Source organism: Strigops habroptila, chromosome 6 (assembly GCF_004027225.2).
Source record: "Strigops habroptila isolate Jane chromosome 6, bStrHab1.2.pri, whole genome shotgun sequence".
In the NCBI taxonomy this organism is placed as follows: Eukaryota; Metazoa; Chordata; class Aves; order Psittaciformes; family Psittacidae; genus Strigops; species Strigops habroptila.
In genome coordinates, this window is record NC_044282.2 from 3,296,988 (window position 1) to 3,365,955 (window position 68,968).

Here is a 68,968-nt window from a genome sequence, read left to right on the forward strand (position 1 = left end):
TTTTGTTTGATGAATTACCAGTACCTACTACCATGTCTACCTTCCAAATATTTGGATAATATTCTACAGTCTTTACCAAAATACAGAAATTGTGATTTGGGACCTGGGTGAATCTTGCCCCACAAGTGTATGCCACTAAGCATACATTAATGTCACAATTTGTAGTGCATGGGATTTGCAATCACTTCTCCAACACAGCCTTTGGTTCATGGCAAAGTAAATGGTGGCAGAATATAACAGTTTGTGTACAAAGTACTTGCATTAAAAACTGGAAAAATAAAATTTCTCAATCAAGCTGTTGAAATGAGGATTTTTTTTACAGACTTGCAACTTCATGAGATCTAATAAAGAATACCCCAAATGACCCAAATGAAGTATCTTGTGGGATTACAGATTGTGATCTGAAAGTATGTAGGAGACACTAACTGAGAAAACCTGCTAACTTCAGATTAGGACCTGTTTTTCTAAATTGTCACCACTGTAGAAGCATCTGGGAGAAAATAAGACAGGGCAGGAAGGGCACATAATCTAAATTCCAACTATCAAGGATATTTTCACATGGAACATATTGCAGTGACATTTTTTGCTAAAATGATGGACAAAAGATTAAATCAAACAATCCATCAGACAAGACTGATTTCTACAAAAAAGTCTGCAGTGATTCATTGAAACTGGTTCTGCAATCCCCATTACAAGCTTTATTCCCGTTTGTGCCCTTGGTTTTTGATGTCGTCCATGGATATCAAAGTCAGGATGAAGCAGTTTAAACACTCATTGAAAATGAAGTATTACATTAAATGTGCCAGTGATGACAGCTGTTGGGTTTCACAATCACATAGCAGTATTTTGTGCAATATATTGGGTTTTATACTTAACCTGTTTGAAAGTGAAAACGAATCCATATGACGTGACATTAACAATGAAACATACTGAAATAAATACCAAATGCTCACATAAAATTTAGAGTAGATTTTTATCATAGAATGTTTGAATACTTCTGAAAAACAATTGAAAAAGGTAGGATATGTTTTGGTTATCCTATGAGGAGAAAAAGAAATACCATTCAAATTACTCAAAATGTATTATTAACTTGGGTTTAATTTCAAGGCTAACAGCCTGGCCAATTTATTAGACCTGAGATCTTTAAGAAAGTATTTTGAACATACTTTATAGCTCTATTCAAACTATTGGCATTTTTGATTAAACAACTATTTTTTCCCGGATCATACTGCATACCCCAGCTTTTTACAAGGTTTATCCAAACAATCAGTGCCTAGAACAAATAGCAAACTTCACTGAGAACATTTCAAATGATGTCACATACCATCTAGCAGCTGCTGTACTAGTAATACCATAAAATAAATACCAACATCTTTTATAATGATCTTCTTTCATGGATTTGAATGTGTTCTGCAATGAAAGACAAGCACTGGCTGCCACATTTGCCCCCTGCTCATGTGCATATACTCTTCAGTGGTGGCTTATCTTGTCATGGCAGGAGACAGAGCAAACAGCAGGTGGAGGGAGACAGCACTGCAAGCAACCAAGCTCTCGAATTCTGCTTAGCGATTTCAGGCATTGATACGAACTGAATGCTTGAGCCACCCTCAACCAGCTTGACTATTGGACTGCTGACTGGGAAAGGCATGTGAGCTGTAAAGCTTGTCTGTTTTTCTCAGCTATCCAAGGAAACTACGTGTCTTTCCCTATTAGCTTGGCCTCTCACATATCCTTGCACCATTATGGCTACAGCAATGCTGATATCATGACACTAACTTTGCCCCTTGAGTTCTGCTAACATAAAACCTGGTGGAATGGGTATTAGTAGTTGCAAAGTAAATTGGTAAGTGCTGAAGTAGCAAGTATTAACAAATACTTGCTACAAAAGTAGTAAGTATTAACAATCTAGTTTGCCTATCAGAGCTTCCACTAAGACAGTTTTAGGAATAAGAATATCAACCTTGCTATTCTTATTACATTTTAATCTTCATCCCATTTAAATATTCATTTTCATAATAAGTCAGTGTGTCATTTCTAAACATACTTACCAGTCTGTTAGTCTTTTATTCACCTGAAAAATCTTTCTCCCTCTTCTTTGAAAAGTTGTTCTCATCACCTCCTTGTACAACCTGCAGCCACCACACAGAGGCTGTTCCTCCTATTCAACCATAATAGGTGGAATGTGCAGTGTGTTCCTGGACTTTTTTCCTTAGACTGATCAGGACTAGTCTCAGCTGTATCCTGCCCCCTTAGTGGAGAAGACCTCTTAATCATCCCTTTCACCTTTCACTGCAGACAGCTCTCCCTTTTCCATTCCCCAACCCATGCCTGTGGTTTATGTTTCCTGAAGGTTACAGCATTCTCCAGAGATTTAGTCAGACAGTGGTAATGAAGACTAGTCTTAGGAAATTAGGTCAGATATCTGTAACTTTCAGAATTAGCATCACAGATGCTATCATGTGAGTTCATGCATAGGTACATGGCAGCTGATGATCTGCAAATCAGTATTGGGTTTCCTGATATTAATATTCTCTTCTTGTTCCCTAGTGTCCAAGGAATGCTGGTCCATGTACAGTCCTTCTCCAAAACACTGTGCCCTTGAGCAACTTGATAACCAGGGAGGTGGCTAAGCAGCACGTCCCCAGGACCTTCCTCAGGTTTCTGGAGGGCAAGGGCTGGCGACTGCCTGTGAAGGCTCAGACTCATTCTGAAACTGCCTGAATTCAGAGGGTTGGGCACAGGATATGATCACCGGTATGACACACTCAAGGGACAACTTGCCAAAAGGTTATATGGTGAGTTCCTTTATGGAAGAAATGTTGCTTAGAAAGACCTTAATAATGAGACGTATAAAGCCAGTTCATGGGTAGAATACACCCAGCTCGGGGACCTGACAGCCTTTTCCTGTAACCTACCTCCTTTCCAAACAGTGGGGTATGAAGACATGGCTACTGTCAAAGCCAGTTAGCAGAACAATCCACTCTGAATGCCTGCAACAATCCTTCTTTATCATCTAATCACTTTGTCAGCCTTTTAAGAGTCCTTTCTTACTTCTCCCAAATGCTCCTATCAATGTATTTATGTTCCCATAGCACTTTCATTAAGTCTGCTATTGTCCCAGTTCAGTGTTTCTCAACAGATAATATAATTCCAGTTGCTCTGAGTAAATAATTTTTCTACTGTGTGTGCCTCTTGGCTCATTCCTTACCTGGCTAAGAAGCAAGTTAAGAGCTGAATAAATGGAAGCCCTGTGGCTTTTCTGCCGGTGGATGAGCCTTTGTTCTCATTCCTAAATGAATCTCGCTTTCAATTTGTGTGCATGGCTGAAGCGGGCCTGTAAACTATGAGGAATGGCTCCTCAGGTGTCTAAGCTGTGGACTATGAATCTGCCGGCTAAGAAAAACTGAAACATGACCAGAGATAGCAAAGTAGACTCAGTGTGTATACAGCACATATGCAAGAGCGGTACTCAAACAGCTGTGTCATAAACATTTTTCAGTGTCAAAGTCCCAATATATATAGAATTTAGTTGTTTGGGGACAGGGGAATTGAGGGTGAAGAGTAAGACAAAGGGTTTGGTTCCAGGTACTTTTATTTTCTGATAATAAAGCTATTTTAAGAGGTTATCTGCTGTTATTATCCCAGCCTGCTTGTCCTTTCCTTTGCATAGCAATCTGTAACTACTGCAACAGTACTTATACACAACTCGTTTTGGTGTCAATTCATAAACTGTATCATGGAAATGGTCAGGGTAAACAAAAAAGAACTTCAACCACTTGATGCTTTCTGCCACCCTTAGCTATGTGGATCTTACCTTTGGAGAGATTAATTTGTTGGCAAAGTTGTGCAGTTCCTGTCAGTCAGCTCAGTTCCAACACCTGGTGCTAGCCTGAAAAGACAGAATTTGAGGGTAGTGACTAGACTCTACTGCATTTCTGTCTCTGCTTTGGCACTGTTTTCAGCACTATACTCTTCACTAGCAAGAACAGAAGAAGGAAGTTTTTCTTCTATATGACCTAACACTGCAGGCTTAGTAGCAATCCACTGCTGCACATATGATTCAGATGAAACTGGAAAAATCAAAATGAAAGACACTGTATTAGTAATGCACTTCTGGACATTTGTGTGATATGCCAGCAGCATAAATGAAAAGTACAAAGGATAGAGGTTTGTTAAATTAAGTAATCCTTAATCTACATGAAACATATCCAGTTTGGCTAATCACAGAGAGACAAGGGCCTATTCTGAGAAAAGGCAGGAAAGATGCTCAGCATGTGCTCAGCAAACAAATGTTTTCCTAGTATATATAAACTGAGAGATTTGTTTATCCTTTCATATATGAAAATAATTCCTACTGATAGCATGTATGTTTCTATCAAGCACAGACTAGACTAATTTTGTGCGTTGGCTATATCAATCTTCCTTGCTTTTAATGACACCACATTATCAAAGAACTCTGAAAGTAACCTTAATCTCTAATTATTTTTTTAGTTCTTTAGCTAATGTGCTTGTTATTATTTGTGAAAACAAAACTTCAACTGAAGAAAAAGATTGGACTGCCCTTTCTTCCTTCCTCTCCTTCCTCCAGATGAAAAATCAAATACTGAATTACGCAGATGAAGGCTTTAGCCAACAATTTCAACATCATGAAAACAACAGTCATCACAGTTAGCATGGCTGTGAGGTACGCTTTCCAAAATACCAAGGAAGGAACAAAGAATCATTATTTTCCCCCTTAGAAGGGGCTCCTTTATTGTCAGATTTTGAATCCCTCAAACAATGTGTAGCCCCATGACTTCAAAAGGATTATGTGAAAATCAGAATATTTGTCAAAAGAAGGACAATAGATTCTGACTCTATAGGCCATATGAAGTATTTTGATCTCTTGCTGCCCTTGTGCAGGTGTTTGTGCTGGGAGTAGACTATCTTCAGTGCTCTGGAGATCAGAACAGCTGATTTCCTGAATGCTAACATGAATATTTTTGAGGAAAACTAAATAATTAAAACATGTCATTGACACAACTGGAAAAAAATTATCTAGTGGTTTGAATTAGCCTTTCATTCTCTTGTTATGTATTTACCCAAGCATTAGCTCACCACAATTTCACTCTCCTCCTACTGCCCAGATCTATACACTATTACCCTGATTTGGAGGGAGCTGCCCACTATTAACATTGTTCTTAGTTGCTTTGAAGCTGAATTCTCTGAGACTGTTTGAGATGCATCATATTTTTTTTTCAAGCTTGGTTCTTTGCAAGAGCATTTTTTGAGCCTCTTTTGGTGTAAGTGTCTGCATTTCAGTGGTGAGTAACATAAAACTGAACAAAGGCACGAACTCAGGCAGCATTAACATTTTCTTTGGGCACTTTTAAGTTTCCACTACTTTCATGACTATGTCTAATATTTTAGATGCCCATTGCTGCCTCGATATATACAATAAGAGCCATACTCCTGGAACACTGCATCTTTTTTCTTATTAGGACACTGTTCCCTTTTAATTTTGTAGTCACTACCTTCCTTTCCACTTGGACCCCAGTTTCCTGCCCCAACATAGCGAAGGAAGAGCTCTCTGCTCCTACTTTCCTTCCTCCTGTCACTTAGACAGAAATGTTGATGCTAACCCACTCCTTTCCCTCCACATGCAGCCATGGTTTTCCAAACAAACTGATAGTCTTAAAGCCCCTAGTCTTACAGGGGAATGTGTGACTGCACCTTTAGCTGTCTGGTCACACCCATGTCTTCCACTACTTCTCTGCCTCCGCATGAAAGGTGACACACTGACTTAGCGAGAAAGGATCCCACAAACTAAGAACTTGTAGGGGAAAAGGAAGATGCCCTCCCTGTTTGAGGACCATTTCTTTAGGATGGTCTGGGTCAATGCTGTGTGACCAGCACTGTTTGCTGAACTGGTCCTTTCCTTGTCTCTCTGAAATGCTTCACAGTACACATGGAGAATTCACCCTCCAGACTGGAAACGCTTGGTTGTACAGTTAGTCTCCTCGTACTGGACGAAGGCTACTCTGCACTGCCTTGGATGAACATCAGGTTATAACCTCCAGACAACAAAATAGGAGTGTATGAGACACTAAAGCATTGCCCTGACGGACACTTGTTAGTGAAGATACAACAGTATTTTTATATGTAATTTTAATGGAATTACAATCCAAATGAATAATGAACAAAACCTTAGGGATACATGCTGCTTTTCTACATTTTTTAGCAGTTACTGTGTCCTTCCCCATGTTTCAGCAGCTACAGACAATGGTGGTGAATTATAGAGTCTGAACATTTTTGAACCTTGTTTTCTAAGGCTGACAAAAATGTGAAATGTATCATGTCATGCTAGATAACTTGTAAACACTGAAATAATGCAGTCCTTATCCTGAAGCCCTTGTGAAAAATGCAAAACGGACAAAAGGAACAGATCAAAATAAGAGAATGTTAGATTCTTTGCAAAAATCATGGTAACTCAGCCATCTCTGGCTTTACAAAACATTTTAAATGGGGTTATTTTAGGAGGGGAAATTTGAACAACATAAGGAAAAAGAGAGCCAGGAAAGGTGGGAGCTATGGATGAGCAGGTGTAGGAGCTGTGACAAGCAGTTAGGCATCAGAGAAGGAAGGCACTGTCAGACAAGTGCTCCAAAGAGGAGTATTTTCTGCAGCTGCTTAGCCACACTGGGTTGCTGGTAGGTTCCAACTGCATTTTTACCCCGTGAAAAATCTACTTTTTTGTGCAGCCCTGAGGAAATGCCTCACAAGCCTGGGTGTCTTTAGTGCACATGCACCCACAACCCCAGCCTTAGTACAGCAGCGATCATATAAGCAGCTTGCATCCTGCAGATGTTGAGACAGCATCAGTCTCCAAATCAAATAGGAAATAAATATGTGGATACAGAAGATCACTACAGTAAGCCCAGTTCTTCTGTGTTCTGCTTCATGTTTGTATTACACTAAGGAATGCAGACATAGTGTAAATTACTATCATTCTGATTCAGTGATATTTAACACTTGCTAAGCAGAAAGATTCATAACTAACATTTGCAAAAATCTTCAGGCTAAAGGCACAATAAAATCTTGTATTTATGTTGACTAACTATGTTGGACATATTTACCGCTAGTTATTTCATTTACTTCAATTCCTAAGACTTTAAGACACTGAGTGTGGGTGTGAAACATTGGAGTTGTGCAAGAAGGTTTCAAAGCTTCCAGAATAGAGAGGATTTGTGCACTGGTGATAAGGATGGACCTTTTTTTCTTTTAAAACAAGTGACATAAACCAAACATTAAATATCAGATGCTTGAGCTGCTACTGCAAAACAAGTAACAGGAGGCAAGCTGCCCAGGGAGGTTGTGGAGTCTCTCTCTCTGGAGACATTCAAACCCCGCCTGGACACGTTCCTGTGTAACCTGCTATAGGTGGTACTGCCTTGGCAGGGGGATTGGACTAGATGATCTCCAGAGGCCCCTTCCAACCCTAACAATTCTGTGATATTTCATTTCTCTATCCATAACAAAACCACATCACTTTCTGTATTTGGTCTGATCTTTCTTTTAGGGCCTTTAGTCTTCATGCTAGAATGTTGTCCAAGGCATGCTTTAATTCAAAAAAGAAATATTCGTAGTTTTATTCACCACTGAATGAGATCTCTTTTTTATTAGGTTTATCCTCATTGTACTGCTGACCTTGCTGATTCTCTTTTACATTAAAAAAAAAAATAAAAATCATTGTAAAGCTGACATACATAGCTAGCTGCTTAACCTAAACTTTACTTCCCAATTGTGGTGTGGGGAACAGAATATGAATGAAATCATTACCCAGAACATGCAATAAGCCTGGGGCTTGTGCCATGAAGTATCATTTAGGTCAAGAGTCCAGCAGAATTCAAAAAAAGTCTCGGACATTTGTGGATAACAAGAACATCCAAAATAAGCATTTCTGAAAGCCCACAGGAGTTTGTGGAGGGAGTTAGGCTTCAAGGCAGATATCAACATTTAACAAACATAGGTTAAGAAGAATGTTTCTGTGGTCAGTTGATTCTGTAGCATTTTCTGAAGCAGGATAGAGGTCCTTGTCAGAGACAGCCCACTGAACTACTGGCTATGGCACGAGTGTATATGCCACTCTCGGATTCCTTGCTGCAAAAGGGAGATCTGTTTTCAAATGTCCCAAAATCCAAAGTAAACATTTCTGATGGTATTAAAGCTGGAGAAAGTATTTCTAAAGGGTTTGCTCGGTGAACGTTAGTATTTCTCTTTGCAAATTGACTGTTATCTTTGTTTTCCTCTGCTATATCACATGAAAAAAATCCTAAAATACCTGAGATGTTTGCCACGTAAACAAATTCATTCCTGACAGAGGAATGTTGTATGATGACAGGGTATGTGAAATGGTCACAGTGATTATGTGTTGAGATCATGAGACACTGCATTAGGGTTGAATGTAGTCTACTCAGATGTTTTTTGGGATCCCTGTGATGGAATATTGATGGAAAGCAAAACCCTATGCCCTGGGAAAACAGTTAGGACCTTCCTCACCACCTGACACCATCAGGGCCTAAAGCTTTGGTGTACAAAGTATACGAACTCCTTGTTTCTAATGCTAATTTAGATGATAATTAAACTGGCTTTAAATAGTTGAAGAATGGCATAATTTGGGTAGTATGCTCATTTTTTTGCAGCTCTGGCAAATTCTCTTGGGATGCAAATAAATCCTGTGCTGCTGTCAGAAATCTTTCCCTCTACACGCTTCAGGAACCATTTATGTCCAGCGCTTCATGGGGAGAGGTGACACAGGAAATGTCAATACTGAGCCACAGCAGCTGATTTTTCAACACTTTTTTGCAGAGGCAGACAATGTTCCTTTAGTGTTGAGAAAATCTTTTACTTGGGCTGCTTTTGTTTGTTTTGCTAACAAAGGAAATGGACTAGTATTTCAACTTCAGTATCTTTGTTTCATTTCTCAAAAAAGGTAATGTAAGTATGATATATGTACAGATGGCCATTCTGCAGGGGAAAAGATCAAAAATGACAAAACCGAACAAAAATTAATCCTGTGTAGTACTTTAGAGGCACCAACTGTGCTAAGGCAAAACAAAAAATGGTATGGATCCTGTCTTAAAGAAATCGAGTCAATGGGAACATCCTGTGACCTCTGAAGAAGCACTTCATTTACATCTGGATATTCTGGTTTAATTAGAATAGCACATGCTGGGGCCCATGAGCAATGATAATTTCCCACGTCCATGAGTTTCTCAAATAGAATTAAGTAGTTTTAAAAAGCAATAAAATTTTGTACAACAAAAATACTTCAATTTTATTTCAAAGGACAGATCAAATTCTGCTCTTAATTCACAGCTCCCTTTCCATTGAAGTAACTTAGACCAGAATCAGATTTTTTTTTCCCTTGGAAATAATGGGTTTGTTTATTTTTTATTCTTTATTCTTTTTAACTTTGGAATGAAAAATGATCCTTTCAATGTTTTTGGAAAGAATCATTCAAAAGGTGTTTAAAAAGTCTGAGAAATCTGTAGTTAGGCAACAGCTGCAGAACTGTGAGATTGAACTTGGGCAATACTAACTTAAAACAAAGTGGTTTAAACAGCACTGACCAGTTCCGCTGATCTTACTGTAGTTTAACCCTTCGTGCTATGTGTTGGATCAAGGGGTGTCTGAAAAACCTACCTCCATAGATGCGAATCTGTTCAAGATCACTATTGGTATCACATAGGATCTCTTCTTATTAGTGAACTTCAGTGACAGCAATGGGCACTTTTGATTGCTCTCCCTGTGCCTTCTACTTCTCCATCATCTGGCCAACTGAACAAGCTAACTAAACATTTGAACAGCAAAATTTAATTTTGCCATATACTTTCAAGACTCATACAGATAATGTGGGTCATCAAAGCATATGAGTAGTGCTGGGCTTCTTACAGAGAACAAGGAGACCAAAGCACAGGCTCTGTTTTAACACCTATATTTAATCACCATAACCTATAATAGAGCTGCTGCCTAGGTTAGTGTACCTGTAGAGAACTGAGGAGGAAAATGAATGCATTTGATTAACACCTCGGGAACTGTTAAAATAGTGGTTTTAATACATGCTTTAAAGCCCAAGCTAACGGTAAAACCTATTTTGATTCCCTGACACCTCCTGTTTAATGGCCCTTTTTCAGGTGCTTTTAACACTGCCAAGCTTCAATCACTGGGGTTAAAATTTTCCATCTTAGGTGTCTCCATTGGATCAGATTTGATTTTTTTGTTTGTTTGTTTTGGGAATATTACAGCAAAAATATCTCAGCTGCTTTCAAGGACAAGGTTATGGAAAAATGAGTTTTGTCCATGTGAACTGACTCCAGTGACCTTAAACTGAGTGTTTCAAGTTTCAGATTAAAACCTGGGAGGGAGGGAATAGGAAGGGGGAGGGAGAGAGAAGGAAGAGAAGAGGGAGGAGTAAGTGCACTTTGTATAGAGGATGTGCCTTTTGCCATCCCTCTGAAATCTGACCCTAGTTGATTAAATTTCATACTGTTGGAGGTGTGGGGAAGGAAGTTCACACATGTTCAATAGATTTAGCTTTTAACAGTTTAATTCCCCAAAGATGTCATCCACAAAGTACTGGACATGATGTTCTCATGACTTGTGCTGTGAGTGCTGAGTCTAAGCACCTAAATTGAGGTCAGTAAACACTTCTTTTGGTCTCCCAGTGATACCTCTGATTCAGGGAGTTAAAAGTGGAGGAGAAAAGAACTTTGTGAGAGGTAAGGGAGTAAATTGTCATGGCAGTAAGTCACAGGGTACTACTGAGTGGGATGGAAATAAGAGATGAGATAGTACGTGAAAGCAGGATACAGAGGAGAAGGATAAGGAGTGTCAGTGTAATAATAACTGATGAAGTAAAGACAGGCTTGGTCAAGGAGCCTTACAGATTTAAGACTAACTGCCATCTTGAATTTTAACATTTCATAGCCTCATTTCGTAGTTTTCATTTTTAATATATCTTTATCGTATGTAACTGCTTGTAGACATGAGACAATATTACTACAGCTCTGTTTCACTCTCCTTCATCCTTATCCTCAATTTAATTATCTGCTGAAGCAAATTTGATGAGGGAATATAAATAGGTTTCAGTTAATGACTCGAATTTCTCTCTCAGAAACTACAAGAAATGTTACTTTGTAAAGAAATGTCCAAACTTTCAGAATCATTGTAAATTACTTTATTTCAGCCATTGTAAATAAGCAAGTATTGTGAATAATATAAATGACTTTTAAACTTTTAAACCTAAGCACTTCAGGTTTAAAGAATGGAAACACTTTAATGCTTTGTAAGCCATTTCATATCAAGAAGCCTAGGGCAGCACAATCCAAATGGATTCAGGCTCAGACAGTGACCTCACCAAGAAATACCCTATACCTCAGTGAAAAGGAACTGTGTGCCCCCAATTTAAAATCTCCATGGCCATTTGTTCATTAGTTACTTATCACAGAGAAGTCTGTGCCAAAACTGGTGCAAGGGTTCAAACTGGCACCAGCTCTGAGGACAAAGATATCTATCAGTCAGCCCAGTGTCATCATCCCTTCCATTCCCAGCAACAACTTTAAATCATATCTTTCAAATTATTTCTCTTTTCTGATCTTGACCTCAGCAAGATCAGATTTTGGAAACTAACTTAGTGTGACCTGCCAAGCAATTTGGCCATGATTCCCACACGCAGCTTCAGAAACTGCTATTGGACATGTTTAGTATTTGCCGCATCAAATGATGGGCAGTATCATTTCAATCTTTTACAACACTGATACCAAAAAAGTGTGATACCACCAATTTTTTTGCTGCTATTAAACGTTGTTAATAAGGTGGTTGATAGAATTCCAGAAGAATGTAGATGCCTTTCTTCTCTTATTAACATCCCTGACCTCCTGAATATCTTGTGGAGGTCTAGGACATATCCTTGAAGGATGTCATACCATTATGCAAACTGAAGAGTTAAGTGGTATTGGACCATGTTTTCCACCCCAAGTCCTCTCTAAGGTGTAGCAACTGCATGGTGTCTTATTTCTTTAAAATATTTTCTTTTCTAGTAAGTCATCCTGCTCCCTTCATTTGCACAAACACAGAACGTTGCAGCTAGAATCCATATTTCTTCCCCACTGCTTATGTCCTGTATTGTTAAATACTGCAGCACAGAACATTCGGGTCACATAACTTTCTCCCCCACCTCGTCCTCTCCCAGACTCTCTCCTATTACCACTGCCTAGCAGTGTCCTAGCAGATGAACTGCTGCTGTATTGGGAGCAGGAGAATACTGGAGAAAAAGGATCAGGCATACCAAAACAAGGTATTTTCTGCTGTAACTAGATTTTTGTGTCTTGAGGAGAGCCTGCAAAACCGTCTTTTATCTTCTACTGGCCATTCTGATGAAGCTTATGGCAGAATTTCAAACACTGAAAAATTTCAAATGGAAACAACATTTATTACAATTTCAAAATAGTACTTCATGGGAGCTGAAGTTTTCATGCCTCATGCCTTCATTTTTCTCTGTGGTGTGGGATGGACTAAGACATGAGTGTTGTTCCAGACAATTATCCCACTGTATCTTGCTGTGTCCCCTTCTGGAGAGGTCAAAGAATCAGATGTAAAAAAAAAAAATTCCATGCAAGTAAAAGTGCTAATAACCTCGCCCAATAAACTATATTCTTTTTCATTAAAGGGAGATTTATTTTTCTTCCCAATCAATATAAGACAACTGGTGGGCAAGGAAAAGCAAATAATCTTATTTTTTAGTATTTTTTAATTGAAACTCAGCCACATTTGAAGAAAATACAAAAGCAGTGAGTAATAATGAACTAGTTACACAATCTTGTGACCACTCTCTCCACTCCTTACTATGTCTGCAAAGCAATTGTTAGCATAAATCAGAGACACCATGCCCAGCATCAGTGCTGGCTACCAAAGTGGATGACCTTATGAATGCCATTTGCAAACAGGCAAACAGAGGGTGAATGGAAATGGTATCTGGTTCAGTGGCACTGGATAAAATAAACACTACATTAAGATAAACAGGAAATGCAGAGCATGACCTACCTGAATATTGCCAAAAATGAATCAACTTTTAATGCTCTTTAATAATACGTAAGCCACAATGTAATAATAAAAAAAAAATCTCCTTGTTTATGTTTTTCAGAAATCCAGATATCGACATTGCTACCAGTCTCCCATGAATTCTGTAGTGTAGTGTCAGCAGAGTCATAGAATCACAGAATCAACTCGGTTGGAAAAGACATTTAAGATCATGAAGTCCAACCGTTACACCAGCACTGCCAAGTTCATCACTAAACCATGTCACTAAGGGCCTCATCTGCACATTTTCTGATCACTTCCAGAGGTGGTGATTCCACTACTTTCCTGGGCAGCCTGTTCCAATGCCTGATCACCCTTTTGGTGAAGAAATTTTTCCTCATATCCAATCTAAACCTCCCCTGGCACAGCTTGAGGCTGTTTCTTCTTGTCCTATCACTTGTTACCAGGGAGAAGAGACCAGCCACCTCCTTGTCCTATCCTCCTTTCAGGTAGTTGTAGAAAGCTATAAGGTCTCCCCTCAGTCTCCTTTTCTCCAGACTAAATAAGCCCAGTTCCCTGAGCTGTTCCTCTTGAGTCTGGTGCTCCAGACCCTTCACCAGCTTTGTTGCCCTTCTCTGGAGCCGCTCCAGCAACTCAGTATCTCTCTTGTAGTGAGGGGCCCGGAATTGAACACAGTATTCATGGTATGGCCTCACCAGTGCCGGGTACAGGGGCATAAAAAGTCCATAAAATTGAGGCTAACACAGAAAATACAAACTAAGCAGTGGACAGGTAGATACATTTATCATTTGCATTACAGATCAATCCATAGTTTACAACCTCAACTCCTTAAGAAAATCTGCATTAAAAGCCCTTGTTGCCAATTTAGTGGGTGTTTTGGTTGTGGTTTTTTTTTTTTTTTTGTTTGTTTTAGTTTTATTTCCAGATCTGCCTCCATTAGTGATTAGTAACTCCACTCAGAAATTGTTTATGTAAAAAATAATGTTTTCTTCTCATTGACACAGACAGTGGTGCGAAGGCTGGCAAACTCATAAGAAAATGAAAGTACCTTAGAGCATGTCCTACAGCCAGAGAGGGAAGCACTACACAACTGGTAGCAGTGGGATGTTTGTCCAAATGCAAGATTCAAACCAGTACTGCACACATATGGATGTGGTCACGTGGATCTGGCTTGGTATGGCGCTTTGCTAAGCTACCTGGACTAACTCAAAAGCTGTCTTCTGACAATATAAAGTGTCTGAGGAAGTATTCAAATAGTAGGAAAGGCTCTTGTTGATTGTACCACCTCCAAGTTAGTTTAAACAGATCCGTTGTTTCTGTACTCAATACAGAGAGACACTACACATTACTACATTTTCTGGGCAGAAGACCTACATCCTGCAAGCCAGCACAACCTAAATTAATTTTACAATATTGTGATGATTTATACCAACTGGTATAAGGTCCAAAACCAGTCAGAAAATAAAGAAAAAAGGTGGATTTAAGATGCAGGAAACAGGTTTCGAGCAATGTCTGGAGGCATTGCATATAATTCAGAGGAGAATCATCTCAGAAGAGGAAGACTTTCAGGCCATCAACTTGTCTGGCACTTTTTATAAGCATTAAATTATCTTAAACAATCAGTAAAAACCTTTTTCTTCTGAGGTGATATGTGAGTGATACAGCCCTGACTGATCTAAGTCCAGAAATGTATCATAAGATACATTCATGAAAGAAAGCGGAAACAAGAATCAAGAATCTCTAAACTTTCAAACCTCTAATCTTCTTTGTTTTGGGGCTGTAGATACGGTTTTAGTCATGCAATTAATTATACACAGGAACGGCAATTGCTTTCCAGCAGGACAACACAAAGCTTCGCTCTGAAAGGTCACCAAATCCTGTCTCACTTTGTACATTTGCTTTTACTGGCTGCCCTGCTTTCTGTGCCACCTCCAGCACCAGGAAGCAGATGGGACTTCCTTTCCATCCGGCTGCCAAGCAGGAAACGTTTGACTCTTTGACAGCCTCAAACAGACAGCCAAGAGCTGCAGTGGAAGAGCATGACAGGAACTGACAGGCTTTCAGACACCGCAGTGACTTCCGACTGGCGGGCCATCAAGATTGCATGTGTACTCTCCCATCCTACCTAAAACTGAGCATTTTTGAAAAATTAGAAATGTTGACCTCAGGTACAAATGCTGGAAATGGGACTAATTAGTCTGGAAATCTATCTTGAGAAAAATCACTCACTCACATTATCCAGATACCAGCAATGCCAAGACCATACTTGCTCTAGACTATGAGCTTCCTGTCTCCTTTGTCCTACAGTATTTTCTGATGCAAGTCCATACTGAATTTTTATTGTGTAGCCATCCCTAGTTACATTTTAAATCTGATTTTGGTTTCTTGCTATACCAATACAACAGTTTCTCAACAAGGTACAAAATAAATAGGGCCTCATTAATGTATAAATCTGTAATGCATTCAAATTCAGAAAGACCTTCTGTGAGCAGTGCAATAGGGTATATTTCTTGAGTCTAACATGAAATTGCATTATCTTGAGCTTTCGGCTTTCTCGCATTAAATTCTAAGTAGATCTATAAATATAAATACAACTCTCCCTTAACATTAATGCTAATAACAAATAAGCATAGTCACAGAACAATTCACAGAACAGCTGAAATTGGAAGGCACCTCTAGAGATCATGTAGTAAAACCCCCCTACTGAAAGCCAGGACAAATAGAGCAGGTGGCTCAGAGGCATGTCCAGTTGGGTTTTGAACAGCCTCTCCAGGTATCCACTTTCAGCGTTAGACCACCCTCATCATAATAAAAAACTTTTTTCTTATGTTTGAATGGAATTTCTTGTGTTTCAATTTGTTCCCATTGCCATTTGTGCATTCACTGGATACCACTGAAATAACAATAAAACTAAATAATGCTAATATATGAAATATTAAGATCAAAAGGGATAAAGAAAAAAAGCATGAGTCAACCAGAATGGGAGATACTATAGCTAATGAGATTTACGACACTCTTAGAGTAAGGACAGAAGAGATGATTAGACCATTTCATGTGATCTTATAAATAAAAAGGCTAAGAATTCTCATCTGGGGATTCCTTTACTGAGACTGCTAATTTTATGTTGTTGAAAAGGGCATCTGATCTTGATAGCACAGAAAGCAAAAATAGTTGCATATTGGGTTAATTAAGAATTAGAAAAAAAATATTTTTGCACTCTAAATTTCCTCCTCTTCGCTCTGACCCTGCATTGCGTATTACAAATGAGGCAAGTCCTGCATGAGCATCCAGCTTAGCCACCTCTTTTGTCAGGGTGTTTGCAAATCTGAGCACTGCACAGAGATCCTGCTAAAATTCACTTTTAAAATTTGACTGACTTTTCCATCTGTGACTCTGTGAACTTCTTTGACATTCACATCGTTTGTTGTCTGCACACTTCTTTGTGATGGGTTCTGCTTTAGATTCAGGCTTCCTGACTTGATGAGATCATTCATAATCTGTTCGGTCTCTAAGTAGCTGGGCTTTTACCTTTGTGCAGATCAAGAAATAAGTGGCTGCCCATTCTCGCCCAGTATGGATAGCTATATTTTTGGTGTATAATGAAGCAGTCTTTGTAAATGAAGCAATTTTCTCTACAGTCAGGACAAGAAGGTATTTTTCAGCGTCACTAGAAGCAATTCTGTTAGCCTAAGCCTGGTATGTGATTTAAGATAACTAGATCTCACCATGCGTCTTCTAGGAAGGCTGATCACTTTGTGCCTGTGCATGATTTCTTCTGTATTTCCAACCATTGATTTACATACACATCTGCATTATAGTGACAACATTGATTTTGTGATAATTTTTTTGGTCTGAAAAGTGTTCTCGGAACATGAAAATCAGCTATGCTGTACCACGATCTTATCTCTTTTCATGTGCCTTTTAATTGCCGAAAAAATAAATTTCCACAGACATAACTAGCAGCAGAAACTCAGCAATATAATGAAAGCCCAGCAGAATACAAAAATGGCCTTTAGAGCAGGCTTTTTTCTTAATTTAAAAAAATACCTAGAATCAATTTACTGACCAAGTAAGAACTGAAATGAAAGTACTGGGTAATAAACAGCCTCTACTTAGCTATATCACAACTATTTATGCCTTTCCATGTTGCTAAAATATTTCCAACAGAGCTGACAGCCCTTAACAAAAACAGAACAACCAGGGATTAGTGTCAATTAATTCCTTGGCATTTGGCAAAAATTAAATCAGATCATGACTACTGAGGAGGCAAGTAGTTATATCTGACATTCAGCTGTATCTTTGTATGAAGCACTCAGAAGCTATTCCAGTTTTCAAAAATACATTTACATGTATTCTTAAACTGACAAATTAACAAAGATCTGCCCTGAGGTGCTGACAAGCAGTGACTATTCATTTTATGTGAATTATTGTTTATCTCCTTCTAAATCCTAGATAAATATCTGAAATATTTCAAGCTGTCCAGTACTACAGAGGTAAATATTGAGAAATTAATTCACCTATTCATATTTGCCAAAGAAATGTCTAAACAGTGAGTGAAGCCAACTCTGTGACTATTTGCAAAGAGTGGGCAAAAGATTTCAAGACTGTCCAGCAGTGTAGCAATTCAGAGCTCATATGATTTTGGTTTTGCAATGTTCGACTTGCATTAACTATAATGGCATTTTTGTAATGTGGACTCACACCTAGTAATAGCTAACTTGAAGAAAGGTGTTAGATATGATTGTGTACCATCATTAGCTCTCTTCCATTATTATTTAGAAGAAATCTTACAGAGCTCATGATGAAAACCAGCAGGCAGGGTTACCAGTTCACATATTAAAAATTGCAATACTGACTGGATCAAATTCTGGCAAGCCGAGATGAAAAAATTTTCTTGATGCAGTCATATTAAAAAAGCAATTAATTCAAAGATATTCCATCAAATGGCAATGATAAGGATGACATCTAACATATTTTAATCTAAATCTGATTGATAGCAGAAATATAGGAGTATGTGAAATATCTCTGCTGCAAGTACCTAAATTAAAAGATATACTAGCCACCTCTTAGGAGCTCAGCATTGAGCTCAGTTCTTAATTTCTAGTATTGTATGATTCAGTCACATCTGAAGAAGCAGAGGTTTTCCCATGAAATACAAATTGAAACTTCACCAGTCACTTGCTGTCAACATTTTAACATATGTACGGTAGATGTGTTTCAAAGAAACAGAGCATTAAGAAGGCTTTTACTTTTCAGTGAAAATGCTTCAGAAAACTACTGCATGTTAGTTCTGTCTCAAATATGAATATGAAGGCAAGCCTTGTTGAGCTGACAGTTGATGTCATCATACTTAATATAAGGTGAAAGTTTTAGTTTACAGATCATTTGGTCATAGATCAGTTGAGGAAGACCAATGCTACCTCTTTCAGGGCTAATTCTAGGAAGCGAGAGCTACATAAGACTTTCAATGGGTTTCATAGCCCAGTCTTCCTAAGAATGCAAAATATAGACGAAAATTGTTGGGCTGTGGTTATATTTTCTGCTATGATGGGACATGGTGCTGCTTGGTGCTGTATGGTATAAGGTTAAGAAAATTACCAATTTCCAGAAAGAAGAGTGGTCATCATTACTTATAACTTTCTTGCTTAGGTTAGAATCACTTCTGTTTCTATTGACAAGGCAATCCAGTGGTTGGTTATGAAAAATTTATATTCCATTATGTTCTAGTGGAAGTATATGTAACATTAGGAGATGGAAAAATAGTCTTCAGATCACTTAACTGTCTTTTAGTAGTCACTATAATGAAGATTGAATTTTACAAGAGTTAGTCCATAATTTCTATTACCATTTATTTACTATTTCTATTATCAAAGACACTATCTCTGTCTCTTTGGTAAAGACATTTTATATGATGATTTTGTGATTTAAGTGACACTATGCCTGAACCATTTCCAATGTAATTCATTATTCTATGATGTTACCAACAACTGACAGCAAAATTAAGCATTCTGGAATTGCATCTTGTTTGCCTGTTACAGAAACACCATTCAACTAAGTATATATACCAATAAAAAGCCAAAGCCTCTCGAGTGATTTCATTAGCTACTGCTTCCTCATTCACAGTTCACTATCTTTGCTGATAAAACCATTTTTAAATCAGCTAAAAACGAATGCACAAACTATACTTAAAAATTAATTTAGTTTGTATATGTGTATTAAAATAATCTTTTCTTCACTCTTCTGTTCCTTGACTACCATCTACCTGTTTCTCTGATATACTTACTGTCTATCCTGATCATTTAAAATATTCATCAGGAAGTAGGTATCATGAAGAATTAATAATACAGTCAATATTTTTGAAACAAAACATTATTATTCTACATCGATGAATTTCATTCTAGTTTTAAAAGCAACCATCCAACATAATCTGGAACTCACACAATACTTAGAGCATAATATAGGTATTATACAGTACTTAATGTGGTAGAGTGTGTTACAGAAAAACATTGACGTGCATCTTTCACTGTAGCTTTAGCTGAAGTACTACTGACAGATAGAACCCAGACAGATTAATTATTTCCATTTAAAATCCATTTGGTCAATCAATTATAAGTCTGAAAATTTCAGTTCTTGAGGGGAGATTATCCATACATGATTTCTTCTCGTAGGACAAATAGAAATACTTGAAAGTTTGAGAACAAGTGGTTCATCTTTTTCCCTTCTCATAGACAAGCAGCTAGTTACACATAGGTAATAGTTTTGATTTTAAGAATAAAAGCCCTGTGACATACAGGTATACCTTTGAATATTCAAAATAACACTTTTCATTTCACCTAGCTGCAAGTTTTTGAATACTAATGTGAGACATCCTGACGAATATTACAACAATAATCACACTCCTAACAAATTTGGGAAACTATTTTGAACAACAACAACAAAAGATAGATTGTTCATTGTGCACATTCCAGTAGGTACATTCATGTGAAGAACAAAATTTCTATATGGTCAAAAGTATATTAATAATTTCTACTAAATGATGCAGGTTTCATCACAAGCTTCAACTCAGACACAGATTACTCCCTCTTTTTCAGAAATCATCATTCATTACAGTAAGGTATTCTCTCTACTGGAGAGCCCTTCTCTGAGTCTGTGCAAACGGTTTACTTTGCATTTCAGTCAGTCTTTAGGTGCTAAGAGATCCCTGCTCTGGTTGTTGCATATTTACTGACAAGAAACAACAATCGAATATGTAATACTGGATATGCTACATTACTCCTGCTTTTAAGGCATAGATTAATACTACATTATTTTCAGTTCTGTGATCACATATCTGATTCTACACAATGCTCGTCTGTCTAGGGATATATACAGCCAGATCAGCAAGGCTTCCTTTTAAGGGTTCCTGGTTGCAGACTGAAGCTCTGAACCACAGAGATGCAGACAAAACCCTGTATGTGTGTAAGGAAACAGGCAAACAAACCCTTACACAAACAGAATCACGGAATCATAGAATAGGAGAGCTGCATCAGGTGAGGTACATCAGGTGACAGTGATGACGCACAAAACAAACCAGTGCTAAAGATCTTCCTACAAACCCTTATGTCTACCCTGGTATATCTGACTTTGCTTAAAATTTTGGAAATATTACATGGTACTATACTAGTTGCTGTGGACATCTTAATTTCAGCATTTTGTGCCTGGAATATTAACCTGGACTTCATGAAGTTCTTTCAGGACTTTTTCATGTTTTTTTGTTGGTTTTTTTTTTTTTACGTTTAGTTGCACATAAAGAAAGAATAAGATACTGAAAAGTTTATAAGTTAGTTAGAACACAAACAGCTTCCCTCCCACTTCTTGCAGAAATGCCATATTTAGGGAAATGTGAAACAATCAGGCTGAAGAAAAAACTCTTTGATCAAGTGGATTAGCGATTTGGTCCAAATAATAAGTATGCATCTGAATGTAAAAACATGGGTCATTTCCTATACATGGTGTGTACATGGAAAATTTAAAACAGACAAGGTTTCAGAACGACTGCTTTAGGGTCTGGTTACTATTTATAGACTGCTGTTTTCTTTGTATGTTAACATTTGGTCAGTTTAAAAACCAAGCCAAACAACTGGAAATAACAAAAGCGGGACAACAGGAAATAACAGAAATGGGACATGACTGCTATTTGTTTAATCCACTGCACTCATATCCAATCTGAACTTGCAAATGGAAAAGCTTGAATGGATTACTGTAAGCCTCTCCATTCTGCATAAAGTCACTATATTAAAAACACGTCTTATGTTTTGGCACTCTTCACTCTGAAGTTATAGCCTCAGCCAGATTTCAAATCAGATAGAAGCCCAAACCTCAGTATTACTGATCTCATGATCAGCTAAGAATTCTACCCCTAAATGTTTCGTGTGCATCTTACCTAGCCAATTGATAGAGTATGGAAGTCTGTAGTTACAGGAAAACGTATTTAACTAATTTTTCAGGATTTAGACCTACAAAAATATCTTCAAAATTTTCATGACATGAAACGTTATTTATACACATTGATCAACAAAAAAATCACATATTTCCATATATAGCAATAGGTCTATTGCTCACTTAAATTTCCTCTTTTTTATATTATGTGATGAGCATACAGCTTGATATAAAAGTATAAGATAATGATTTTCTGATGTAATTATTCTGATCTAATGACTACTCTGATTCTGATGAAACTGATTTTTAATAAACACAGCTCATATTTTAGATTCCTTATAATGAGTTTTTCTGAACATTGGCCAAATTAGCTATTATCAATGGTTATTAAAACAAAAACCCAACATCTTTCATTGCTGCAAATTGCAGTGCTGCATATATAACTACTGTGAATTACTCAGCATCCCAGCCTTGTCTTGCTTCTATGAATGATCCTAATGACATTCATGGAAGGCCAGTTAACAGAGCTAAAAGTCTATTTAGCAGGAGACTAATTTAACAGTTTAAATATTCTCTGTGAACCATACAAGATATGACTGTCAAAACTGAGCAGCCCATTCAGCAATCTTAATTTCAAAGTGATTTTGTGAGTCACAATAACTTTTATGCTATTTTGGAAGGTGTCCTTTTCATTCCAGTATTCTTAAGTAGTAAACAATAACATACCTCAGTCTGTGAGGCTTTCTCATCTGGCATCCTGAATGCCTTGAAGTAAATACCTTGGGGAAGTCAAGGTGACCTTTCAATGTAGTACGTTTGAGTACCAGGCACAATCCTTCTGCAGGCCAAATAATTAAGATTTATTTATGTAAAAACACAGCTGTCTTGATAAAGGAAGCCATGCAGTTTTGTCAGACCACAACATTTAGCAGCATGCTTGAAATCTCTCATCCTGTTGCTTCAACCCTATCACCCTAGAAAAGAAAAAGAAAACAAATAGAAAAGAATGGAACTCAACGTCAGCAAAATAAATAAACACCTTTCACATAGCAAGGCTGTTAATGGAGCTGCCAAGCTGTATAAATGTAAAACCTTCCATTCTTGCACTGGAAACAGAGGTAAAAATACTCTCCTCACTATCTTTGTAAAAGTTGAAAAGCTTTTGAGCCTGGGGATGAATTTTGTGGTTCTTTGTTTTCTATAACCAGTTTAACCACTTCTTGTCTGTGAGAACATGCAAGTCTTCTGAAGACTGATTCTCTCAAAAACTGTTCTTGAAACAAGAAAGCACCAAAACACCTGTTAACCTGTTTTTGTCTTCAAGACAGCATATGCTTAAGTGTTATCCAGAGAAAAATTTACTAAACTGAAGCCCAAAATAAGCCTCATTGGTTCCTACATAAAATCTATATATGTATATATGAACATTCCAGGTAGATAGAAAAAATCCTTGTATCCGGGATTAATTTAATGCTGCCATATAGAAATTGTCAGCATCCAAAGTGGTTTTTTGTATTCACAATAGCATTTTTTCTCCTTCAATATACTATTGCCAATAATGAAATACTAAAATTAGTACTTAATAGGTGTTTTTTTATTTTAGATACCAAAGCATCCCTTAAGACTGTCCCTTGGTTATTCTATTTAAACCACTTGAAACACGCTTAATTCATGATCTACCAATATATACTCCAACAATCCAAGTTTAAAGCTAATAACTAAAAGGCTAGTTACAGTCAGAAGTTGCAGTCATTTTCTATTAACCCAGCAGCTACAAGTTTAGAATACCCTGGTAGCACGTATCTACATTCTGTGGCAGGAGGGGACACAGAAATTCAAAAGATTATCAATTTTATATAACATTATTTTATATTTAAATATGAATATATTTCTGCTGATTTCATGGTCAATATTTAAACACAAACATGGTTCAAAATAATCCTGGGTGAAGCTCTAAAAAGTTACTTCCCTTCAATTTCCTGAAGCCATATCAGGACCTATGACCTGTATTCCATTCACAGTGCTGTGGCGGAGATTTTCCCAAAAGAGGGCATTCTAGCATGATGACCTATCAATGTGTAGTAAAGGCAAAGAAAAATTAAGACCATAGGAGCAACACGGAGGGTGGAAACTGCGCAAAAACTACAACAGTCACACTGTTTGCAGGAAAAAGAAAGAAAATATAAGAATCTAACAAAATTAAATCTGAGAGAAATGATTGGTGTAATAGATATGCAAGCAAAACAACAGACTATCCATGATAACAAGAGTGTGACACAGCTGCATTAAAATAGCTAAAAATTACAAAGACATTTTTTAAAGACTTAATCCCAAGGTACAATGTATCTCAAACTGAATAAACTGACTGACTCACTGTCATGGTTTAAGCCCAGCCAGTAACTCAGAACATCCTCTGCCTTCAATATTATTTCTTAAGTAAATGAAATTAGGGAATATATATATAATAGGAGTAGTTAATGAATATAATGAATGTAATAAGAGCTAATGAATATAATAGTAGTTAAGCCCATTAAAAAAAGGCTTCCTGTCATTTCAGTAGACAGACGAAGGTTCTACAAATCTGCAGTAGAAGAATAGCACTGTTGCAATCCCCTCACACAGGGCAGCAAACAAAAGGCAAAGGCATTCCAACATAGGTACAGACCTGTAGGTAATAACTAATGAAGAGCCTATCAGAATTTGTAAACTCCCAGGGCCTTTCAGATTAAAAATAAAAAAAAAAAAAAAAGTGCAATGTTATTTACATATGTTCGACACTTAAGTATTATGCTTGAGGAAAAAGAGATCATTAGTGACTCATGATCACTGACATTACTGAGAGCCACACAACCAGAACTCTCAGACACTGATCTTCCTGCAAAAACTGCAGAGATGCAGTTTAGACAAGTCACTGATGTGCACAGCTGACTTTTAAGCAAAACCAGACTTTCAGCATGAAAATAATGCAGGTTAACATGACCCTCAACTCATTTGAAAGCATCAGCAAAGGTAGTTACAAGCACATTTTAACAGCAGAACTGAGAAGAATTGAAAAACAATTATATACTAAGAGAAATAGGTAGCTGCATAGCCTCTGTTGAGATGGTCAGAAAATAGTGATGTTGCACAGGTCTCACATTAATGCTGGAATTACTACAACGAAATAAGTATATGCACTGACAGAGCAAAAAGCCCAGAACATTGAGAACAAAATTATGTCCAAAGTAGAAGCCTGTAGTCAGAATATAAGAAGTGATAAGCCACCCCAAAATTACAACTGAGATCTGCAAGTAAATGAACAACTGCTATACATGGGCAGACACACATCTAGCTACAAAGAGAGAGAAAATTTTCTGCGTTTTTTTTCCTTACAAATCTTTCAGCAAAGTAGGGATGGACTTCTCACCAAAGCTAAACAAAAATTCAGTTTCACTGCAGAACACTATTCACACTTGTGGATGTTAGCCAAGGTATAAAACACCACTGCAGTGCACATTATAGCAAAAACAATGAAATATTTCACTAAACACAAACATCTGATTTCAGATGACAGAATCTGAGAGGAGACAGACCATTCTCTAATTCCTATCTTGCCACTCAGCAAATCACTACTGAGCCCAGATAAACTGGTTATTCAGGTGTAAGGTATTTTTGTCTGGCTTTGACATCATCGTTTTACATCAAAATGGAGTCACAATTGATCCATTCCTGAAAAAAGTTTTAACCATAGCTAATTAGTGTTTACTGTGAAACATCATGTAGTCAAAGTATTTCAACTGTTTCTGTAAAATTACTGTTGTGTATATATTCTCCCTTATAAATACATCTTTCTCTACTGGCAGTAGAGCCTTTCCACATACAGCAGGCTTTCCAGTCCTCTGATCATCCTCGTGGCTCTTCTCTGGACCCTCTCCAGCCTGTCCACATGTTTTTTGCATAGCAGGGACCAAAACTGAACACAGTATTCCAGGTGTGGCCTGACAAGCACTGAGTGGGTTGATGACTTCTGTATCTCTGCTGGTGATGCCCTTGTTGATGTAACCCAGCATCCTGCCAGGATGTGCTTTGCCGCAGCAGCACATTGTTCACTCATACTGAGCTTGTTGTCCACCAGGACCCCCAGGTCCCTTTCCACAGAGCTGCTCCCCTGCCACACAGATCCCAGCCTGTGCTGCACTTGTGGATTGTGTTTACCCAGGTGAAAGCTATGCAGGTGACATGTTACAAAGATGATATTCCAAAGAGCTATAAGAACTCTCCTGCATTAACCCAGAAGACTGCTCAACTACAGCTGTAGTTGTAGTAATTTCTTCATAGCTAGAAGTGAGTAACCTCATTCAAAAGGGTATATTATTCTGTAGTTAACTTTCAGATATGTGACTTAGAATTAGTATTCCTGTGTCAGACATTGCCAGAGAAATAAAGGGAGAGGTGATTTTGGCCTACTGTCTCAATAGTGGCAGCTATTTTATAAAAGACTGAAGATGTCCCTACAGAGACTCTGATAAGGTGCTTGGAAAAGAATAACTGATAAGATGTTATCAATCACTCCAAAGATTTCTAGATTGAGTAGCAAACTATATACCAGAGTTTTATAAGGGAAAAATGATTCAGAACATAACATGCCCTAAGGATATATCATGCAAGTTTAAAGAATTATCATTCGACTGGCCAACAGAGGAAAATGTTTTAGTCACTTTGTTTCAAGGAATAATGTTATGGGAAGTTTCTTTTTAAGCTATAAAGTAAAATGTCAAACAACTATCTCAAAAAATCCCTTCAAAAATGATCCAGGCTGGTCTAGTAGCTATTGGTTTGTTGTAAAAACAGATATATAAATAAAATGTACAGCAAACCACGACTTCTACCTCCTGATTACTGTTAAAATTAATTATTGTATGCTAAGAACCTACTGATATTTCTATTTCAGCTGTAATCATATGCAGTATTAAAAATTGCTTAACTTACTCTACGAATTAAAATATTTCCACAACTTTGCCTTATTTGCAGATCAGAAAAGACAGCTGACACAGAGAGGTCATGGATAATGCAAGATGCTTCACTGTGCTTCAGGTCTATATGTTTTCTTCACAGTTCTAAGGAAAACAAGCAGCTCCTAACATACAAGAACAAATAAGTACCAAGGAAGAAATTTCCACATCAGAGCAATTATGTCTGATACAATTGCATATTTTTTCTCTTCAGAATATATGAAAAAAAGCATTCACAGACCAAAAATGTGAAGAATTGTTGAAAAGATCCCAGGATCCTATCTAAATAGTTGAGGCATCGAGCTGTGGTCTGATCAGCCATACTGCCTTTAGTCACCTGTAAATGATAATCCTATTCAGTCCATTGTTAACCTATGAAATTCCTTAATCAACTTTCCTGACAAACGCCATAGCAAGAGGACTTTGCTGAAAAGTCAATAGCACACACAGAGTGACCTTAAAAGAGGAGTGCATCAGCTGCTGACCAGATTAATAACTAGTAACAGTCCACAGCACCTGTTACAGGTTTTTATGATCCACTGGCCACATACATGTTTCTATTAACCCTGCCTTTTTTTCTACTGCCTCCCAGAGATGGTATTGCACAATAGTCAGCACTTTTTTATTCCAGCAGGGAGGGCATTTGATGGTCAATACACTGATATAAAGCAAAGGAAGATTTATGGTACTGCCAGATTAAATGTTTGTCTAACCTTCAGGGTATCTTTCAGATGATGGGTATTTCCCCATCCAAAGTAATAAAAATGTCAATAACATAAACTGTAGAAATGACGGCCACACAAAATACAAATAAAATTCAGCTGTTAATATTAAATACTCTGTACCCTATGGACTACTGCTCTAGTGCAGCAGAAATCTGAGGACTGACTAATCACATTTAATACTGAAAGTTTCTCATAGAAGACCAGGCACTCTTACCATAGATTTTAAAATTTTAATCATTATTTAAAATAGTGTTTACTATCATACTGTCAGCTAGTAACCACAGCCTTACAGTTCAGTGTTTAAACATGACTGCTCAGTGCTAAGGAGTTTTGACCAAAGTCCAGGCAACCTGAAGAGAGATGCCAGATACATTTCAGGATAAAAGTAGCAAGACAGTAAAATCTGTATGTTGCATAAGGTTTACTCATGATACAGCAATTGCAAAAGGATTAAAAGTGTATCTCTACCATGTGATAGACCCATGTCAGTGCTAGTGCTAACCTGATCTGAATCATCCATATGACACAGAATCAGGCAGAGCTGAAGTCCTGAAACAATCTGGTAGTGGTAAATTATGTTCCAGAAATAGTGCTTTCATAAGAAAGTAGAGGTATCTCTCTGCTATGCTCCACTGTGCTGCTGTATAGATACATTCCTAAATCTGATGAGCCCTCAGAATTTAAATTCCTTACCTTTTAATATTCAGTGGGGGTGAAATTCAACTGCTCCAAAAGTCAAAGTCACATTCATCTTTAGAATGATCTATTTGAGGCCTCTGCCACCTAGGTTATTTACCCTTAATTTGCAAAACAAAATGTTCTTTATTAACAAAAGAATCTCTGAATCCCACACCATAAAATCAGAAATAAGTTTTGCAGCTAGTTCTAGAATTGAATAGATCAAAGCTCAGTTAGATAAACGTGAAGATGACAGTGATAAGTAAATTGCTGATGTGAAGACACAGAATTTAGAAAGCACTTCTGTTAAATAAGAGTACATTTAAGTACTTCCATTTATCGTAATTACTATCTTCTAGTACAGGGGAAAGGATGGTCTCTGAACTTGACAGAATCTAAATCATTTAAACTTCTGGGAGTAAAAGTACTTGAAATATAAACATATCAGAATTACTAAAAGTCAATGTTAACAGGGGAATAGATTTAAGATAATAATTAACTGAAGTAAAAGAAAATGTTGCCTTCAAAGTAAAAGCATAATTATTAAGTGAACCTATCCTTAAGTTATATTAATCTATTATTCACTACGGAAAGGATGAAGTCATATGCTGTCATTGTATGCAGCTGCTATTGATAAAACAAAACACATTTTCTGTATGACTTAGCAAGCTAACCATCATGCTCTATATCAATAAAATTTCTTCTTCATCTTCAGATGTAATATAAACCTTGATGTTGCAGTAAAAGGGAAGATCACGGCAAGCTGGGGAAAAGCCTATGCCTAAAACAATATATGACAACTTCTTGCTTAAGAACAGACTACAAAAAACAAAAAAAGCTACTAAATAAATTATTAATCACAGCTTGTAGCTGGGTTACTTGAAAACAGGAGAAAGTCTAAGATGACCTCTTAGTTGCAAACAATGTCATGGGTGTAGACAATAACCTCCTTTATACCTCTGGATACTGACTCACATGGTGTCCACAGGACACTGACCTTTGCTATATTTATGGAAAATGGTACAGTTTAGGGAAGAGTGAGATATAGCTCCTATAGCTGATACATGTCAGATCTTCCTTCCGTCACACTCATAGTGTTAAGAGATGCTACTGTCAATTCCAGCTAATATAAATATTTAAATAATGAGGCACGTTTGGGTTTTTTTTCCCACTCCAGATGTAGAAAGCCCTGTGGTCTTTACAAATATGTAGAAACACATATCACAGATAGGATCTCTTTTGTTAGAGATCCTAAAAATGAAATTCTGAGTTAAACTTGGTCTGTATTAATGAATTTAACACATGCTAAGCTCATACATGGTATCATTCACTAACAAAGAGTATTTCTTACAAAAAGCTGAAGTAACTAAATACAATCAAAGCATTTATTTGTAAAACCATTTAGAGAAAATATCAAATTAAAAAAGTAAGGCCAAAACTATTTACAAATTTCCGGAGAGACTGCTCATTCAAATGCTGGTACGGTGCTTCATTATTACACTGATGAGTGTTTAGTAGACACCCCACATCTAAACACCCCTGTGCTTGTTAGTTTATTCCACAGAAAAATCTATTTTATGTTGTATTATTTAAAGTACATTTAGGGAAGAGATTATGTTCAGCTTGGGTTTACATTAGCACAAGCATAGATGTTAAAAGCAAGAAGGCGGCACTGAGACTTCCTGGGTAACACAAAGGTTTATTGCTTCAGAGGTTAAGATTCAGTTTTTTTTTCTTTCCCTAACATCTTTTGAGATGCTGAAACTCAACTATTAACCTTTCAAACTTTCTGCATAGTTTCATTTTTTGAACAATTAATTACATGCTTATTATATGTAAAGAAAATGCATAATTACTAAACGAACCTTTTGTCCTCACGACTCCTCCACCTTTAAGTTCAAATTATGATTCTGTTAATTTTAATGTACTCTTCTTTTGCATCAACTTTAGCGGAACTTCAACTGGGGGATTTTTTCATGTTTCTCGCTATTGGCTGACTTCAGCCTTCAGAATACATCAACGTCCTTTTGAAGCTGACAGTTTACCAAAACATGATATTTACCTGGAGTTCTAGAAACCTATGGTTTATAACCTATGTAAGATCAAGGGCTAGTCTTTGTCCTAGTATTTGAATGAATTAATATTACAGAGACATTACTTTTCTCCACACCTATTCCTCCTCCATACTAATTACGGTTTAAATCCTATTATAAGAGTGAAAAAGTTAAATCCTATTGTAAAGATGACTTTAATCTCACCTTAGGACATCAATTTATCTATTCAATACTCAGAACTTTGTAAAAATTTCAGAAGGGCTTATGAAGAAAGTGATTTTCAAGGACAAGCACAGCAGGAGTTTTAAGAATTTAAACACTTCTAACGACAGTTCAAGATCCAATTTTCCATCAGTTAGGGAATGAGATGGGTTAAAAATAAATCTTGTACATGTTCATTGCTCATTTTCTTTACTTTCTTTCTGTACTAATACATCCACTGAATTACTTCATACTGTTTTCCAAATAAGTTATTATTTAACCTGAGGCCTATAGGTGGAAAAATTTGGACCAATTGCTCAAAATCAACAATATTTTATAAAAATGCCATCTTTAGCACTGCAGGAAATCCTGCAACTTAAAGGTAAATAAGCCCTAACTATAATTACAGGATCAGTAATTTCAGATTTAAAATTACTTTAAAAATCAGGTTTAACTGAAAACAAAAGACACTGACTCAGAAAAATATGCATAGTATTTTTATTAATTGATCTCTTCCATGAAAAATAAACACACTGCACTCAAAACTACTAATTTAAGATTTGATGACTCTTTTTCCAAAGCAAGTATGATTTATACAACGGGAGACAGATGTTTCCATGTTTTTGTATGATTTAGTTTACTAATTTAGATCTCAGTTTATTATTCAGATGTTTGATGTTGTAACTGTGCTATATTTAATTACTGATCATTAAAAGAAAGGAAATTATATAGTGTATTTTAACAACTAGGTTGTTAACTACTTGCTTTAACAAATAGGTTTTAACAAACAGGTTTAAAGATTATAATGTGTTTATGACTTTGTATGTGGTTACACTGAGATAAATGAAAGTAATTAGAAATATATTCTGCTTTGCACAGTATAAATTGTGTATTAAATAACGGAAAGCAAAAGTGGTTAAAGCAAGACAGCAAAAGCAAAACAAAAAAACCCAAACTCCTGTGCAGTGAAACAGAAGGGGGTTCTATTTTGTGGTGTCTCCCAAGATTTGTTGATTAGATTTTTTATTCCATTTTTACTAGGAATCTGAAGAAAAATCAAAAAGTAACCTATTTCGTAATAATGCAGCCTACAACAAAATGTTCAAGTCTTGTAGATGAAACACAGAGAAATCATAGCTTCTTATTAATTTTGATGGTCATGGGAAAAGCATTTCAGGAGGAGGGAAGAACTATTACTCTCCAAGACTCTTTTTCCATGCTCAGTTATTCATCTTCCAAATATTTCCCACTCTCATCTTCCCACTCTTTTCCTAAGGTGCTTGTCTGCAAGAGGAGCAAATAACATATTTGGGACCACTGCTCAAATTCCCAAACAGACCCAACCTCAGATTATCCATAACAAAAAAGCCAACCTCTTGGAATCACTTCTAAAATGGTTTTCAAAAGTTCATTACATAAGTTATCCTCTATCTCACATTACTCTAACCTTGTGATACAAATGTCAGCATGCTGATGAATAGGTCACGTCCAAGTCTTTCCTTCATCATATGGCTGTACAAGAGGGGCCTTACACAGTCATGCCCTGTAAAGGTTTCTGCTACAGCTGAAGCAACCAGAAGACTAACTTGTGTACTCTATTTATAGTATTTCTAATTATGTGTGTATTAAGTAGCAGTGGCACTTAAGATGTGCTTTAGCATAACTTCCTTTTCCACTGACAGTGTTTTTTTCCAGGCTGGCTCCAATTATCTCAAGGAGCTGGGCTTGTCATACAATACCACTCACACATACGCTTAGGACAGACTTGGGATGGTAATGTCGTTCTGCCTAGAGACTGACAACTTTAGAAGATACGTTCAGATACCAATCCAGGTAACCTAGAGAAGTCATGATCATATGCTGTGTAAATTCAAGGTGATTGTGTGTCGTCTTCTCTTTTTTCCCAGTTGTTCCACTGTCAGATAGTTACCGTGCTTTGCTTACTACCACTGCTAGTAGTTGTGCAATCTTTTAAAATACAGTTTTGACATTCACTTGTATAGCTCCATTCAGACTCACTGTCACAAAATTCTGTAGATCATTATAGCTCTTGGGTGTTCAAACATCATCTTATAGACTAATGTGAAAGGTTTTTGACATAACCATTAAAATCCAGACTGAGTTTCGGTAAGAGATTAAAGAAACTTGGGAAAAAGCAGTTTCAAATGATGGTAGCAGGACATTAAAAACAAAAAACTCCTTTGTAGAGATAATAGTTAAAAAGCCTGGTGTACTACCTTTAATTTAAATTTATTATCAGAAATTACTTAGCCAGAATAAACTAGTAATTGCACAAAGTGTGTCAAATTCTGTTGTGTTACACAATTATTATATGGATTGTGTGAAATGGGATTGTAAAATCCCACTGATTGATAATTAAGGATTTAATCCTCTGATCCAGTATTCCCTTATACATGTTTTGCAAATCTTTCAGTACCAATAGCGGCACTGTTGTTGCCATTTTACCTCTTCCAGAAAGTAATCATGAGAAGCTAATTTTGTTTTGAAAAACTGGGAATAGAAAGCAAAGAAAGCAGAGAAGAAAGGTGCAATCCTCCATTTCATAGTCGGCAACAGCAAAAATAATTTAGTTCATATTTAACTACTTGGTAACTGTACCTTTAAACATTATAGTCACCTGGTTTGAACAGAGGATTCTTTTCATAGCAGAGCAGTGGAAAAATGTGTATTTAAGTTTTGAACCCTAAGGAAGAGTCTCAGTATTTTCTTAAGGAAACGCTTTTTGCTGGTGTCATTCTTCATGTTGCTTCATTATTTCATATAGACTTGCTCCCACTGTACAAAAGACTCGTCAGCATCTGGTAAAGTTATTTTCCCATTTTTGTGGAAACAGGCCAAGATGTGCAATAACAGCTAGTAACTCTGTAGTAGTGAAGTAACTATTTCCTGGAAATTTAAAAGTTTAGAAGATTTCAAAATAAATATCTAAAAAGCGATATTACAGTATAGAAACCAGAGTTCATTGCCTTACTCCTTTAAAAGAAAAGATTAGAAATGTGTGTACTGAAGGAAATGTTATTATGCAGCATACTATTATTTAGTAGATACAGAGCCATACTGCCTACTTGCCCCTGCTTTGCTAGTCCATATGGCTACATCTTAACTGCACCGCAAGTACAGGCCTGTGTCTGTGATCATTTGCAGGCATGCCTTGCACATTTTTTAGTATGAACAGCTGAGCAAACTTTGGGTTATTTCAGGGAACACCTCCAAATCAGGGAAATCAGGCTTATGCCACCCATTCATGAGGACTCTGGCACACAATTTGAGGTGTGGATTGGGCAGACGTGCTGTGCCATGGTCTGCCATGCCCCACTGCCCCTCTGGATTTCAGCTGCGCTGCAGAGATGCCGTATTGTCATGGGGTCCCTCTTACCAGAGCCATAAGGAACTGCTGCACAACCTGAAGTAAGGGTGCTTCTGGGGTTACAGGCATACCTGCAGCTGAACAGGCTCAATGTGAGCACACATGCTTGCTGACCACCATAATAGCAGCATGGATATTCAGTTTATTTCAGTGTGAACTGTAGACAAGTTATCATAAGTAGATGTGTCAAAGGTGTAAGCAGGGAAAGTGAGAAAATTCTTTGCCTTCTCCCTCTATTGTCAACTGAAAGCTAATGAGATAGATGGGAACACAAACTAGATCTCCTATATCCCTGCCCCACGCTAGACCTCCCCCCTGCTCCTCTCTATTTTTTTCTCTTTTCATCATGTTGTGGGTGGATTTGTTGATTTAGAAATATCTTCAGCGCTACTGCAGAACAAGCTGAGGCTAACAGACTACCCACTGAAGTATTTTGCTTGAACTCTAGACCTCACTCTGGCACATCTTCCCTTTATTGTATTACTGTCTCCTCACTTACCATAAAAAGAATAAAAATGTATACTAACCATTTTAATTAGCTTACAGGGCTCGTGATGACTTTGACAACTGATGTATGTTTGATAACTACATGGCAGTCATTTATTAATGTTTTGGTCAACATTTCTCCATATTTCATTCCAGGAAATCCTTCTATTCAATCCCAGTTTCCAGAGGTGGATCATCTGGGTGTGGGTACAGCTTGCTGCTCTTACCAAGGTTTTATATATGTTGCAAACTGATGATCTGGGAAAAAACTCTTCCAAGAACACTAAAAATACACATCTTGTGCTTTTAACTTCACCAGTGACTTGATGTTCTTGCTCCTCTCTCTGCACTGGTCTTTCTCTCTTATCCTTTCTCTACATACACACATAAATGCAAAAACACCACTAATCACACTTGGAGCATTCCTTCATCTCATCCTTCCTTAGTTTTGCTTTCAGCATTTTTGTATTTTACTCCAGGAACTTCTATGTGATTTCCTTCTGCCCTAAAATTAGTAACTATGTGGCACTTTCTCCCATGAAGGCCAGTCTAAAAGTCTACAAAGGATTATCAGGTAATCAGCAATGTATTCTCTGTTTCAGAGCACCTGGATTCACATTAGAGAACTTACAGAGAAGTCTTAATGTTAGTTTGATTAGATACCTGGTTATGGTTTCACATGGCTCAAACCTGTTCAGAATTCCCCCTCTAAAAACCTCACATTCCTGTAGTATTGCAGGAAATGAGTCCACCTTAAAACCACTAGAAGTGAAAGTACTGTTCAGCGGTGCACTCATGATATGTTGATATAGCAATTTAACCTACGGAACATGTATTCTAACTAATAAATTTGAAGTTATGACATAAAATCAATGCAATGTAGAGACCTAGTTCTGCAAGAACATACAGGCATCTTTGATTTCAAACAGTAACTTAACATGTGTGCACAGATCTAATGATTTTCCTAAGTCCTTGAAGTATTCCATCCTAAATGGAAAGAACAGAACAGAGGTGGAACAGAACAGACTGAGAAAAAAAGCAAAGCAGCAAGTCAAAATGGCTTTGTAGACCAGATGCAGCAGACAACTTAGGTCCCTAGCATGCACCTAAGATTTAGATGGTGATTATGTACTTAAAGCTGATTCTCAAACCCAGATACACCCCACTCTTCATGCTTTCCACTAGAGTCCTCTGAGTTCTTCTGAGGATTATGAGAATTTTCCAAGTCTCAATGAACTGGACAATTCAATGCCTGGATCAATTCCAGGATTCAGAAGCTACATATTTCTGCTAAAATGTGTGAGGTGACCAGTCTGATAGGTATTCTCAAACCATTCATAAAACACACCTGGAGCACTGGGGTCCCTACAAATGTGGTAGCAAAGCTGCCTTCTATTCAAAGAGGGGATCTGGAGTGGAGCTCCTACCCATGCTCTATATGTTATACCCTATAAGCTACTACACTCACCATATTGTCTTCTGTGCAGCACCACCCTCGCTATCACTTGAGACTGCTTTAGAATTTTACTAAATAATTCTTCCATGTGAAAGACAACAGTGATGCTCAGAACAGTCACTAAAGACCACAAGTATTTGCTCCTGAAAAAATTCAGTAAGTAGCACATGTCAAAAGATTCCTGATTCCTCGATTTTCTTCCTGACCCAGTGATTCTTGACTTTTTCCTGCACACTTTCAATAAGCACAATGAAAAATATTCTAATTTACTATTCTGTAGTCTCTGATTAAGATTTATTAAAAGTGGAGAAAGTTGTCTGTATAAAAGCCTTCAGGCTGAGAAAATCACTGATCAAAACAACTTCTTGTAGAAGTGCTCTAAGTAGCGTATAGTACAAAAGATGGGCACTACCAGCTGTGCCTCTGGCTGTATCTGAAAAGAATGAGTCATGTCTAGGAGTTTTTTAAAGCAAGATCTTAGGACAATGCTCTGAGTTTTGCACCTCTGCAGAATAGAAAGATCCTTTTTAAAGCGCAGAGAAGAATACCTCTGGGGAAAGGAAACAATCGAGAAGGGTGTTCATCCTCAGCTGTTCCTTTTCTAGCATTCCTACCATTTTGTTAGTCTTCTGCAGCTGGCTGTTGATTTTAGGCAGTTGTATTCTTAAAGTATTACAAGTTTTGAATCTCATTTTGATGCACTCCATTCCCAGGAACACTGCAGAAGGAGATGTGTTACTAATTCAGTGATCTGAATTCACCAAGAGAAATTGACTGAAAAAGATCAGGTAACAGATGGGTATAGCCAGGGCCAGTGCAAATTCTATATTCATCAGAGAAGCAGCTTAAAGCAAGGGTGGGACCACCTCCAGATGGTGAAGTACATTCAACTTCTCTAGATTGACTAGCCATTTCCCATAAACTTACTTACTGCACTGAATTAGCTTCTTCAAGCCAAAAAAGTTTTACCATTTAGGCAACCAAAAGTAGCTTTGCTCAGTATGGCAAACTTTTGCTGTCTGACGACTGAGTGTGATTATGACGTATCTGTTTCACCCAAATTTGAAAATGTTCCCAGAACCAATTGTGAGTAGAAAAAAAAAAAAAATCCAATCTTGTAAAACAAGTACAATACAAAAAAAAAAAATAGAATTTTGAGGACATGTATATATCACTTAAGTTTTCTTTAGGAAAAGATCTTGAGCAGAGTTTCTAAAATTTCTCAAATTAGAGGTAGAGGCAACAGTTTGCTTCTGTTACTGATTTATTCACAGGAAATGGCTTTACAGCATAGCAACGCACCACAGATGATAGGATAATTAGGTACTGTGTTTTGGGCACTTACAGTAGGTTTTCCTCTCATACAACAAAAGAGGAATATTTTAAACAAAACATTTCAGAAGCTTTCTACATCTCTTGACGTCCGGAATAATAAAATGTCTTGCTACCTTTACATAATCTGCAACTTCCCAGTATCTGCAGGAAATCCACAAGAAAAACCTCATTTACGCACATATTCACCACAGCAAAATCACGTGGTCAGCAAGGTGAAAATAACAGCCAAAGCCTCATGCAGCTGGAATATATTTGAAATATAACAAGACAAAATCACCTTCTCCTCAGCATTATTTTATAGAGAGAGTTAATTTTTATTGTATTATATTATAAATAAAATCTACACACACAAACACACCATTAAGACAGACTAGTATTTAAAAAAATACAAAAAAATTACAAATATTTTAAAGTGAATTTTTTAAATTGCTAAAATGTAAAATGTGTATGCACAAGTATTGGAAGGATACAAACGCACACTTAGTCACTCTGTGTCTCTGTTTATCCTCTACATCAATAGAAATCTTCTGTGCTGGTTCTAACTTGCCTACGTTGGAACTGCCTGAAACTGATGTTTGACCTTTTGGGTTTAAAATATACATATATATCAATTTATATCTGCAATCACAAATTTTATAAAAGAAATCACTAGATAGCTTTCAAGAAAATCAATGAGACCCTATTTTAATATAACGCATATCTCATCAAAAGATATTTTTAGACAAATACTTTTAGTCCTACAAGGAAGCGTTACACTATGATTAGTTTGTTGAGTACCACTGTACAATACCACTGTCTTTACAATATAAAACACTTATGTCAGAGCTACATAGCAGACAGATTTACAAAAACCGTGTAGTTCACTTCAAAAAATGTCACCTTAGTTCCTTAACTCTGCACAAAAATGTATCAAAAGTCTAGGGAGGGGTGAACCACTGCTGTCCAAACACAACCCAAATATGAACCTTTTCTGTGGTTTGAAAAGGTTACACTAAATTTGCTTGTTTGTTTTCTTTCAGTTTTATGTACTGTGGCACTTCCTAGATTCAGGCAGAAGCTCAAATATCATACAGCGCTAAGAGAAAAGCTCTTCCTTTGCTACTGTATTTCTGGTCTGATGAGAAACAGGAAATACCAGCAGTCTCATGAGAGTGCCTGCTCTCTGAAGATCTCCAGCTCAAATAGGGATCATTACACAAACTCATCTGAGCCTTAAAACCTTTGAAATTGGCCTATTTCTAAGTGGGACACATCAGTTGAAGACACACATAAACACAAAGTGAAACAACACTGTTTATCTGACATGGCTACAACAAGCATTAACTATTGATGAACACTATATGGAAACCTTTCCAACTCTATATACAGGTCTCTACACACAAAACATACTTTAACAAACAAATAAAAGAGAATGTTTTCAAACTGGAGTTCATGTCTTTACCTTGTCATAGCTTAAGCGAGCTGGATTTTTACAGGCTGCATGGTCACCTTTTCTGATAAGCAATATCCTTCAAGTTTTATCATGCAGTATAAAAACCTCAACCACTCTGAACTGTAGATTTTAAATCCTTGATTAAAAGCTTAAAAACTCGAAAAGGTATTCAATTCTGATTAACAGCAAGAGAATACAGAAGTAGAGTGGCTACACTGGTGCCAAAAGTAATGCTGACAACAGCCAACAGCAGATGCTTGGAGAAAGAGTGTAAAACAGACAAACAGAGTGATCCTTCCTCTAGAAAGGATTTTGGCAATCTGGTAAGGGACCATCTGAGACACAAAGCATATTTAGGTTATCATGTTTACTGGCAATATGAATCCATCCTATGTCTGTTTTTTAATTTCATTTTGAAAACAATCGCATTTTTGGCCTCAAGATCTTGGGGTGATGAATCCAACAACTTAACTATGCATTGTGTGAAAAAGAGCTTCCTTTGTTTTGCTTTCGGAGTTCCCATGTTACAAAGTGTGTAATCATTCCTTATTCACCTTCCCCGTGATCAGACCTCACCTCTGATCTTTTTCCACATCAAAGGGGCCTCTCCTCATCTATTAACTCACTCTGTTCTGTACTTTTGACCAGCATTTTTATACTTTATATACTAATATTTACTTTCTGGAATGGGGTAACCGAACTGCATGTAATTTTCAAGATGTGAGCATATCCTGGATTTATTTAGTGGTGTAATGACTCTCTTTATTTTGCTCTCTGTTCCTTCCCTCACTCTTTTCATGGTTTTGGCTGGCAATATGTGAGCTGATGTTTTCAGAGGCCTGCCCAAGGAGTCCAGGATGTCTTTCCTTAAAAGTAACAGCTCATTTTAAAGTCCATTGCTTTGCACACATAATTGTCTCCCCCTGCCCCTTGTATGATATCAGTTATAAGACTCAAGCATCACCTTTTTACTCACTTACTAATGATTAATAAATCCTTTGGCCACTAGCCCTAATTTTGGCCATCCTGAATGGGTTTTGATTATTAGAAAATTTCTTCATATCCTTGTTCCACCACTTTTTTCAGTCTTTTTATGAATAGCTGAACACATTTCCCAGCACGCATCCTCGTGAGAATCCGATGGAAACCTCCCACTACTATGAAAACTTACTTGTCTTTTAAAGAGTAATTTATCCTTGAAAGAATATTTTTCATTTTCTCCTCTATAAGTTTGGCCTTTCCACAACCCATTGTGAAGGACTTTGTGAATAGTTTTTGGAAATCCAAGTACTCTTGACTCGCTAGACCACCCTCACCCACGTGCTGTTGACTCTTTCGAAGAACCACTATACATGAGTAAGAGTGACTTCCCTCTACAAAAGTCATGTTAACTTTTTATCTATGTACTTGGCTATTACATATATTCATTATTATAATTTATAAAGACTTGAATGGTAAAGGAACTGGACTTACGGTCTGTAGGTTGCTAGAGAACCCATGGACTTCTGAAGTTGGATATCACATTTACCTCTCTCATCTCTGCGGATAAACTGACTGTTACAGGAGGCATGTTACACAATTTCTTAATTCAATATTTTCACAGCTGAGCTCTGGTAATCTCATTATCCTTATTCATCATTCTACATCATTTTAAAAAAAATAATTTGTTTTAAAATACAGCAACAGCTTGGCATTAAAAAAAAAAAAAAAAAAGAAAAGAAAATAATATATCCTGCAGGTTTCCTGTGTAATCCTGTAGATACCTGTTCTTCCACAGAACTGCATCTTCCCATGGCTTCTTGATGGCACCCACACCAACGGCTCAGTTAGGACTGTTTTCTTAGACTGTAAAATATGAACATGAAATCTCTCAGAAAAGAAGCTAGGTTAGGTCTTAAGAGAACTATGTATCTTTTAGAAAAAAACTAAGCTGAGCTTGAATCACCCACTAAAGAAGCTGGCACAGGCTGTGGAGAACTGCAGTAAAGCTTCTACCCTGTCCAGTTCCCACTGAAAGTGAAAAGATAGCACCACCAGGTTAATACAGTTTTAAAGGCAGTTCCTTAAAATTCTAAAGAGCTTTCTCATTGTTGCTAATGTTCAAGCAATTTGATACACTTTCTTTCAGCCATAAGGAGATTTTGGAGGAGGAACATAGAACACAGGAACTGACATACTAGATCAGCAAAGGTGGTCAGAGTACGAGCCATGTTTCTATCCTATTTGCAGCAGTGCTTAGTAGTTCTGCTATAGATTCAAAAGTGCAAAAATTATCTCTCTTTATAACTTTCTAAATCTCACTAAGGTTGTTTTTTTATACATGTTGTAATTTTATACTGTCTTGAATCCTCATTATTTCTAGATTCTTTTCCCTTGTGGGAATCCATTCCACATATTAAATTTCAATTCTGTCTTTATTTTCAATCCACCTTAAAATGCCGTTAGCATATCCTGAGGTTTCTATCATGAGAGAAGATATAAAAATATACAACTATCTCACTTACCATTTTACCTAAAATGTCTTAAATCTAATGAGTTTGTACACTAAATTCCAATCGTTACATATTTCATACAATTTTAATTTCACTCCACTCATATTTTTTAGCTCTGGTCAGAACAAAACATGTCAATACAGCAGAAATGTTGTTCTACAGTAACTTGTATTCCTCAGAAACACTGATGAGTACAGATTAGTACAGATTACAAGAAAGCCTTTAAACATTTCTACCTCAAGGTTTTAGAGTCCACAGTTTCAGATGTTTTTGACCAGATTTGCAAAAATGTGGGATTGGATGATGATTTTCAAATTAGATTTCTGAAACATTTACCTCTGTTTCCATGTAGCGCCTTTCCCTTCTCTCTACTCTCCCACTGTTCCATTTCCTTCATTTCTCTCTTGCTCATGTTCACATTTGACATTGTTTGCACTCCACAAGCATGCCTTTGGATTTTTACAATGTACATTTTTTCTGTCACTTTATAAAAGTTCCAGACAAAAATACAGCTCTAAAGACCTTTTTGTAACAAGGTTACAGACTGCCACTTTAACAGCATCATCTGTCATCTTAATAATGTCCCTGGTGCAAGACCGCAGCAGCATATATCGCAGCCTGTAACAAATCCTGTCAGACATTCCTGATAAGGTCCTTTCAGCTGGAGACTATTCAAACTGTATTTAGACACAGTCACATTAGGCCTGCATACTGTCAGTTTTCCCCTGGCCCCTGAAGGCTGTGGAACTGCATGCAGACTTCGCCTGCCTTCGCTAGAATATTTCCTGTACATAGGTTTTCCATATGTCCCCCAGGCCAATCTTCGTAGGCCTTCAAGACAATGGCTGACAGCATATTCATTATCCTTTCACCCTCTGGGGAGTCTGGCATTACAATTTGTCCTTCAAGAACATATGAGGGTGAGGCATTATCTGCATGCATCTCCTTGGTGTAGATGATTTTTAAACATTTTGGGCATTCTTTCAGGTGAGGTCATAGGACTCTCAGGAGACAAGAAATCCAGTCCAAACCCATCCTGGATTCTGCAAAGGGTTTCTCCTTCATGGGATCATGCCTTCCATGCAGCATGCTTTCCTCTTTCTTTGCTGGCTCCACAGTAAGTCCCTAGTACAGTAAAAACATTATCTCTGTTCTTCTGCCTTTTCTAAGCTTCCTGCCTGAGCACTCCACTGGATAAGCCAACACAAGCTGTGACAGGCTTCTGCAATTAAGGCCTTAAGCATGACATCCTCTGCAGCCCATCCACCTTCTCTGTAAGAGCTGTTTGCAGGTGGTGTGTTGGTCGTGCCAGTTAATGCAGGGATGTACCTAACAGCCCACTGACTGTACCTCCGCTGACTTCAGAATTGCATTTGGAGGTCTGCTGTCCTTAATGACCAGACATACTGTCCTGAGGGCAACTGTCTAAAGACAGTGTAGATAAAATCTTTTAGCCTCCCCTCCACCCATCTACTGGAGCTTGCCAGCAGTGCGGTTTTTAAGACTCATCGTTAGACTGTCACTTCTTTGTCTTCCTTTCTAGGGGATTTCCACATTCAAACCAACATCCCCAGCAGAGCTCTTGGAGAAGACGGACTTCATGAGGGATGTGGCTGTCTCATTGTTATAAGTCAGGACAACTCAAGTTTCTTCATCACTGTAGGCAAAACTGAACATAGAGGAGTCAGAGCAACCTCCCTAGGCTCCATACCCCACCCTGTCACCACCAGCAACACAACCTCTCCTTTCAGCTGCAAGGAGTATAGATAGGGACCATGCAGAATGGGGCTGAACATGCACATTGCAGGGCTGCCAGCACTCATTAATGTGGATTTTGCTTGAGCCACTTTTGCTTGAGAACCTTGTCTATGAGAAGTGCTCTGCTGCTGTTATCACCAATTAAAAGTAACATGGTTTCAGAGTTAAACTGCAACTGCAGGCCCAGAAGATGAGAATCCCCCTCAGTCTGACACAGGATCCTGACTCCACACACATGGAAATGTTCCCTTCCACAGTGATTCATGAATGGTAGTTCCCCAGATTGCAACAGCTCTTCTTACAACAGATAAAATGTAAAATCCAGAGCTAAAAGCAGTAAGACAGTGAGGATAATATTATTTATTACTTTATACAGTACATACATAGGGGGTACTACACTGTGTAGTATTAATACTGTAATGAACTGAGCAGCAGGCAGAATCTGTGCTTAGGCAGAAGAGAGTAGGTTTTGGAACTTCAATACATAGTCTTTAAATATGAATTTTAATCCCTGCAACCCTTTCCTAAAGCTGAACAGAGCTAAGCACAGATTTTGGTTTCTTGTGGTTTTGTTTGTTGGTTGGGGTTTTTTTAAGTTGATAATAAAACATCAGAAGTTGGGGGGCAAATTAAAAATGTCAGTGTCTCAGTCTACAGACCCTCCCGACACTCCACATTTGCCTCTAAAAATACCAGTTTATCACCATCTTCCATATTACATTAGGATCAAGGGACAATAATGACAAATGACTAGAAAAATGCAGTCAACATCATCTGTAATTTATTTGGTGGATAAAAGTAATCAGAAAAAAAGACAAATGAACTGCAGTTTCCTTATTTTTGTATATCAACCCACCTTCTGTCAGAAGACTAAATTTTGTGGAAAGTGCATTAAAAGCAGTTTTGCAAAAGGTCATAATTGCAACAACAGCTAGCATTTTCTAACTAACCTTGGGGACTATTCAGTAAATTATAATACCCAGTAGATGACATTTCTCTATTAATAGACACAAAAATGTCCTGCTCTTCCTAACACATGTGTATGCCACATACGGAAGTAATTTCCTGTTACAGTATTATCCGGACGACGTAAAAGAAGACATTCACTTTCAGGAGGCCTGACTGGCAACTTTTCTTGTATTTTCCAGCAGGCCTAGATATATGATATGAAAAGCCCTAAGGAGCAGAGCTTTTATATCCTATTTATTATCCCTTTAATAAGAACAGATTTGTAGCATGATGAGACACATTAGCAGGAGACAAGTATTATTTTCTACTGCAACTACATATGTGACAGCCAACATTTTTGTTTTTCAAGAGAACTTGTTAAAATGTGTGTTACTTACTTAATATATGTACAGTCTGTAAGTTTCATAAATACAATTATTCTAGTTTGCAAATAAAGGTTAATCAAACTGAGGTAATTCAAAGCAGAGTGTCAGTCAGAAATAAATTGGGGAGTCTTGATATAGCTCATATTTCCATAACTGTAAATATTGTCAGCTTTTAAGATCAGGTTGTCTCTGTTGTTTCGCTTGTGCCATACTCTTTAAAAGAAATCAAATCAAAACCTGGAGATGAATAAAATAAAGTTCAGAGTATTATGCTTTCAGACATAAGTATGTAGAATTAAAAACACATCTTTCCAGAAGGGAAAGTACTTGTACTTAGTACAAGCCATAAGCTGTTCGAAAACAGTATTACAATCACATTTAATAATGACACACATAATAAAGTACTTGAATGACTTTATGAAAACACACAGCCAAATAGACAGTAACTATTCTGGGAAAAAAGAGGAGGTGGATATTTCTAACCACGTCCCTGCTGCACTCCTGCTGGCCTGGCTGCATCTGTCAAGCAAGTGGTTTGCAATGCTACAGCAGCACAAGGCAACAGTCTCACTGCAGATGCAGTTACACAGACAAACCTGGACCTGGGCTGGAAGATCTTGCTTGCCCAGAAGGAGGAGGAAAGCAGGACAGGGCGCCAAGTGAAATATAGCACTTCTGCTACTCGAAGCTGCACCAATATGTAGTGCTACTAATATACTATGTAGCCGCAGTTTACACCAGCAAAGCGTGCCCAGTGGAAATCTGGGTGAGATGATGCTTGTGCTTAGGAGTGTGAACTGAGTAGTAACAATAAAGTACTACATATGCACTTACAGTCTAGAAAGAAGGAAAGTGAGAGAGAGATTTCTAACTGTAAAGAAAGTGATTATATGGATTTAATCACCTAATAGTAAAAAGCTGAAAAAAAGATTACAGATTTTCAATAAAGCACTACGGTCTCTGATATGAGTACTCTTACAGATTCTTAAATGGCATATAAATAGGAAAAGAGGTCATCAGGGTACTTTTAAAAATCAACAAACATGCTAAGTTTAGGACACGCAGTTTGTCTATAAAACTAATTGCAAGCAGGTTGTATCACATTCTTTCTTATAAATTGTATGTTACAGCACCAAATTTAGGTTAATTGTGAAGTTGGAGGCAAATGCAAAAGCATTTCAGTTGCTGAGAAAAGTTTCTCTTTATTGGGGAAAAAAAAAAAAAAAGAAAAAAGAAGAAGAAGAAAAAAGAAGTATCTCCGGAGGTTCGCTGCTAGCTCAGTTTCTGGTTTGTGTCAACTTGTTTATATCAGCTGCTGATTTGCGTCACTGGCTTGGCTTTGTGGTTGTATCTGGGGCCTGATGGACACCCTGGTACATTAAGAAATTCACCACAACAGTACAGCATGTTAAGATCAGATAGCACAACCTAATGTTGTTTTCTTAAGCGCACACACCACACATAACCCTACTAAAAAATTACTGGAGGCAGCTAAGAGAGGCAGACTATAGGTTTGATGCAAGTCAGGTTTAAATTCAGATAATGAGGAAAATGTCTGTGTAGTACCAAAAAAATGCACACCAAATATTTTTAAGGGTACCAAAAAGTTGTACATATATTTTTAAGACAGTTCACATTTCTAGGAATCGAGATACCATACATCACTTCCTCTAATGTTTTAGTACAAGCATCTTGAATAATGGCATATTCACTGTGTTGTGCAGGGAAATGTTTTACTTCGAGATGTAAAGCATTATTTTAGCTATGGCTTTAATTAGCTCATTGGAAATTAAAAAAACCAAATCCTGAATATTTAAGCTTGAACATCTGATCTGATCATTTGGAATACCGAGCACAACATAACTTAGGCGCTTTGCTTATAACACACATATTTTATAATATATTTACAGTATATAAGGTGCCCATACAGAAGTCAGCATTATATTTTAAGCTTTGTGCCCATGATTAGATGACACATGTTCACACATACAGAACTGCCTAATGAAAATGCCTTTCCAACTGAGCACTTCAGAAATGAGTAAAAGGTAGTGCATGATGCCTTCTTGCTACACCAGATGCATATAGCTGAAAATGCAGAGCAAGGACTAACACAATTCTAAGGGCAGACTTCAATCAAGCTAATAACATTTTACTTCAGCTGATGTTTTGCTTTGCATTTTCTGTCCAAGCTTCCACAATCAAGTCTTTCTAGTTTCATGACAGTTCATAGGTATAGTGAATAAACAAAGGGAATACCTGTCTATAATCTTAACAGAGATATTTTCTAAGAGAAAACAAAATGTTTTCAAAACCATGTTTGCTTTCTGCAAACTTCCTTTAAGAAATACTGAAAGTAGTTCCAAGAGCCTCAAAATGTTGACATGTTCCTGAAATAAAACATGGATTTTCTTTTTAAAAATTACATATTGGGTCAAATTTATGTTAAGATCCTAAAATGTCTTTCAAGATAAACAGTACAGTTGAAATGTTTTGATCAATCTGTTTTACTTCTTCAAAATATTTGGCTGTTGCCCAATTTGAAATGAAGGCAGATTTTGAAATCTCAAATTCTTGAGTAAAGCAGAATGATTATCCCCTAGTTTGTTCTGATAATGTACCATATTTTAGATGGAGGAGTTCAAGTTCTAGAGATTAAACAATGAGTCCTGGAAGGTTCAACAAAAAAACAAACAAACAAGCAAAAACTTACAAAGAACAATAATCCAATTTTTAAGCAATAGGTCCAGGAATAATCCAGGAAAAAGCATGTCCCAGACTGTCTGGTCTAGGAGGTGGTTTTGAGAAATATATGGTTCATTCCAGCAGAACTGGCAACAGTTTACCTGCATCTTCTTTTTCTTATCTTGGTCCTTACAAGGAGAAGCACAAAAGGTGCTTTTGCCTGCACAGAAAATAGAAGTAAAGGTCACTAGAGATGCTATAGCAGCTTACACTTCCCAAAAGATTCTACAGTGCAGGAATAACTCGTTTAGTAGTGAGTTTAATTTCATGGCGAGGTTGTGCAGTATTGCCCCTGTGAAGTAAAAAAGCTGACTTCTGTATCTGTCCAAACACACAACGCTCATTCTCATCCTAAGGAACTTCCCCCTTTTCCCCCTCTCCTATGTTACTATTAGCACAAATCACCATATGGCATCCTGACAGAAAGGTATTAACCTACAGTCATCACTCTTGATGGATACCTTGTTTTGCTGTGTTTGACCTCCATTTTGAAGTAGATAGATAGAAGATTACATGCAGGGTTGATATGATTTACTCTTTCAGAAGTATAATAAAAAAGCAAATATTAGAGACAATTTTGATTGAGTCTTTTTTATTAGTAATCCCTGTTAAAACAGTTGAGAGAAGCAAAGGAGTTTTGATTTTGTTCAACACCTTTTGCAAACATTTCCGCATCTCTGTATCAGGACTCCTCAGGTCTGGAACTGGGAGCTTGTGAAAACATAAGTGTTAACAGAGATGGTGGAGTCTGCCACACCAGCTGGAAGAGACACATTGAGGATCTGGTGAGTATGAGAGACACAGAAAACTGAGCTGGAGTAGCGCTGTGGTTTCAGCGCTGTGACACAGACCTTGGGCTTTAAGGCACTCTCAAGCTCCAGCAAAGGAGGGAAGAACCCAGCTACACAGGAGCAAGAAGGACTAGTTTTCCCATAGCTTAGAGCATGAAGACTGTACCGAGGATACCAGAAACCCCTGGATGCCCAACTCCCACATGGGGAGGATGGAAAGAACACAGAAGGGATGAGCAGTGGTCTCCGGTGGCAATCTCACTGGATCTGTGCACCAAAGAGCACCTTCATCACGTCCACGCTCACATGGGAGCTACTTCCTTTGGGGGCTCCTCTGCTCTCCATCATTACAAGAAGCCAGGAGCTTTGCCTTTCCCATGTTCTCAGGTCTCTTTTGGTCCTCATTCAGACATCCCAGAGAGTTTTCCCGGTCCACTAAGTCTGTTCTTTCAGGCCTCCTTAAAAATAGCGAAAGGGCCCTAAAGAAATCCATTATGACAGTCAGAGAATCTTGGAAAGGAAAGTTTGCAAAAATATTTACTATGTGAACTCCCTTCTGCCTGTATTCATAGGAACTGAACTAAGTGACCAAGGGGGAAATTTGAAACCAAAGCTTCTAACTGAACCCACAATTAAATAGAAGATCAACATGCCCTGAAATGACAAGTGAAAAGCTATGTCAAAAGCACAAGTCTTCACTGTCTTTATAGCTGCACAACCATATTTTCCAATTTGTTTAAGTATGTACTAATTGGATAAGAAACACAGGAAAATGACTCTCTGGTGCTTTGCTGACATCTTAAACTACTTCTATTTAGCTCAGAGATTTGACTAGTTGTCTGACTGTACTTTGATGTAGTTGGAGAATAAGAAGTTAAGTCAGTCCTTTAGACCAACAATCCTCTCTGGCTGAGATCATAAGAATATGCAATTTTGGCTGTAACACTTACTTTTTATTTCTTCAGCCATTTCAATACTGGGAGATAATTATTTCATTGTAGGAAAAAGGTGTATAAGATTTTTTTTTTTAAATTGACAAGTAACTTGTTTTGAAATAAACAACTGTGAATTGAAAAGTGTATATAATGTTGTTTCTTTTCACTTAGTTTTCACACTCCTACTTAATTTTATGTAACTGACATGATAAGAATGATACCACGGGTGAGGCAAAGTTAGTACAGTTAGATAATGTGATAGACACGGTACTGAATTGCAACTATTCCTTTTAAAAATGCCATGCTTAGTTACAGAGTTATGTATTAGTAAATAGACACATTTGTTTCCAAGGTCATATTTTTTTTCCTCAACACTATTCATAACATATGCAGACAACCTGACTGTTGTGGTTTAACCCCAGCCAGCAACTGAGCCCCATGCAGCCGTTCACTCACTGCCCGCTGGTGGGATGGGGGAGAGATTCAGAAGGGTAAAAGTGAGAAAACTCGTGGGTTGAGATAAAGACAGTTTAATAAATAAAGCAAAAGCTGTGCACGTAAGCAAAGCAAAACAAGGAACTCGTTCACCACTTCCCATGGGCAGGCAGGTGTTCAGCCATCCGCAGGACAGCAGGGCTCCGTCATGTGGAACAGCTACTTGGAAAGACGAACTCCATCACCTCGAACGTCCTCCCTTCTTTCTTCCCCCAGCTTTATACGCTGAGCATAAACATCCCTACAACATCCCTTCCAGCTTCTTGTGCACCCCCAAGCTACTTGCTGGTGGGGTGGGTGAGAGGCAGAAAAGGCCTTGGTTCTGTGTAAGCACTGCTTAGCAATAATGAAAACATCTCTGAATTATCAGTACTGTTTTCAGCACAAATCAAAAACACAGTCCCATGCTAGCTACTATGAAAAAATCAACTCTACCCCAACCAATACCAGCACAAGATGTTCCCATCATGATGCATGAGCTGGTCTAAAAGAAAGAAATACACCCCACACCCACTGTGCTTCTCAGCCTTAGAACTAGGAAACTTCCAAATAATCGCAGGGAGAAGGGTAAAAGGGTGGTTGTGAATGTACATATAGACAAAATATCCTAAAGGCTATCTTTCTGCCATGAGTGCTTGTTTATAAGTATTTTCACACTGTGTGAGTCTATGAAACAGACCTAAAAAAATGATCACTGACCTCAAGAACGATCCTGGACTTTGAAGCTGAATGAAATGTCTTCTGAAGACAAACCTCAGGGATTGAGGTACTTTGCAGAGATGTCATAGATGGTCACATGGAGTCTAAGAGAAAAGACCTTGATGGTTACAGAAATACTAACACATGATTTTTTATGACTATATACCTTATCCCATCTTTCTGCCACTACTGTGAGGAGGAGAGATGCTTTTTAAACATCTTGGCTTATCAACATAAAAAGTTGAAAGTTTGCTTTATCAACAAAGTTACAGAGGGAAGCTTGGTCATGATAGGCTGTAGCTTAGAAAATAATTATATATTAATCTGTAATTCATCTTCTGACTCAAGTGAAATTGAAGACGACCTCAGAAAGAAACTCAGAACAGGTCTGAACTGTGCCTTTGTCCTGAAAAATAGATCAGTAAAGATCTGTATGAAGGACAGCATGTCTTACTGAGGCCTTGGGAAGTTGTCTTTATCAGTAGATGAAAGAAGGATTAAGTAACTGCCCTCACAGCGAAGTCTCTGCCCTCATACTGAAGCTTCATATCACATTGGGCCTGCCCAAAGGTTGAACCCAGAGACACTTCCAAACACCACTTCAAACAGCAGGACAAGTGCTGCAGCATTCAATGAAGTTTGAAGTGTTGAGGGCAGCCTTTGTCAACAGCAAAATAATATCTTGGTGAAGTTCGTGCAGCTGCAACCAGTAGGTAATGCCAGATAATAAAGTACTTTTTGCCAGATGTGGCAAAAAAGGCGAAGGCTTTCAATATGCATAACTACACCAATGCCAGCAAGAAGACACAAGAATATTAAACTGATGCTAATGTGTGCATTGCCCATCTTGACTTCTTTCATGATGTTTCTATAATGTAAATCATGCTCAAGCAAGAGTACTTCAGGCTCAGGAGATACAGTCTCTGTAGAGCTTTGCTATACCACGATTAAGATGTTAAAGAATATAAGAGAAAGTCATTCTTGGACCAAGAAAGTCAATGCCTGGCACCAGTTAAAGCTGCTCTGATGATACCTGAAAGCTCACTTCAGTGGTTGCAAGGACATGGATTGTCCATAAGAAGGAATATTAGGTATTGTTCAGAAAAGGCTCCTGAAGCTAAACACTAGAAGGACAACCAGGTAACTTCAAAGGGAACTACCAAAACTTTCACCCAAAACAATGAAAGATAAAGATTTAAATGGTCAAATTTAAAAGCCCAAAGAGAGTAAAAATTATGGAGTATTTGCTCTTTCATTCCAATGAGTGGAAAGTGGGGAAGAGCTTGTGGGCATGCCTTCTCAAACAAAAAGTTCTCCCATGGTGAATGTTTGGCCATATGTACAGGGACAGTGTGAACGTAGATGAGTGGGGAGAATATGAAGGAAAATACGGTTTTACTAAACAGCCTGCCAAAGACCTGGCTTTCTTTAGGGCTATTTGTTCAAAAATTCATGTCTTTAAGCTTTAAGCTTTAATCACAGAGAATAGTTTTGTGAGAAATATGTAAACAGGTCAGTATGACACTCATCATTGTGGGAAATATGCAAACAGGTCAGCATGACATTCATCATATGAATGGATAATTCATTTTAAGAATGTACTTCAGTTATTGCTCAACTTACATGTTTAACTGGTGCCAGTATCAAAGAATGAAAACACAGTTCAATATATTACAATTTCCAGCTACTGGCTTGGTGACCACTTCAGGCCAAAGATGCAGTCTGCTTTCTGCCAACAGTTTAACAGAACACAGGTTTGAGGCTCAGAAGAGCAGAATTCTTTAACTCGGTCTGCCAAGCGACCTTCAACGAATCACTTCAGCACGCCACGATTTCCCTACATATGAAATAAAGCACAATACTTGTGATTCTTAGCAAGGTACTTTTAAGGCAACTGATCAAAGTTTTAGAAACTGTTCAAGTGCCATTACATGCATACGTTTATCTGAATGCGCCACTTGGCATGATAATATTATTAAGCCCATTATTTCTGTGTAAACACATACATGCTTTGACCCAATTTCTTAATTTAATGAATACATTCACATAAGCTACCACAGAGCTGTTCTTCTGGTAACTTTTTGAAACTCCTGGATTACGCAGAGCAGGGCTGCTCTCCCCCATCACTATTTTTCGACTTAATCCCAATTTAAACTGGTTTCCCTCACACAGAGGGAAGCCTAACAGGGAAATACTGGTGTAGCTAGAGCAGGCTATTTAAGATACAACAGAACAAGACATGAAGGCATTAGCTGTTCAGATTCAGCTTGGAGTCTTGGCTTTAACAGCAGAGAGAAGGAATTTGCTCTGAATTGATGTCTTTCCTAAAATGGAGGGGCTTGAAACTGCACACAGCCTTCCAGATGATTTTGCACAAGTAGAGATCCCATGAGTACTGAGCAAAGGGGGATAGTTACTTCTCCTGATCCTATTAGTATAGCTCAGGAAGGTGTTGGTCTTCTTTATTGCCAGAGCATGCTGCTGGCTCATGTTCATCTTGCTGTCTGACAAGACTGCCATGCCCATTTTGCAGAGCTCTTTCACCACCTCTGTCTAGCAGTTCCTACTGTCTAAAGCAGGTCTTGTGCTCATAAAAGCCAAATTCCTGTCAACATCAACTGTGCAACCAGACATGTCTGCTCCCCGCCAGGCCTTTCCTCTGCACTGTCAGGACTCAAGAGAACACCACCACCTGGGCCTCTGTGCCTTTGACACTCATTCCTAAAGCCGTTCAGTCACTCCCGATATGCTCAAGGTTCCTGCCCCAGCCACATTAATGCTGCCAATGTAAATAAGCAGCAAGAGAAATAGCACAAGGGCCAGACAAGCCTTGGCAGTTTATTTGCAACATGCTGGATCTGAGTTCCCCACAAGCACCAGATCTCCCTAGACAGCAAGTCAGATCAGCAAATTGGGTCTTCCGTACTCCCAGAGGTGAGTCCTGCACAACTATCACACACGACATCCTCTTGGTGCTAATGCACTACTCTATTGGCTTCCCAGGGATGAAATTCTCTTTCTTGCCTGCTACCAGCACACTGCACCAGCTCTGCAACTGCAGATCTGCCATCCTCCTCTTGCCAGACAAGCTTCCTGCCTTTCCCAGCCTGGAACTCTCTATTTGCCCTACAACTGACCATGGTCTTTGGCTGCCCTCCCTCTGTGCAGTTACAGCTTCAGGCTTTTGCCTCTGCAGCATCTCTATGAAGATGCCATCAACATCTTTTTATGTCCCCTAATGCTGGGCACTTTGCCATCTTGCTCCCACAGCTCCTTGTTGTGGCAAAATCCCTCCTCATCTAGCAGCACACCTTCTGCAGACAAGGACACCATTTTCTCCAGTTCCAGCCTTTGGGAGAACCACTGCTACTCTCTGCAGCCTGAGGTCTGGAGAGATTTATCCTGCCACTGGACCTATGACTGGAATAGAGGTGTCTGCGGTGCAAGGGGTAGTTGTTCTATTTGGTGCTGGGAACTGGGCCCTGTGTTGCAACACTACTGTTGATGAGTCCCACATGGCCTTCAGCAGGTTTCTGCCCTCCTTCCATGCACCTTTCTGAGCAAGCTGCTGCTTCTCAGAGTTGTGCCCTGGGACTGCTAACTCTAGCTGAATAGGTACCTGACCCTCCCTACTCAGGATCAGCCTTGCCCAGCAGCAGAGGCTGGATCTGAGGACACTAGAGGAAAAAACATACCAGAAGATCTAGAAGCAAAGCACAGAGCTGCTCAGCAAGTGGCACTGCCAGACGGCAGGAGCCCAAGAAGCACCCCAGCTCCCCAGCATGTGCCCAATCACATGAACTGCCACTCTGAGTGCCAAGTCCCCCTTTGCAGCTCCTAGTCACTGTGTTTCCTAAACACCGCTGCTCCAGGATTAGGCTGGCTCCACTGTGGGGTCCCTTCTCATGTGGCTAGAAGCCCACTTGAACATGTCCTGACACCAGTTGTGTGTGCTTATGAACTGAATCCCACTGCCTGCACTGCCCTCACAGCAGCCCTAAGCCCAGCACAGGCAATGGCTGCTCCAGGAAAAGACTCTTCCCACACCCCCACTGGTTGTATCCCTTCTGCAAGATAAGCCAGCCAGAGCACCCCTAAAGCACTGATCAGCCATAGAGGCCGTCACCACTCAGCCATATTACAACCAGACCAACTGGAAACCCACCACAGGCATCTTCTGCACCTCACCAAGGTTGTCTCCCAAGAATATAATCTCACAAGACCATGAGACTGCTCAAACGCCCTCTAAGCAGGTCTCACTTACTCATGACTGAGGCTGCTGCCACATATTCCTGCCACTACTGTTATCCTTGTAACATCCAAAAGCAAATAGCATTTCTGAAGTCATCACTTGATTTTTAAGACAGATTCATACTTTCTTTTAAGACAGATTCTACTTTCAAACAGAGGTTGGTTTAGACTTCAGACTACGTGGTTTTGTTAGCATCTCAGGGACTTCATTCTTAAATTCCTTAGATCCCTTGGGTAGACAGTATAAGGGTCTAGATATTGCTCACTGAATCATAGAGATAGAAGCATTGAAGCATCCATGTATCAGGCACAATATGACTAGGGGCCACATTATTAGTTACACCCACTAGTTTCTTCCCTTTCTTGGGGCTGAAGATGACAAAGTTGGCCTCAATGTTCAGGTGGATGAATCCTCATCTGTAATAATTATTTTATTCCCATACTTAATTTTGGAAGCTTCATTCACTGACAAATGCTTTATCTTACTTAAATGAAATACGGAGAGCAAGTCCCTTAAAATGGCATTTTTTCTTTCACTGGACTTAAAAAAGTCTCAGCCACCCAAACAAGAAACTGAGCTATAAAAGCAGGTAAGTTACATGTATAAGGTCATGCTGTGTCCTTCAATATACAGATACAGCTCCCACTGAAATGAAAAGGTTGCATGCAGACTAAAGGGTAGGCTTTAGGTTAAGAGACTGATATCCTGTTTAGACTAAGACAGATATCGTCAGAAGTGATAAGGTAAAAGTGACCAAATATTTTTCTTGTATCTTTTTACAGGGTCCATGTAATTTTCTGGGCAGAAGGGTCAAAACAAAATAAAACTCAACCTTTCAAAGCTCTACATAGGCTAATAAAATAAAATAAATGCCAAAACTCCAAAGTTGTAACAAACTACTATGAGATGGAGAAAATATTGGTAGAAAAATATTTCTAATCCAGAATGACAAATAGATTCTCAAAGATGACAATGAGGGGAAAAAAGTCTTTAAAGATAAGAATGTGCTTTAAAATAAAGTAAAATAATAAACTGAAATTTAATAACAAAGCAAGTAAGCCCTAAGATTAACTAAACTATGTCATGTGAAAGGTTATGAAAAGACTGTGAAGGAGGAACAGCCTTTTGAAAGGGGCATGTGAAGTTCTCATTGCTATTGATAGAATTCATACATATCTATCCGAGACAATGTGGCTTATTGTATATAGCAGAATTCATACATAATGAGAAAAGCTTCACAAAAATTAGGATCAATGCTTTATGATCACCATTCCTTCAGCCCTCTGACTTCACAGGTAGGCATTCCCTTATCTGGTTTACATGGGACTGAAGGTCTGTGTGGTGAGACTGAACTCATATTCCTTGCATACCACCAGGAGTGCCCATGACAGATAAAACTATTGCCTCCACATTCTCTTAACTTTCAGAATTAATTGAAGGATTTGCATAAATAGCACCTTCTTAAAACTGGGGCATTCTCCCAGACAACAGAAGCAGTGAGTATCAGCTAATTCTTGCCACTAAAGGATTCAAAATCTGCATTTAAACATTAAAGAGTTTTGAACTCACCATTCTGACATACTGTATTCAAAGCAAAATATTTGGGGATTTTAGCAGGATTTTGGTTCATCACAAATGGCCACATTCTTGACATTTTGTCCCAATACAGGATGAAAAAAATATTTCCATATTATGAAAATTTTCACAGAACTGAAACTAGGTTTGCCAGCTTGCACTACTTAGCACGAAAGCCATTTCAAAGGAAAATGCAACTTTCATGTAAGTATGGATGAGAACAACTATTTTGGAACACAAAGGGCTAAAGTAAACTTGAGCTGTTCTTCTGAAAACAAACAAGTATTTCCATAGTCACAGGGAATGAGCCCAAGAGGCCTGGACACTATTTGCACATACTGAGCTCAGAAGAGCACTGGGATTCAGTGCTTGGAATGACTCCTGCTTGGGGGTTCATTGCACAAGGGAAGGAAGGAGCTCTGTAAAGGCCTATAACATCTTACATCTCCAAAGCCACCGTCATGTAAAGTGAAAGCCTTTGCCCTGCAGCTTACAAGAGGCTTCTCAAACCCCGAGTGAGCAAAAACCATTGCTTTAATATGAAAGCTTAGCTACTTGTTGAATTTAGGGAGATTTTTTTGGGTAACACTGCACACAACTGCTGGAAATGTTTGTACTTAGCAACTGCATCAGTTTCTTTAAGCACTGTCACCCTGTCTGCACCACAGCAGTTACATACCTTCTACTTTCTGCAGCACACCCTCACCAAGCCAGCTCATATACTAACATGCAGTGTTGGCTCAAGAGAAAGGGACAACTCCTTTATCAGGACCCTGAGTGCCCTAATGGGACTTAATAGCCTTGACCAGCCTCACCTGGGGTCTCCACCCACACCCTTTGCCTGTTGCTCAGAAGCCCTTTTTAAAGCTCAGGCTATGAAAAGTGATTTTGGCTGTCCCTGGATAATTCTTTCCCTTCTTACCCCCCCTGAAGTCGTCAGATGCTAAGTGTTTTTAACTTTCTAGTTTTCCCTATGTTTTGTGTATTCGCTATTGCACTTGCTTACTAGGTCAACCTGAAAGAATTCACTGTAAAACTAGAAAATGGCAGCCTTGTAGTGTATTTCTATCAACCTTCTAGGGTGGCTTTTGTCAAGAAGCAAGTTATGTCTGTAATAATATATTTATGCTGATAAAAGTCAGTATGTTAACAGAAACATAAATTGAGTAACACAGCACCATGAGATTTCAGTGCAATCCACCAAGTTCCTAGTGTGTGACTTGTAAAGTTTCTTAGTAGGTCAGCACATTAATATTAGTGCTATAAGAGGTCATCTGATACCGCTACCATGTCTGGTTACTAATGGCCAGCTTTTTCATTCACCCAGTGAAACTGCTTCCGTATATAGCACTCCTTAAAAGATGGCAAGAGCTTTTTCTTTTTTAAAAAAGCAACATTAGTAAATTGTTTTCAAAGTAATTTGATCTATTTGGGATCCTGAGAACAGAGCAGAACAGCTTATCTGCAGGAGAAAAACGAGGCAATATATTTAATGCTGTCAATTCCTCCTCCTCCCCAATCATTGAAAATAAGTAATACTAATAACTAAAAAAAAAAAACCCAAACAATTCAAGTATCAGTGTGCCTGTTTCTTTTTCAGTTCCTAACTTAGAATTGCTATGGATAGAAAATAGTAAGTAATCTCATGGTTCTGAAGCTCTAATCGCAAGTAGATGACCTTCAAACTTAATTCTTCATCCAAGATGAGAACAAAGCTCTAAAACCGGTAAATTTAAGCATATCTTACTTTCTGTTCAAAACTGTAGCAGTTCTGAACAAAAGCCACTTAAGAAATACTGGCTTATGTGTTCTCCTCACCCAAGAGGAAACTTGATATTTTTGTAGTTTAATATTTTTGTGAACATGTAGCTCAGTTTACATCCCTGTGTTTGTGTTATGTGCCAAATCTGAAAGGTGAGGCTTCTGCAAAACAACTGAAAGAGACAGTTGGAAGGCTTTGTGTGATCTTCATATGTGGAGGGACAGTGAACTACCAGCAAAACATTTTCTGTACTCTAAAGAATACCTTAACTAAGGAGATTTCATAAGGGTTTGGGTGAAAACTCCCTTCATCTCACCAACACTAGGTGGACACAAATGAAAATTATTCTTCCTGAATACCTTGAACTTCTCTTAGAAAGCAATCATTCCTTCCCTGTTTGCTGAAGACAGTTTGTGTTCTCCAGTCTGTACAATGCCATGGTTCCTAAGGAAAAGTGAGCATATTCCTTCTATCAAGTAAGCCATCTGTCATGGTTTAAACCCAGTTGGTAACTCAGCCATCTTCTCACACACACCCCCACCCCTGGGAAAGCTTTTCTGTATGTTATCCAAATACGTAAACGATCTTTAGCTTGATGGATTCTTAAGCATTCTTTTCACCAAGGCCCCTTTTGAAACCTTATGGACAGTAGAAGTGGTCTGGTATTACAAGAGAAAAAATTACTTTTTTTTTTTCCTTAATAAGGAACACTTACTGTGTTCTGATTTTGATTAGTTGGTTTGGTCACCCCATCCCCTCCCTCCCGCCCCAGCTCCCTTGCTTCTGAAGAATGTATGTCAGTAATAGTTCAATTAACTATTAACTTGCCAGCTTTGTGCAGAGTGTGAACAGGACAGTCTAAGGCAATCCCTGAATATCTGATCCTCCCTCCCTACCAATAGACTTAACTCGTTAAGAAGCTTCTTTCCCCAAACCTGTCACCCAAGTTGCCAGCCAGCAATTGCCAGCCACTTCAGTTCACTTGATGTTCCCACCAGATTCTTCAGGACTCCCCAACCTCTATAATGGCATGATGCTCTAACAGAAATCAGGATGTGCTAATGTTCCCACCCATGGGGGAATGGAACATCCACTATTTGCCATTGTGAAATCAGACTTCGGACCAGAAAATATGTGGGAGAAAAGCAAGAAAAGGTTTATTTCAATACATTACAAAGATTGCATTACTCTATTTGGAGAAAAATAGAGACAAATTAGAAGACACACAGTGTCCTTTGGATGCTCTGTTTGGAACGTCTCTGCTCTGCTCAGTTGGCAGAACCAAGACTTGAAACTGGTGGAAAATTTCTACAGTTGTTAGAATTGTGACACAGTTCTTGGAATAACTGCCCCCCCCCATGCACAGCCTTCCTGAGTAATAAATACTAATAGGAGTAGGATTAAGAAAACCCACCTGAGTGTAAATATACCCTTGCATATTTCCTGTAATCTTTTATCTTGATATCTATTTCAATAGAGATAAATTTCAGTTTCTCTGCTAATGAAATGTAGTTTGCTGCCTAAAAAGCATCCTGTTGCTGAATAGCTCTAGAGACATTTGATACTTAATTTATCAACAAAGGAACACATTCTTACAATGGCTTTTCTGTCTAAACTGAGTGCACCAGGTAATTCTTTAGAATTCATGCAGACAAGCTCATTTCACTACGTAATGTTTCTATAACACATACATTTGAGCACTAGCCATTTTATAACTGCATGATATGCAGTTTTCTATCGGCTCTTCGTAACAACTTTGCCCACATGATCACGAATGAGAAAATGATGGAGGTAAAGGTGTGCTTGTATTAGGTGCATCTGAATAGCAGCTAGTCTGATTTGACACATGACACCTTAGCAAAGGAGAAAATTTCAGCTTCTCCTACAAGACTTCACAATTATGTGTATGCGAAACATGTGGGCCTCAAACCAAACTTGTCCAAAAGTTCATCCTGCTCTTTTCTGTCTTGCCTCTGCTTTCTTTAAGCTATCAATATAGAGCACTTGCAACTCCTACACCGAGAAGAAAAAGAAAGATGAAAAAAATCATTCTCTTGGTCACAGGCCAAAAAACAGAAAAAACAATCCCAAAACAGGCAGAACTCCCTCAAGCAGCTGGACTTTCTACTTCTCCTTTTCTGACTTGGAGACCAGTGAGGCTCCTGAAGCGGTAAGGAGTGCACGGCTTGCTTGTCTCCTGAGGCAGCACTACCACCTTGAAGGTGTCCAGGAGAAGTCTGGCCAGAGAATAAGGATGCCCTATCAAGCAGCAGGTTAAACTGTTATTCCTCTCTGGCCTTGGACCAGCGTAAGGCTTGTCTGATCAAGCAAAAAGCCTATGAAATGCCTGAATAAATGTAAGAATACTACTAATGAAACCAGCCTAACAAAGGGGCACAAGACATAAATGCCTCTGTCATCCAAGTTGCCTTATATCATAGCTGAGTAAATGGGGTGAAAAAAAGGCATAAGACAAATAGAAGTTCTTTAAAGTGCTTTAACTGGGAAGAGATTAATATGTAAAGATAAAACCAAAGCAAAGTTAAAAGAACAAGACAGTTTTTAGTAACAAAACTCCCCTTATTTCTAATACATTTTTACATCTCCATTACTAAAAAATAAATGATAAATGAAGTGCACTTATTCAGAAAGAAAAGACTGACTTTTTTCTTTTATCGGAGAGAAACCGAAGCCTGAAGCACGCAAAGGCTGTCAGCTGCAAACCACTTCAGAGATGATTAAGTTCCACAGCATGTGTGGGTCACCAGAGCAAGGGTATGTAGTAGGAGACAATTCAGTCCTCTATGCCTGAGAAACATTGTGATATTTTGAGTATGCACTGCTCATTTTCTTTAAAGTGCAAAGAGGACTCTGAAATTGAAGTGTCTAATCTTTAGTCATTTAGGGTTGACAGCTAACTCACTAAAAATGACACAAAATTCCATACATTTTTCTATTTTTATGTAAGTGATCTGACAAATTTTCCTTTTCCGCATGCTTCTAAAAGAGATGAGGCCAACTCTCTTACTCCACAAACAGGGCTTTGTGTAGTCACAGTGAAGTGGTTACAAGAAGGCAAATTATGCCTTCGGAGTTCTTTTTCTACCAATTATTATCAGACTGCCTATCAAACAGTAAAAATCACAGAATTGTTAGGGTTGAAAAGGACCTCTGGAGGTCATCTAGTCCAAAGCCCCTGCCAAGGCAGGGCCACCTAGAGCAGGTTACACAGGGATGCGTCCAGGCGGGTTTGGAATGTCTCCAGAGAGGGAGACTCCACAACCTCCCTGTGCAGCCTTTTCCAGTGCTCTGCCACCCTCAATGTAAACCAGTTCTTCCTCATGTTGAGGTGAAACTTCTTGTGTTTCAGTTTATGGCCATTGCTCCTTGTCCCATTGCTGGGCATCACTGTAAAGAATCTGGCACCATCCTCCTGGCACCCACCTTTGAGATATTTGTATGTGTTAAAGAGATCCTCTCTGAGAATAGTATTCAGCTACCTTTAAAATATTGCAGCATTCAGACTTTTTTTTTTGTGTAAGAGAAACATGTATTTTCTGAGTTTAATATTGCAATTAACTTGTCTATAACTGTGATTTAGCTATATGTAAAAAAATTATTCTTTTTAAGAAGTGACCATCTATAAGACTTACTTTGTAAAACAAGCAAAAAAGGTCTCTCAGTTGACTTGACCTAGAGAAATCAATCTAAATTATTATTTGCCTCTAACATGGATCTTGTGCTGCTGACATGTATGAAAAGAATTTCCAAATTTACAACCCACAATTATAATTTGCCAATATGTGGCTTCACATCAGAAGCTGCGATCAAGTGTTTGGGTTTTATTCTGTGAAATATGGACTTCCCCCACCAAACACAGAATTGCACATTGATTTAAACTTTGAGTAAAAGAATCAAAAGATTCAAAAGTATACTTGTTAGAGCCAGAAAATGAAACAAAACAGAAAAACTGAAGAATTTTTCTTTGATAGATTACTCTTAAATTTCATAATTGAGCTGAAAGGGTGATTAAATCATCTAATCAACCTATGAAGGTAAAAGACCATTAGATTTTATCCAGGTACCCACATGTAAATCTTAAAAACTTTAGGAAAATGTTTCCATTTTCAGAAAATTAAGCTGTATGTCCCCAGCAAAGACAAAGGTTTGGCTCTCAGTAGTAACAGATGCTGGCTAAGCCAAGATAAATTATATCAGCAGGCAAACCATACCAGTAACTGCTGAAGGAAGCAAAAGTTCTTGTCAACCCAAGCCAGATGAAAAATGCCTTCCCACTTTAAAAGGGAAGGATTAGCATGAGCCTACTAATCACCTCAGCCTTGAAATTATTTCAGCACAGGCACTTACGTCACCTCAACTTTCTAATAAATGGAATTAGTCCTACGTTGTAACTTTTCTGTCGTTCTGGTTTTTTGCAATCCTTCTTTGGACCATCTCTAGGCAAGGCTGGTCAAGGGCAAATATAAAAAGATAAGGGAAAGATTAAAAGTATTGCTTGGACATTACGTAACAATCAGTTTAGCAGTAGCTCCTACTAAAAAATAAAAAAAATAATAATCATGAAATGAATAAGCAAACCACTGCACGACTGAAGTAACACAATAGTTGTGCTGAAATTGAATTGTGTCAGATCACAGTTTCTTTCTGTGAGAGGGTAACATGCTTCGTGTGTGAGGAAGAGACAACAGATACCATATATCCATCTTGTGTAGATTTTTTTGATGCTGTCTTGTACACCTCTAGCTTGCTTACGCAAATGTTACCTACTCTGGGGGTAATAAGCACACAGATATAAAACTGGTGGAAAACCTATTTAGGAGTAGCTATCACTAATTCACTGTCCATAAGGAAAACTGTATCAGTGTGACATTTGCAGGAGTCTGCCCTGGGTCTGATATTATTTGATGCATTAGTTAATGAATTGGACCATATAATAAAGAGGAAGCCTTTTGAACTGGCAGTTACACCAGTCTGTGAGGAACTGCAAGTGTTTCAGACAGGAGGGCTATAATTCAAAGTAATCTTGACAAACAGGAAATAAATTTGAAAAAAAGACTAATTCAGTAAGGACATGTTGAAGAGTTGGATGCACAGCAATAAGCATGTATACAGGCTGGGGAATGTTTAGCTGGCAGCTCTGCTGAAAAGGATCTGAAACTACAGGGTTGACAGGCTGTATGTGAGTCAACAGTATCAATGCTGTTGGGCTAAATCACAAGACTATCATCCACAAGACTGGGAAAGCCATTATTTTACCTTTTTCAACCCTAAGATTTACCTGCAATACTGTGCTTAATTCAGGCACGTTTTAAAAGAGATCTGGGCCAAATCCAGAGTCTAACAAAGAGCAACAGGCATGGCTGAAGGTCTCTAAAACACCATCTGTGAGGATGAGCACGGAGATTGTTCAGCCTGGAGAAAAGACTGAGGGGGGAAAAATTAACTGTTCAAATTCTGAAGAATGCTCCTCTTGACTGACACAAAGGCAATAATCTACCCTCTTTGCAGGGAACAGGAGTAAGAGGTCTAAATGGCAGTGAAAGGGGCATTATTAGCAGAGATAAAGATGTGATTGTCTCGCTCAGCACTTGCCAGGCCACACCTGCAGTGCTGTGTGCAGTTCTGGTCCCCACAATTCAGGAAAGATGTGGACAGCCTGGAGAGGGTCTTAAGAAGGACCATGAAGATGACCTAAAAGCAGAAGAGCCTGCCTTATGTGGAAAGACTGAAGCAGTTAGGTCTTTTCTCCCTGGAAATGAGAAGGCTTGGGGGAAAACCCATCAAAGTATTCATAGAACCATAGAATGGTTTGGGTTGGAAAGGGCCTTAAGATCATCTAGTGTTGCTGCGTTGCTTCAGCCAAGACTTGCAGAACTAAGCCAACCCCTGGCTTAGGGCTAGAAGATCACAGACACCAATATGGAGGATGATCAAATAGCGTTTTATTAAACAACAGCAGGTGCTTTATACCTTTCGGCCACACGGAAGTACCTGTTCTGACCCAATCAGAAGGGCAGGTTAACAAATTTTACCTTTTATGGTATTGTCCAGCCTAGCCCCACAATTCCCCTCTCCATGCTATGGGGCTTGTGAGAGTACCTAGGGGGGGGCTCTCTCTTTCCGTACATCGCAATATCTTCCGGCCACCATACCTTAACTACCTACAATCTAGTTCCAACCCCCCTGCCATGGGCAGGGATGCCTCACACTAGACCACGTTGCCCAAGGCTCTGTCCAGCCTGGCCTTGAACACTGCCAGGGATGGAGCATTTACCACTTCTTTTCTTTGGGCAACCTGTGCCAATGTCTCACCACCCTCACAGTAAAGAACTTCTTCCTTATATCTAACTTGAATTTCCCTGTTTCAGTTTAAACCCATCACCCTTGTCTTATCACTACAGTCCCTGATGAAGAGCCCCTCTCCAGCATCCTTGTAGGCCCCTTTCAGATACTGGAAGGCTGCTCTGAGGTCTCCACACAGATTCTCATCTCCAGGCTGAAGCGCCTCAATTTAAACCAAATCCTTTGTAGCAAGGTACTACACAAAATTTCCTAGTCATGTCTTTTCCACTTTCTTATAGGTAATGCCCAAACATCCCTGCTATTTCACTCTTTGTCCTTCCTTATCCCAGTACTGAAAGGATTGCTACAAGGAGGACAAAGGCTCTCCTCACAAAAAAATCACATGGAGAAGACAAGGGGCAAGTTGCATTAAAAGAAGATAGGTTGCATTGGGAGAGGTTTCATCTTGGTATAAGAAAAATTGTGAAAACAATCAATATCGCTGGTACAACCTTCCAAGGGTTATGGTTACCCATATTACAAGAGGTTTTTAAGATGTGACTGGACAGAGTGTTGGATAAGGCCACCTAGGCAGGCTCCCTTTCTCATGAAGAGTTGGACCAAATGATCTTTTGAAGTCTTTTCCGACATGGGTTGTTCTATGATTCTATAAACTTTCCAAGAGAAAGGGTCAATACACGGCAGGGCACTGTGGGTGAAAAAGCCATGAGAATTCCAGCTCTGGAAGATTTTTAAGAACAGTCTGTGATGATAGGGGTATAGTTCACCTTGCCTTAAAAAGGGGCAAATAGACTGCAGGTTAATTTGTAGTCCTGTGTCCTATGATTCTAAGGTAAGTACATCAAACAGACTTTTCTCTCCACAGTTCAAGTTGCTGCAACTACTAAAAGTGATACGTAGAATTAATTTAATGAGCTAGGCTGAGATAGGAAGGCTCTACCAGGTCATAAAAATAAAATAAGTTTGGCCAGTGCAAACAAAAGATGAGAGTTATGAAACACCAAAATTACATAGTGATGCAAAGTACATTAAAAAGCATAGTGAAAAATTTAAGTAATTTCATATCCATTCACTAGTAACTGTAGTGTAAAGGAGTGCTCAGGAGTGCAGATTAAAGTGTTGTACAGCTTTATTCAATAGCACAGAGAAGTGGGCTGCAGTGTGGAAATGGAAAATCGAAACCAAGAGAAGGTGCTTCAATAAGCAGTATAAGAAAGCTTCAGAGTTGGGGTAATAAAATAAATAAATAAATAAACCTTTCAATCTTGTGAGACTCTGCAGGCCCAAGTCATAGAAATGACAGAGACCAGAGACATGGAAAAGTAGAATAACTGAACTGAGAGGTATAATGCTGAAATGGAGAATGATGGAAAATTACTGTATCTGATAGGTAGAACCTGACTACCTGTGATCTTAGAAAACTGGTAATAATACAATGACCATATGCAAGAAACAGCAAAATCATAAAAACACCTAGCAAGTAACCCTGACCATCAAAATATCAAAGAGATGAGAGTAGTAGAAGTATCTAGTAAATATTTCAGGAGTAAATCAATTAACATTCATACTGTTATTTTCCAATACATTGATATTACGCAAAGTAGGTTTTCCATCTGACTGATTTATGTACCTGCATCTGCTGTCTTTGCCCTTGATGTGGTCAGGTTGCTACATCCTCGTTTTACATGGCTTTTTTGCAGTGACAGGAAAACAGTGGTAAAACACCAGGTATTAAGCTCTATGTCCTGCAGCAAAAGACATCTATATTCTCTTGCAGCAATAAGAAATAGCTGCCTTTAGACTACCTAGCTTAACAGAAAGGGGATACAGAAAGACCAAAATAAGCAGCTGTATTGGGCAAGAAAAAAGTGGTACAAAACCAGAAAAAGGAGGCACTATCACATTAAGTATAAATTCTGACAGCATTCCAAAAGTAGACATACAAAGCCTGAGAGAAAAGCAGAGGATAGAAGGAAAAAGGGAGGATCAAGGACAGCTCCTAGATTTCTGGTCTCTGAAACAGAAGCTAAGAACTGAATTAAGAAATGTATAATGAAATCAGAAACTGTTAAAAGAGGAACTTTTTGCCCATAACTTCTTTCTAAATGAAGTCATGCCTGTACTCAGAATTGAGAGGCATGTAAGTAGGAGTTAGAAAATGTAGCATTGATAAAATGTACATAGAAACAATGGCTAAAATAGGTATGTATGCATTATAAGAAGGTAAAGATATATAAAAAAAACCTGCCAAAATGGGATTCTTAAAGATGTCTTGGAGATGGGGAGACAGGTAGAAAAGTAGAACAAGTAGAAAAGAATCTTCAGTAAAGTCCTGGTTTCTTGCTCAAAAGAACAGGCAGAAATGAGAGAACACTTAGATTTTGTCTATGCTGAGTACCTAAATTGCAGGGGCTTTTTAGCTACAAGCATCTTTACAAGCAATTTGTGTTCTTGCTTTGCACATTACTTAAGGAAGAATGTTTATGAAAAATGTGTTCTGTTCACTATGCTCTCAATCATCAAACCATTTGGATGTTTAATTAGTCATTTTCTTCACTAAGTTTCATTCTGAGTTCATTTTACTCAGAAATGAATCTGAAATGCCAACTTACGCTGACTTCTAAAGCATCTTTACAAACCTTCCATGTAACTTTGACAAAATAGTGTGTTTAAAACAAATTAAATCTGAAGTTTTTACTTTTGCTGGGCAGATAAAAGAATCTGCCTATACCACAGTACCAACACATTACCGTAATAAAGGCAAAATTACCAAATAACTCGGTGCAGAAATAAACTGCATGTTAGGTTGAACACAGAATTTCAGTACAAAACTGAGACTTCTCATGTTATTTGGTCTCAGATTGTTTCACAACAAAATGAAGCCCAGTCATAACTTAGCCCATCTTCCTTGAATAAAGTTTAAATCTTGCTGCAAGATATCAGACTTTTGACTGCTATTGAGACATCCTCAAGCCCAAGCTGCTCTCTACAAAAAACAACTCTTCATATGCACTGGCCAAGTGCAACACATTCAACTGGATCACACAGATCTCTCCTAAATAGGCAGACTCTTGTACTTCAGTGCAAGTCCAAAATTGCATTATCCCTTTGCTAATCACAAAAAATTGAAAAATTAATGGCTTTGATATCAAAATATAAATTGCAAAAACCAGTAATGTTTACGATAAATACAGTTTGTAAAATTGCTGTGAAGACAAATAACTTCACATTGCTTCATTTAACTCTCAGATACCTTCGGAGAAGCTCTAGCAAGACTCCACAAGAGATTGATTAGAAACAAATAGCAACAAGCATGTGGAACAACGTATTTGCAATGAAACTATTGATGTATTTCCTAAGTCAAAAAATGGTAACCGTTTTCCTGACAAGAGTAGTGATTCTTACTGAAGAAACCACTGGAAGCATGGAAAGAGATGCACCTTAGTAAAATACTTAAGGACAAAATACCCCAGTGAGATAAACAATGATTAAAAAGATAGGCTTGAAGGCTTTGAAAATAGGATTATGAGAAGCTACCTAAGGACTATGAGCTAAAATCTCCCAATCAACCTCCTAAGAAAAATAAGACCCTCTAAAAGAAACAAAAGATACCAGGTGAAACACATTAACAATTAAGTTTTACAGAATAAATGACTTTAAAAAAAAAAAAAATTGTTGCAAGTAGCCTACAAATAAAAGAATATTAATCACAGGACACAATAGGGAAATTCTGGAGATTTATTATTCTTTATTAAATCTTACTGTATAGCTAATAAACAGCACAAAAGGAAAACAACCGAATTAAAATTAATACAAAGATGCACTAACCATACAAGTGGAACAGTGGTATTCTGAGAAGTTTAAAAGTGGTAATGCTGCTCTTAGTTGCAAGCAAATTCTAATCCAAACGTCCAATGTTTCCAGAACATGTCAGAAAAACCAGATTTAATGACGTGCTGTTACACTGCCATCCTGTGGCAAGGTACCCGCAGCTTTCTGTGCACACAATGCAGTTTTGCAGACGACAACCTGCTTTCAAAAAACCAAGACTTAGCATTCTTGTTCTGAAGACATGAAAATATCAGTAGAGATTTAGCTATACCTCAGGGCATAATGCTGAAGAAACACTAACTACACTGATACCGCAATCAAAATTTTGCTTCAGAAGGCTCACTGTCTGAAAAGACAATTGAACCTATGGCTTTTGAAACCTATTTTTCTGGCTGTTAAACAGGATGAGTCTATCTTACTCTTTTCCTCGTGTTGTAAAGGTATAACACATTACTATAAAGAGGTCATTTAGTATGAACATATTGACATACAATTTAAGATATGAGAGTGTTGATGTGACTCTCCTATTAACTTCACCCCATTTAAAGTGAAAAATAAAATTACTCATTAAAAATGTAGGAATCTTACATTTCCTATTAATACCAGATCCTAAGATTGTGCTACTTCCTAATTCTAGCCTTGCTCCAAGTCTCTGATTAATATGATGACTAAGGCTTGAGTTTCTTAGAATACTTTCAAAAAGTCCTAAACTGGAAACATCTTCAAACAGAAAAAAGTAGGTTTCTTTAGATGTTTTTCTGAACTTTGATAAAATAATTTTTTGCTTTTGGCCTACAAGTAAAAACTGTAGTAAACTGTGAAATGTCTTCTGCATTACAGAGTTTTAACTTTAGGAGGCCTGTCACCCACAACAAGGTGATAAAACAGAAGGGAAAAAAAAAAAAATCCATGGCCATAATTGTTTCTTGTCCCTACTCAGGAAGAAACTTTAAAATGGTAACTTTGGCTCAACAAAGTGAATGAGGATAAAGGACGCTCTTAAACACATGCAGAAGTTCTCTGAGAAAGGACTGAGTACGTTACGTGCTTACGTATTCTCCTGAACTAAGGGCACTCACTTGAAGAACAGGAGGTGAGTCAAGGATTGAACTAACATGGCTATCTTTTCAGCTGAAATTGCGCAAGCTCTCTGAGAGAAGGCCACAGAAATGTACGCTGCCAGATAAGCACGCACAGGCATTTATACTGCCAATATCTGCATATTTAGGAAACGTCAGCTTTCCAAAATAGACCTTATGACTTGCTTTCAAAGCAATGCAAATTGGCATGCATGATACAATAATCTCAGGATGCAGAACATCTTGCACAATCGGTCTCTAAGTTTATTTTAAAAAGTTATTGATTGACATTAATTTTTATGATGTAACTTTTTCTTAGCAATATCATTGAAATTCTTCTATGAGTTGCCTCATAAATTACTTCAACTTATATCAAACAACCAGCTCGTTTGCTCAGAAAATCCAAAACCAGAAAATGAATTATATGACTATCAAGAGAAAGTAACCACTGATAAGTTAAACATGTAACTTTTGCCAAAATATCACTGCATCTATAGAGCTGAGATGCCCAACCTCAAACCCTCTTTCTATTTTGTACACTCAAGTGACATCTAGAGGTTGTCCCTTGCATGTAATAGATTTTACCTTTTTGTAGAAAGTTAGGCTCTGACAAGAATCTTGATGCATTCCTCTTCATTCTGGAATGCCTGATTTT

General features: G+C 38.1%; 2 long non-coding RNA genes across 2 annotated transcripts; both read right to left on the bottom strand.

Moving 5' to 3' along the window:
* Positions 1 to 36,723: 36,723 nt before the first annotated feature.
* LOC115609470 lies at positions 36,724 to 40,092 on the bottom strand. Its single transcript, XR_003991866.1, has 3 exons — positions 40,008 to 40,092; positions 39,718 to 39,783; positions 36,724 to 36,953 (listed from the first exon to the last, which is right to left on the bottom strand). It is a non-coding gene; the product is annotated as an uncharacterized LOC115609470 (long non-coding RNA).
* Positions 40,093 to 45,092: 5,000 nt separating this feature from the next.
* LOC115609471 lies at positions 45,093 to 51,312 on the bottom strand. The gene is made up of 3 exons (XR_003991867.1): positions 51,114 to 51,312; positions 49,491 to 49,594; positions 45,093 to 46,730 (listed from the first exon to the last, which is right to left on the bottom strand). It is a non-coding gene; the product is annotated as an uncharacterized LOC115609471 (long non-coding RNA).
* Positions 51,313 to 68,968: the final 17,656 nt, after the last annotated feature.